This window comes from Lemur catta, chromosome 1, assembly GCF_020740605.2.
Source record: "Lemur catta isolate mLemCat1 chromosome 1, mLemCat1.pri, whole genome shotgun sequence".
Lineage (NCBI taxonomy): Eukaryota > Metazoa > Chordata > Mammalia > Primates > Lemuridae > Lemur > Lemur catta.
In genome coordinates, this window is record NC_059128.1 from 261,630,123 (window position 1) to 261,702,211 (window position 72,089).

At 39.4% G+C, this 72,089-nt stretch overlaps 1 long non-coding RNA gene across 1 annotated transcript; it reads right to left on the minus strand.

The window, feature by feature from the left end:
* Nucleotides 1-11,645: 11,645 nt before the first annotated feature.
* LOC123642591 lies at nucleotides 11,646-32,020 on the minus strand. Its single transcript, XR_006736491.1, has 3 exons — nucleotides 31,891-32,020; nucleotides 30,542-30,686; nucleotides 11,646-11,736 (listed from the first exon to the last, which is right to left on the minus strand). It is a non-coding gene; the product is annotated as an uncharacterized LOC123642591 (long non-coding RNA).
* Nucleotides 32,021-72,089: the final 40,069 nt, after the last annotated feature.

The following is a 72,089-nucleotide window of genomic DNA, read 5'->3' on the forward strand; positions in this document are numbered from 1 at the left end:
TCTCTCTTCTTGAATGTTGAAATTATATTTTCACAGTAGATAGGCTTCCTGAGGAATAAGAATCATTTGTGTTTTTTTCTATGTGAGGAAATTAAAATTTTCAGCTTCACCAGAGATTATTTCATCTTTGAAAAGTGACTAGTTAGCTTTCAATAATGAGATCTGATTCACACTCAACCTAAATAAAACATTTAAAATACTGTTTAATTAACAATAAAATGATTTTTCCAGTAACCAATTACCTAGCAAATGCATTATATAAATCTCTAGTTCTCCTTTTCTCCATCAGTACTTGGCAACTTACCCTCTATATTAGAAAGGTCAGAAGAAATAAGAGATACAATTTAAAATCAGTTGGTATTACTGTAATTTTCTTAATAGCTCTGGTAAAGAATGGTTATTAATTTATAATTATAATATGTGGCTTAAATGAAACTTCTCCTTATTTTCTAGCTTTTTCTCCAACTCCATGGTCTACTAAGTCTAATTCTCTGCACCCTTTTTTCTATTTTTCTTCCCCACGATCTTATATCCAGCCAGCTTCCAATACCATGTCTAGGCCGGTGACTCTCAAGTCTGTGTTGCCAGACTATCAAATGGCCATTCTCCGTTTCTAACAAAGCTGTATTTAAATATTCCTTATTGACTCAAAATCAAAACTTCAAAACTTTAGTCATCAATTTAGCATCATATTTACAGTACTTATAGTTGAAGAAGGAAACACAAAGAAGGTAGAACAGGAACTAGTCAGCAGAATGTCCCAGAAATTAAAGGAAGTAAAGAGTTTGATCCCTAGGTATCAGAAAGTGAATCAGTCAGCTCTGCTGAATTCTACACACAACCTCAAGGAGAAAAAGAACTGAGACATAGCCTTTGGCAAATTGGCAAATAACACTTCTAAAGCTTGTGACAATTTACCCTCTCAAAACAATATTTGAGGGAGCCTGTTTCATGGACTGTTTGGGGAAAGATGGAATAAATGGGATACGAGGAACAAAGAACACAGGCAGAGCAACCAATTAATGTTTTCAAGGCATAGATCTGATCATATTCCCAAACTCCATCTCTTGAGAAAGAGCTTAGTTCACAAGACAGTCTATTGCCACTGGATCCTCCACTTCCTGAGCAAACCCTCAATACCTTTAGCTTTACAAAAGTATGGAACAATATTTATGTTCTCGACAATGATTGAGGAGTTTTTTGGCTATCAGCAAGCTTCCCCAGCCTCCAGCAGTGGAGCTGACACTGGATGTGCCTGAGAGTCCAGCAGATCCAGTGTCAGCAGAGACTATCTGACTGGAGTGTAGTGTATACAGCTGCTCTGCCCGTGAGCTCCATGGGGAAGCAGATGCATACCACCTGGTGCTGGTATCAGATCCAGGTGGCAGAAAGGAGATATGCATAAGAAGTAAATCAGACAGATAGGATCAAGATGGAGGACGAGACACAGGCGGTATGTGCCTCCTCCGTGAAGAGGAACCAGAATAGTAAGCTGATTCTCATGTTTTGAACAGATCATCTAGGAGAGAATGCTAGGATTCACCAGAAAAGTGATGGGAAGCACCAAACGTGGGTAAGGAGAGGGTTCAGGGCAACTTGCCCAGCTGGGGACTGGCTAACAGCCAGGAGAAGTTCCTGGACACAGGGAAACAATAAGAGAGAAACCCCAGGGTTTTACTCACCAAGACAAGCTTTTACAATCTTGACTACAAGAGAACTCGCCAACCTACACAGGTTTCAAGGCTGCTTTGAAGATCACGCAGAAACACTGCTTGAGGAAGAGAACTCACATGGAACCCACAGGCATCCCAGCCTAGAGCAGCCTGAGCTGGGTGCCATTCTGAGAGTCTAGATACCGCGGAACTGTGGGCTCACCTGCAGCCACTGCGTGGCTCCAACCAGGGACAGAGGAGCCTAGGAGTTCCCACACACCCCTTGGAAGGTCCCCACTGCCTGGCTGTGGGCTGCTGTTGAGACTGAGATGTGAGCAGACAGCATTTTCCACAATTTCTCACCTACACTGCCTACCTGGGTGGGGATCCAGCCTTTCTGGTCACAGGTCCAAGTCCAACAATAGATGTCGGCCCGGATGTGGTGAAAAGGGAACACTTACATACTGTTGGTGGGAATGTAAATCAGCACAATCTCTATGAAAAACAGTATGAAGATTTTTCAAATAACTAAAAATAGAACCACTATTTGATCCAGCAATCCTACTGCTGGGGATCTATCCAAAGAAAAAGAAGTCATTTTATAAAAAAAAAAAAAGACACCTGCACTGGTGTGTTTATTGCAGCATAATTCACACCTGCAAAGATATGGAATCAACCAACGAATGAGTAGATTAAGAAAATGTGGTATATGTATGTACCACTGAGTACTACTCAGAGATAAGAAAGAATGAAATAATATCTTTTGCAGCAACTTGATTGGGAATGGAGGCCATTATCCTAAGTGAAGTAACTCAGGAACAGAAAAATAAATGCCACATGTTCTCACCTATAAGTGGGAGCTAAACTATGACTCCACAAGGGCACGCAGAGTGTTATAATGGACATTGGAGACTCAAAAGGGGAAAGGGGTGAGGGAGTGAGGGATGAAAAATTACCTATGGGGTACAATGTACACTATTCAGGTAATGGATCCACCAAAATCCCAGACTCCACCACTATGCAATATATACATGTTACAGAGTACAACTCATACCCACAAATGTATTAAAATATTAAAATAATAACAATTATAAGAAGCCATTGCAGTAAATTCTCTTGAACAAAAAAAACACACAAAAAACCAAAAAAGCAGTAAATCAGGCATCACACACAAAAATCTTGTATTTCAGAGAAACTGGAGACTCAGCAATTCTAGCAGTTTATTGCACGGTGCCTCCTTGATCACCTCGGAATTTTTCATTCCATTATATATACTTGTAATTTTTATCTATTGCCGCATAACAAATTATGCCAAGATTTAATGTATCAAACCAAGTATATTATCTCAGTTTCTGTGGTCAGAAATTTGGAAGCGGCTTAATTAGGTGATTCAGACAGAGTCTGTCATAAGATTGCAATCATGATGTCAGCCAGAACTGCGGTCATCAGAAGGATTGACTGAGGCTGGTGGATTCGCTTCCAAGTTCCCTTGTCACTCACATAGCTGTTAGCCAGAAGCCTCAGTTCTCTGCCATATGATCCTTTCTGTAGGCAGCTGGCTTCCGAAGAGTAAATGATAAGAGAGGGAAAGAGAGAGAGGGAGAGAAAACGTGCAAGTGCACATAAGCATGCAACGTCAAAAAAATAAAATTTTTAAAAATATATCATGGGGCTCTTACAACCTCTGGAAGGGCCAGAGGATCCATCTTAGAGATGCCACAGGCAAAATTAGCAGCAATTGGTGACAAGGACATAGTTGACAAGTTAAGACTTAATTCCTCCACCACATCCTTCAGGTTCGTTTGTTCAAAGCCAGCAGCACAGCTAGTTTGGGTTATTTTTCTGGTGAAATACCCCAACCTTTATTCCTAATGAAAGGATTGGAGTACTTGGTACCTAGGATTACTACAGTTTACCATTAATCTTTACCATCTGATGTGGTACTATTGATAAAAGCCGGGTGATTTCCTAGGTTCAAGACACTTTCCTCGCCCTGTCTCAGTAAAGCAGTAACCATGGCTCCTTTTAATAACAAGCTCATTCACTCCCAGACAACTCCACAACCCCGTGCATGTGCCTATTTATAAAGTGGCATGAAGAAACAGAAATGGGCAGGTGTCTCTCTTGACTTTTGCTCCCATGGTATTATTGTTATGTTGTTTGGTGATATAGTCCTATTCAGGAGGGGAAAAAAATCTCCATTTCAAATGCCACAGAAGCATATTTGTTATCCGGACACAGATACATATTTGGGTCTCTGTGTGTCTCAGGGGAGCTATTCTTTTTGGTTACCAAAATTTTCAAACAAGTTAAGCCAGAATTGTGAGAATGAGAGCAAACTATTGCTTTTAAAAAAGTAATGGCAAAAGATGCCGATCTTATTTGCACTCTTGATTCTCCAATCCTTGTATTCTAACTTTTGGACAAACATATTTTGACTACTGGTTCAGACAGTATGAATCAGACTGGTTCAGACAATACTCCAACCTTGAAAGTATTATCTCCTACCTGATACTCTAATTGAATTTCTAGTAGATTCAGTTCCATAAGAATATTGCTTTGTCCGGTGGTGGATGTAGTATATAATAATACCAATAAACCTTATAATTGAAAGCCCGTTGCCTTCTTTCATGATAAAATGGATACTTTATTAGTATACTTTATTAGTAAACACAACCAAGGACCAATAGAATATATGTATGTGTGCGTGTGTGTATGTATAAAGAGATTTATTATAAACAGTTGATTCACACTGGTATAGAGGCTCAGAAGTCCCAAAATCTGCAGTCAGCAAGCTGGAGACCCAGAGAGCCAGTGGTGTAAGTTTTAGACCCAGTCTGAAGGCCTGAGAACTGGAGAGCTGAGGGTGTAAGTTCCAGTGCAAAGGCCAGTCGCTCAAAATTGAAGAGGATCTGATACTTCACTTCTAGTTTGAAGGCAGAAAAAGCCAATGACCCAGCTCAATGGTAGTCAGGCAGGAGAAATTACCCCTTACTCAAGGGAGGGTCAGTCTTTTTATTCCATTCAAACCTACAAATGATTCAGTGAAGCCTGTCTATCTTGGGAGGACAAACTTCTCTACTCAGCCTACCAATTCAACTGCTAATGCAATCCAGAACCACTCTCACAGCCACACCCAGAATAGTGTTTGACCAAATGGTTGGGAACCCCATGTCCCAGTCAAGCTGACACATAAAATTAACCATCACAGGGACCCTATTAGAAAAAAATCACATGGCCTGACGATGAATGGGTGCTATAGGCAGAATTCTAAAGATGTGCCCCCAAGATTCCTGTCCCGTGGTTATTAAATGAAGCACTAATTTCTAAAATCTGTGAAATCTACAAATAAGCACTGCTGTGAAAGTTCTTTGCCTATGTAATTAAGGTTATTAATCAGCTGGCCTTAAAATAGGGAAATTTTCCTGGATTATTTGGGCCCAGTCTAATTGCATGAGCTCTTAAAAGCATAGGAGGAAGGCAGAAGAGTCAGCTGAAGAGATGGGACAGATGCCATGTGTTAGGGAGATGAGGCAGAGAGACTTGAAGTGTAAGAGGGACTTAAACTGCCATTGTTGACCTTGGAAGAGGACACAAACCAGAGAATATGGACAACTTCTAGAAGCTGAGAATGACCCCAGCTGACATCCAGCAAGGAAATGAGGACCTCAGTCCTACAACAGCCAGGAACTGAGTTCTGCCAATAACCTGAATGAGCATGGAAATAGATTCTCTCCTAGAGCCTCCAGAAACTGGCATATGCTTGCCGGCAACTTGATTGCAGCCTTGGAAGACTAAGCAGAGAACCAGCTGAGCCATGCTGTGCATGGACTTCGGACCCACAGAAACTCTAAGATAGTAAACAGGTGTTGTTATAAGCCACTAAAGTTATGGTAATTTTTTATAGCAGCAACAGAAATTACCACAATTGGACATTTAGTAAATCCCCAGGGAGTGTTGCTGCAGAAGCATAATCATCAGGGAAGGCAAGTGGAAATATAAAATGCATTATCTAGTCTACCAAGAGTAAAGTACTTTCTCTTATATGTTGCTCTGTGTCCAGTGTAATGAACAAAGTGGCTGGCTGCTCCTAGGGATATGATAGCATACTGCAATTCAGAGTTAGTTGATGTTGGTGGCAAATTGGGCACTCATCCATGACAGCTGCTGTGTCAGCTATGGTACAAGGAAGTCTATTTTATTGAAGCCATGCATAATCTATAAATCTTGGTTATAGTTACTATACTACCTTGTATATGAAGCCATTAAGCAAGCACTGTAGTAACTAGAACATAGAGAGAAAAAAGAACAAGTCCTCTTGTCTACTTGATCATTGATAGCCTCTTCTGCAGTGAGTCACCCCATCATAAGCACAAACATAGGATACAAATACTGTACTCTCACATCCCAGAAGATGTATCTACCTGCCACTTCCTCAAGTTTCCTTGTCACCAATCATTCACTTTTATTCCGTCCAATTCTCTGAAAATATGGTGGGTATAGAGAGATCCATTTCCTCAGGCCCTCTCTCCTTCCAGGCATATTGCACAATGGAATGTACTGGTCCATGTTTTTCCCACTGGGAGGATTTCTTTTCTCTACCATCCCTCAGGGCCACATCTGAGATCAATAATTGGGCCAGAGTGCAGTTCTGGCTGGTGCATAGCCATCATTGAACAGGCTTCTTCTTTTTTTCCCCCATAAACTCATCTGAGAAAACTCTGTGCAATTACAGGCAAGAGCTGAGGGGAGATGTGCTTGTGCAGCAAGATTTGGAATCTTGGGAGTGAGAACCATCCATTTATTCAACTTGATTTGGCCCTTTGGAACTAAAATACACCATTTCAACTTCATGTTAAAGAGCTGCTGAGCCACCCAAGTTTATGGCTTAGGCTCAGATATCACCTAGTCCTCAATGGGCAGTGCAGATCCTACAAACACCTAGGGTACCATGCCCAGGAATTTAATCTCTAGTGTAAAACAAAAAGAGAGAGAGAGAGAGAGAGAGAGAGAACCTCCTGGGGCAAGAAGGGAACATTGCAGATCCACTGGAGTAGCTAAAGAAGGTTCTCTTGTGCTGAAGTCTGCTCTGAGCTGGCTGATAGGATTTCAAGTCACTTGGTTAAAGGTTTGGAATAGACATATATACTCTTCTAAAATTCAAAGAAGATGACCAAGCATTGTGCTACTTTTTTTAGTGTAATAGTGGAGAAAGAAAATCTCACAGACATTGAAAACCAGACAGAATCAGATGTTTTCTTCTCATACCTATGCTCTGTCTGGGGTAGATTTTCATTTCACAGATTGAGAATAAAAATAAAATTTTTAAAAGTATAGTAATTTAATCTGGTGTTAATCTGTGGAAGGGAGAAGAAATAAGGGAAAAAAATGTTTTAATGTAAACAAATGAAGCCTAGAAATACCGACACCAGGAATTATTTTATATTATTTATTAATTATATAAACTATTTAATCTTTAATCTCATGTACTTTTGCAAAATACAGTTTAATAAGGCACCTGTGCAAAGATGACTCAAACTCATAAAAACATTTCATATTTTCCAGCACCTACTACAGTGTCTGCCTCTTTTTACAATCTCGAGACTTGTCTCTTTGACAGTCTAAAAGTGTCTCACATCATCATTAATGTGGTAGAGCAAAAATAATGTGAACTTTGGAGACAGAAAACATCTAGATCCAAATCTTATCTTGAATCCTTACCACCTCCATGACCCAAGGGAAATTTAGTTAGGCACTGTTATAGGCTGAATAACGGCCCCCCAAAAATGTCCACATCCTACCCCTGGATCCTGTGATACAGTTACCTTACATGGCAAAAGGGGTCTTGTAGACATGATGAATTTAAGGATCTTGAGATGGGGACACAGTAGTATCCTGGATTACCCAGGTGAGTCCAATGTAATTACAAGGGTCCTTATAAGAAGAAGGTAGGAAGGCCAGAGTCAAAGGCAGAGGCGTGATGATGGAAGCAGAGATTGAAGGAGCACAGCCCTGCTGAAACCTTGACTTTAGAACTTCTGACCTCCAGAACTGTAAGAGAATAAATTTGTGTTGTTTTAAACCACTAAAATTATGGCAATTTGTTACTGCAGTAATAGAAAACTAATCCAGGCACTCTGAAATTTAGTTTCCTTCTGGGAGGAATGTATTTGTACTGTGAGGATTAAAAATAATTTTAAAGCTCTCAGCACATAGGAAGTACTTAATAAATGGCATCATCTATTAGAACACTTATTGTATTGTTAGAGATGCAATCAGACCCACAGGTGTTCCTTTCCAGGCTTTACCATTTACTAATTCTGGATTTCCTCACTTGCAAAATGGAGTTAAGAATAGACTCATAAGATTGTTGCAAGGATTAACTGAAATATTTCACATAAAATACTTAGCCCCATGCCTGACGCAAGGTTAGCACATAATAAATGTTGGCTCCAACTACTACTGCAACTCCCACTACTGTTTGTTTTTGCAATTTGACCACTGAAGCACTCAAGAACTATCTCTGTAATTTAAAAAGTCCCTGTAATTTCCTGCCACCAGATGACTATATCTTGTTGTGGTCACTCACTCTGATCTTCAAAGGCTGAAGTTTGCCTGGGGCTTAAAATGGTAGCTCCATCCTGAGTTCACCCAGATTTAACCCTAACCATTAATTTCCCCCCATTCTATTCAAAAAAGAAAAAAAATCTCTTTATTAAAATAACTAAGCTAGGCTTTAGTAAACATTGACAAATACTAAAAGCAATAATGTTCTTAGATTTAATAAACCAAACCCTTAAGATACAATCACATTTATCTTCCTTTTCCTAAGGATTTCTTTACAAGCTTATTCTCAGTTGGTCCTTATTCACAAACATTTAAAATACATATTTTAGGGCTCACGCCTTTAAATCATGAAGGGTGTGTTAAATAAACCCCCTTTCAGTAATTCTCTTGTACCTTATAAACTTTTAATTATGAATTAAAGATAAAATATAATAGTAAATATAAATCAAAATGTTTAACATTCATAAACATGACATTAGTAGTTTTAAAGAACTTAGAAATGGAAAAATCAAGAAATTTAGGGAGTAAGGAGTTAATTTATGATTTTTATTGTTTTCTTCTGATAATATGCTCATGAACATCGTAATAATTGTCACCATGAAAAACCAGAAAAAACGAAAAGAACTTTCAGCTTATGTGGAAAGTTGGTTCATTTTCTATTTTGAGTGGAAGACTATGGTGTATGTACTCACAATATTTATTTGTATTTCCTATGGTCTGAGTATGTTTCCCCTAAAATTCATATGTTGAAACCTAGCTGGGTATGGTGGCTCATGCCTGTAGTCCCATCTACTCAGGAGGCTGAGGCAGGAGGATTGCTTGAGCCCAGGAGTTCAAGGCTACAGTGAGCTATGATAGAGCCACTGCGCTCCAGCCTGGGCAACAGAGCAGGAACCTGTCCCGGGAAAAAAAAAATGGGGAGGGAGAGTAAGTAGCTGGGCACAGTAGTTCATGCCTGGAAGGATTGTTGAGGACAGGAGTTCTAGCCAGACCAGGTGTGGCAACATAGCAAGACCCTGTCTCTGAAAAAATAATTTTAATTAAAAATTTTTTTAAATAAAACAGAAACCTAATCCCCAGTGCACAATGGTGTTGGGAGGTGGGGCCTTTGGAAGGTGATTAGATCATGGGAGCAAAGCACTCATGAGTGGGATTAGTGCCCTTATAAAAAAGACCCCAGAGAAACCCCTCACCTCATTCACCATGTGAGTACACAGTGAGAACTTACTGTCTGTGAACAGGAAACAGGCCCTCGCCAAAGAATCTGGTGGAGCCTTGGTCTTAGACATTCCCACCTCCAAAACTATGAACAATATATTTCTGTTGTTTATAAATTACCCAGTCTAAGGTATTTTGTTATAGCAGCCCAAACTCATTCCCATCCAATGAGTCAGTCCCAATAGTATAGGAAATTTACTTTCTGTGAACTAAATTTGAATCAGAGTGCATATATAACTTGTCAAGCAAACCAGGATACTTTTGAGAGTCAAAGGAAACACTGCAATAATTATGTCAGGAAATAGATATAAACTGGTTCTATCCTGGACAGCTGGACATGTGGCCATCACTATTTGAACGGGTGTGGGTTTCACCCTGGATGGGGGGAGTTGGAGTGGGGGAGAAAGTTCCAGCCCTTATATCATCTTAAGAAAAGCTAGGCCGGGCATGGTGGCTCACACCTGTAATCCTAGCACTCTGGGAGGCTGAGGCAGGAGGATAGCTTGAGGTCAGGAGTTCATGACCAGCCTGAGCAAGAGCCAAACCCCTTCTGTACTAAAAATAGAAAAATTAGCCAGGCGTCCTGGAGTGTGCCTATAGTCCCAGCTACTCGGGAGGCTGAAGTAGGAGGATCGCTTGAGCCCAGGAGTTTGAGGTTGCTGTGAGCTAGCCTGATGCCATGGCACTCTAGCCTGGGCAACAGAGTGAGACTGTGTCTCAAAAAAAAAAATTATCTAAAAAAAAACAAAGAAAAGATAACTCTACCTCTATATTTACTGTTCCCTTTAGCTGGTGTCAAAACATCCTTTAAAGGGTAGCTTGGCTCTCTGGGTTTCAGGCTACTTTAGGACACAGAAGAAAGAACCAGAATATTTTGGACACTCATTGTCATCCCCTTGATCATCATTTTTCATATTGTTTTCTGATGTATTTTCATGTATATTTTTAGTCAACAAATTTTACTTTAGCACCTATTATGTGCTAGGTACATTTAGAGATGGTAAGAATTCTTAGGGAAGAGCAAATCATATAGCAGAGACCGATTTAAACATGAGCATTCATAATACTCTCAAATCAGTGCTGTCTTTGTGACCCAAGTAGGGGTTGGAACGTGTGGTGTGTGCAAGGTGGAATGGAAGCAAGCATGAAGGAGTGCCTAAAAAAATTAATGGAGTAAGAGAATCCTTTATAGAACCAACCCCCTAGGCCTTCCAGGCAGAGGAAACAAAATAAAAGGGACCAGAAGACTAGAAAACTTGGTGCTGAGAACTATGAGCATTTTGACATAAAGTATACAATGCTACTGATGGGATTAGCGAGGGTGAAATGGGCACGTAGGTTTTGGCGGAATCGTGAAGGATTTTGCTCACCAAGCTAAGGAGCTGAGATTACAACCTATGTGGAAAGGGAACCACAGAGTTAATTAAGTAGAGCAGGACATGATTAGATTTATCTACCAGGAGGTAACTCTGAGTCAGTATTGGGATCCATTAGAGGAGGATGACCAGACACAGGGAGAACTGTAAGGGGGTGATGACCACATTGTCCAGAAAAGGCAGCTGTCCTCAACCCTGATGAGCATTAGAACAACAACCTGGGAAACTTTTAAAAATACTGATATTGGGGCCAGCTGCAGTGGTTAATGCTTGTAATCCCAGGACTTTGGGAGGCCAAGGCAGTAGGATCACTTGAAGCCAGGAGTTTGAGACCAAACTGGGTAATGTAGTGAGGCCTTGTCTCTACAAAAACTAAAAAAAAAAAAAAAAAAAAAAAAAAAGCCAGATGTGGAGGCACACACCTGTAGTCCCAGCTACTTAGGAGGCTGAGGCAGGAGGATCACTTGAGCCCAGGAGTTCGAGGCCATAGTGCACTATGATTGCACCTGTGAATAGCTGCCACTCTCCAGCCTGGGTGACAGAGTGAGACTCCGTCTCTAAAAATAAAAAAATTAAAAAATGCTGACATTACTGACCTAGGGTCTCATCTCCAGAGATTCTGGTTCACTTGGCCTGGGGTGTGCCCAGAAATATATAGAAAAAATGCCCTACTAGTGTTGAGAGCCAGAAGATAAGAAAGCGCTTAAACTAAAGTTAGGAGAAAGGGGTAGGTATGAGAGATTGGAGGCAAAAATCAACAGGATGTGACAACTGAATGGATGGAAAAGAGGTGAGGTACAAGGATGTATGTGGAATTTAGACATACCTTAGTTTTATTACTTGGACAACAGGATTGATTTTGGTGACATTAAGCTGTACCAGACCATGTTTCAGAAGACTTCACCCAAGGAACAAGATGTTTCCTAAAAAACAGGAAAAAAAAGTAGTTAAATAAGTATTTATTTTAACAGGAAAATCAATGAATCTGCTCTTTATTGGGTGGAAGAATAAGAATTTGGGAGATACTGACATTTTTCATTTTTGATGCTATAAACTGATAAGCATGTATTTGGTACTGCTTATAGCAGGATGTCTTTGTTTTTATTTAGTAATAAGTTCTAAGAGGAGAATGGAAGGTGCTGAATGGTATCTTTCCTATTGTTCAGATTTGACAACTAAAGAATCAAAGCTGAGGACAAAAGTTTTGATATTAAAAGGATATAGGCCAGGCACGCTGGCTCACATCTATAATCCTAGCATTTTGGGAGGCTGAGGTGGAGCATCACTTGAGCCCAGGAATTTGAGGACGCAGTGAGCTATGATGCTGCCACTGCACTCTATCCCAGGCAATAGAGTGAGACCCCATCTTAAAAAAATTAATTTAATTACTTAAATAAAAATGCACAATCCCTATCTTTTCCATTTACTTCCAAACATCCAATAATTTCTTTGGCAAGCAGAATAGTATTCTGTTTTCCCCTACTCATCATTCTTTGGTATGAAAAAAGGGCCAGTGGAGCTGAGGAGAAAAGGAGTAATAATTAGAAACACTTAGATAATGTTTACTATGTGCTATGCACTGTTCTAAACACATTTTATTTTATTCTAACAATGCTTTGAAGTAGGGACTATTATTACTCTCATTTGTCACAAGAAAATAGAGACAGAGAGAGGTTAAGTAACTTCCTCCAGGCGACAGAGCTAGTAAATAGCAGAGTTGGGCTCTGGGCTCCGCAGAGGCGACACCCTTAACCACTCCCCCGGGGTAGACACATCCCCTCCTTTGGGCCCAGACTGTGTTTCCACTGGACAGGTGGATACCATGGAAGCTGCCTGGGAGTTCAGCCATTTTACCCATGCCCAGCAAGAGGGCTGCTCTTAAAGCATATGTTCATATGTTTGGAGAAGGAACCAATGAAGAGAGAAAGGTTGAAGACCTGGGAGAGGGGAATAATTGACAGAAGAAGGTTCTGGAGAAAGTGGGACTAGATGAGGCTTCCAAAGCCCAGGTGAAAGACTTATCTTCTGTTCCAGGGAAAAGGACAAGAGGCAGGAATGCAGGTAACTTTTTAGACACGTGTTGGAAACTTAGATTTGTCACACCTGATGAGGTAGGAAGCAAAACCTGTGCTGAGAGTGAAAAGTCAGGGTGATGACTGTTTGGAGTTCCCACTTAGAGGTTGCCAGACAAGTTTAGCAGCATCAGAGACAGGACTGGTCACATGGCTTGTAGCCACATGGTTTGAGGCCCAGTGTAAAAGGAAAAACAGGATTTGTTGTTCGGAAATTATTAAGAATTTCAAAACAGCAAAAGCACAGCATTGAAACAATAATAAGAACAACAAAAGGCCCTTCTCGGTGTGGGGCCCTGTGACACTACACAGGTCACATGCCTGTGAAGCTGGCCCTGATCAGAGGTCACAGGTAAAATGATTCTACAAATCTATGCTGATGACAGGGATCAGAGTTCGTCATCCCCAAATATGCCATTTGGGCATAAGGATGATTTTGAGTTGAAGGCAATTGAGAAACAGTAGATGCAGGAAAAACTCTCTGCCCTCTCCCTTTCTATCTAAAAGCAAGTTGTAAAATTTCCCCCTGTAAAGGTAACATAAATATCCATTTATAAATGTGTACCCCTCTCCCACACCAGGAAGAGGTAGATGCTCTTAACCACCAGAGACAACTTTTATCAGTGGAGAAGGTACCAACTGGGGTCTGCATAACAACACTTTCTAAAATAACTCCGCTATGGTCTGAATGTTTGTGTACCCCAAAATTTATATGTTGAAATCCTAAGCCCCAAGGTGATGGCATTAGGAGGTGGGGTTTTGGGGAGGTGATTAGGTCATGAGGGCTTATAAAGGAGACCCCAGAGAATTCATTCACCCTTTCCTCCATGTGAGGTTACAGAGAACAAACAGAATCTATGAACCAGGAAGTGGACCCTCGCCAGACACCAAATCTGCCAGCACCTTGATCTTGGACTTCTCAGCACCTAGAACTGTGAGAAATAAATTTCTGCTGTTTATAAGCTACCCAGTTTATGATATTTTTGTTGTACCAGCCCAGCAGACTGAGGCAACCCTTATCTTCCATTAATTTTCCCCATATATTTTCTTTTCCAAAATTAACCTCCCCTAGAAAACCAAGTCCCTCCTTTCTTTGTCTAGTTACTTCTCCACAATTTATCGCTCTTTGTTAAAATGGCATATAAGCCCCCAGGTCTAACCACTTCTTTGTCTTTTCTTCTTTTCTGTGAAGGCCTGCATATGCATATGTAATAAGCCTTTTGTTCTGTTAATCTGTCTTTGGTCACTTTAATTTGCAGGGCCCCAATCAGTGAACCTAAGAAATAGAGAAAAAAAAAATTTCTTCTTCCCTACACTGGCATCACATACCAGATTTCTGATTCATTCTGCTACTTCTAACCAAAACCTTTCTCTACGAGAAAGAAGAAAAATAGATAATGACTAATTCCCTCAAATTACACGCAGTCTTCCATCTCTTGATTTTGTAGCTAAGTGAAACAATTACTCTCTTCTCTCTATAATGGAGACTGTTGATCTTATTTGTGAGAAAATCTTGCTTATTATCCCAAAGTCTTTTTCCAGATTGCTTCACAGTAATAACATCAGGTAAAAACATCAGCTTAAAAAGTGACTGTACTTCTTAAAACTGAGATCACATTTTTTAATGAAACAAAATTATTTCATTTTAAAAAATCAGAGAATATCATTATGGGGCAATAGGGAAAAAAAGGTATTTCTGTGAAGGAATTTTGAAACTAGCCAATTTCCTATATCCACACAGAGGTTGAATGAGTTACAAGTCACATTGTATAAACATTACAGAGCAGTTTTCAAATTATATCTTAATTTCAGAAAATTATTCATTTAATCAGGGCGTTTGCTTCCAATATGAATCTCTCTTTCTTCTCCCAAAATATTAGTGTTTTTCAAATAGAAATTTTTTTAATCATTAATCAGAAATATTTGTTTTAGAACTGAGATAATTACATATTTGCTTAAATACTTGAGCAACCTGACTTGTATATATAACTCATACTTATTTTTGTTGCCCATGAACTCTCAAGATACTGAATATACCTGCTCGTTATGTTTCCAAAAACATTTGTATTATTGGACTAGCTCAAACTATTTTAACTATGCTTGTAGAGATTTCATGGTAGCCAGAACGCACCTGAGGAAATATTTTTAAAATTATAATGAGAAAAAGAAGCAAGTGGTATCTTCTCGTCCTCCCTCCTGTCTTAAGAAAATTTACTAGGATAAATATGTCATTTTCAAAAATCCATGGGAATGTAAACTATGACTCTTTGGTGCTATACGTACCTCTTTTTTTTTTAACTGCCACTGCAGAATATTTCATGGAGTTGGGCTTGGATCAAACTTTGAGCCTAATAATCATTCTAACCATACTTTGAACAATCTGTCAAAATCTTGGCATCTCTGTTTCTTCATCAGTACAATGCAAGTTAGCATTCTTGAAATGATTATGGGAGCACCTTAAAAAGCATTATTTTTATTTTTTTAAAAAAGGAGCTGGTCACATCACCCTGTGTTTTAACTCTAGTTTCATTATAATCAAGGGAGTAGACTTGAATAACCTCCCTGAGCAATAATTGGTCTTTAGCAATAATTATTGCCTTTAGCAATAATTGGTATGTAATGACGATAACATCTATAGGGCTTAGATGAGAATAAAATGAGATTACGTCAATAAAAAAGTGTTTGGGCATGACATGGTGGCTCACATCTGTAATCCTAGCACTCTGGGAGGCCGAGGAGGGAGGATAGCTTGAGCTTAGGAGTTCGAGAATGGCCTGAGCAAGAGTGAGATCCCCATCTCTGCTAAAAATAGAAAAATTAACCGGGCATCATAGCACACACTTATACTCCCAGCTACTTGGGAGGCTGAGGAAGGAGGATCGCTTGAGCCCAGGAGTTTGAGGTTGCTATGAGCTAGGCTGGCACCATGGCACTCTAGCTTGGGTGACAGAGCAAGACTTTGTCTCAAAAGAAAATAGCATTGTTCCACTGTAAGTATAAAGCTAGGTAGATGAGTAGATAGCTGGATAGATACAGAAAGCGACAGACACACAGACAACAGGGAGGGATATGATGCTGCAGGAACACAGTTTGTACTCTCAGAAATTCCTAGAATGGTAGAAGACACAATATAGATACACAAATAACTGTAACACACAGAAAACTATAACTACCAAAAAAAGTAGTATATGGCAACGCTTAATGTTCCTGATTTCTTCGTAGCCATTCAAGCATCCTGATCTGACCAACTTGTCCTTCAGAAAAATAAATACTACCAGTCAACATTGTTAGATACAAGCAGGACTAGCTACTTAATCTGTGGGACTTGGCACAGAGTAAAACCGCAGGTGTCCTTGTTAAAATTACTAGGAATTTCAAAACAGTGACAGCTGAGCGCTCTGTCGAGTGCAGGGGCCCTTCTAGGCACAGAGCCCTGTGCAAATGCACAAATCGTATATACCCGTGAAGCCGGTCAGGGTACAAGCAAGAAACTGACTCTGGCTCATTCTAGTAGAAATTATTAAATTTCCAAGAAGGTTGACCTACAAAGGTCAAAGCTGCACAGAAAACAACAACACTCAAAATTACAGCATGTGCTACTCTATCGACGATATCATTGCCACTGCCATGAAGTATTTCATGCTATAGCTTGTTTTGCTGCCCCATAAACCTGAGAATTTAAATTTGTTGAAGATGTTTTATTTTGTTTACTTTTTTAAGAGAGACAGAGTCTCACTCTATCACCCAAGCTGGAATGCAGTAGCATCATCATAGGGCACTGCAAGCTCGAACTCCTTAGCTCAAATGATCCTCCCACCTCAGCCTCCTAAGTAGCTGGGATTATAGGCACACACCACCACATCTGACTAATTTTTTTTTTTTTAGAGACAGGGTCTCGCTATGTTGTCCAGTCTGGGTTGAACTCCTAGACTTAAGTGATCCTCCTGCCTCGGCCTCCCAAAGTACTGGGATTACAAGTGTGAGCCACCACACCTGGCCAAAAGAGTTTAATTTTATTGCAAACATTATCAGTGCTAAAGAGAAAATTCTCTGTAGTGCCTGCATTTATGTGAGTCACTAACTTCTGATTCAGTTTCTGGGTAGAAACATCTGATTGATACAGCGTAACCCATATGCCCATTCTTCTGTCAAGGAACACCAGGAAAGCGAGTAACTGTTATCTTCCTCACATAGTAGAAGGTGGGCTCTGCCTACCAGCAGATCACAGAAAACAAGGAATTCCCCAAAAAGAAGGAGAGGCCACAGGCTAGGCAGCCACTAACGATGGTGAAAGTTCATTAGAAAAACAAAACAGTTTTGTCAGGTAGATATCAAAGTTAAAGAAGTTTTGTATACTTCTTTGTTTTGCCCCAAAACTCATAAGCTTATCTTGTAAAATAGATGCTGATAATTAACAGACATGTATAATATATAAAATATATACAGGCACTCTCTTCTTCCCAGCTTTTTTCCATTAGAAACCATTTTGAAAGTCCCCAATTTGTTTTCAGTATTTTCTAAGAAATAAGGTTGATCTTACCAACTCCCTTTTTTTTTTTTTTTTTGACCAAAGTCATAATTTGCCAGTTACCAAGATAATGCATTGTTTTTCACCATCCGTCCATATACCTCTTCCAAATTATGGTCTCTCACTCCAATCATGTGATTCTGATGAGGCTGCTCCTATAATCATTTTAATGCCGATGAGATCCAGGCTCAGCCAATTACAAAAAAAAAAAAAAAAAACCCTTTTCATAGCCACAGTGGTCTGCTACAGATACTTTCAAACTGTAAAATGCACTCCAATCACTTAGGGAGTCTTTTAATATGTGGATTGTGATTCCGATGATTCAGTAGATGTGGGTACACCTGAGAATCTGCATTTTTAACAAGCTCACAGATGATGCCTATGAAGCTGCTCTTTGGAGAACACATGGAGTGGCAAAAACCTAGATATCCCTGGGGTTTAGGATTGTGCACTTTAACCAAACAAGGCCAAGTAGTCAACACATATGAAGCCAAGGGATGGGGAGACAGTATGATAATTCTGTTTCACCTTTGAGCTAGTTGTGGCTGGTGACAGTCTCTCCTGACTCCAGCTACTCAGGCCAATAAATCCACTTTTTGTTTTAAGAAGGCCAAGTTAGATTTCCTTACTTGCAACCAAAAGAAAACTAGAATATAAATTTTCTTTCAATATAATCTAAGTGTCTAAGCTGTCCTGAACATAGCTATTCCTCATTTGCCTCATTTGCACCATACCTTAAAGAATTATGAATTGTGGCTGGGTGAGGTGGCTCAAGCCTGTAACTCTAGCACTTTAGGAGGCCAAGGCAGGAGGATCGCTTGAGGATTGCTTGAGACCAGCCTAAGCAAGGAGGAGCAAGACCCCATCTCTACAAAAAATAGAAAAATTCACCAAGTCTGGTGGTACACACCTATAGTCCCAGCTACTGGAGAGGCTGAGGCAGGAGGATCACTTGAGCCCAGGAGTTTGAGGTTGTGGTGAGCTATGATGATGCTACTGCACTCTAGCCAAAGTGATAGAGCAAGACAGTGTCTCAAAAAAAAAAAAAAAAAAGGAAGAATTGTGACTCATTATAAGAAACAACTAGTAACAGATTATAATTTCCAAATTACTTCTTACACATTTGAAAGTCACTTTTTTTAATTAGATAAGTCATTAACTAAGTAAAACTAATACATTATCTTTTAAAGCTTCTCTCTGATCAATTGAGTGAAAAATAGTCTTCATCAGAAAATTTTATTCCCACTCTTCTAGCTTCCTATAAGTGTTTATCTATTGACTTCTCTATAAGTGAGTACATCTCTGGAACCAGGAAAGGTGGTACAACCCAACTTCCGTCTGTGGGGTACAGATGTTTGTGGAGCTAAACTAGTATTCAAAATAACACGCTGTTGGGTCTGTGATCCTAAAATTCCACCAAGTTTCTACATACTACACTTATCCATAAAAGTGTAAGCTAATTATTTTTAATTAAAGATAAGCTGAGATCACTTTGCATTTTTAAAATTAGCCTTTCCATTAACTCCATTGTCAATTAAATCAGTCCTCCTCTATTTATATGGCATGAATTATTAATCACCCTTGGAGAATATAGATGGGTGGCAATTTTGAAGACAAGGTAAAGTAAACTGTTGGAGAAAGAGGTCTCCCTAGTGAAAAATGACTCATTGTTCTGAGAGGTGATGATGTCACAGTCCTCAGACACAACTAGAATAATTAACAAATTCACAAAGTATGGTTGTTATCCTTCTGTTAGAGCAATTCGTTTTTAGTCCAAGCAACAGTTTATTAAAGCCTTCATTTTGTGAGGCTAGGATAAACCAAGACAGTGGAACTTTACCAGGTCAGCTCCACCTCAGGGTCTCCAGATGCTTCCTCCTGGAGGCCTTGCCCGGTCCCTTAGGCCCAGGTGAGGAACTTTGCAAGGGCTCCCACGGCATCCCCTACTCCCTTCATCATCCTCTGACCCACACCACATATATTCGATTTTCTGAATCCCTCCCTACTCCTCCCCACATCCCTCCACACAGTTAAGTGTTTTGCACAAAGTCTGTGTTTTAAATATTCACCTAACAGATAGACAAGAAAGTTGGAAGATGCTGCATTATAAGCCAATTTAATTTATAATGTGAGGGACACCTTACACTTTTAAGTTGCTTACATAGTGTGGTTGCAATGTGCTCTGAGAAAATTTTATACTTCATTGAGGTTTTTTTTTAATGTATTAACATGAAAAGGTTTTTTTTTGTCCTACATAAAATAAAGCTACACAATGCTGCTGAATTTTGCTTTAAAAGTCATTGGTGTTATGCCTGCATTAAAAAAAAAAACTTCAAGTTCAAAGCCATAACCAAGGATTTAATAGTATCAGTGAAAGAAAGGACAGGTTAAGTACCTTTTAAACACTTTAAAAGGAAGACACTTGCGTTGCAGTTTTTTCTGCCATTGAATTATTAAATATGTCAACAACTACCACTAGGGGGTGCTTTGCCTCTTCTTATTTCCAATAAACATACTGCCTTCATACATTGCTATATCCAAAGCTAATATTTCCATTCTTCGTTGTATGTGTTAGTTTATTCTCAAATGTTATATTACCCCTTATGTATTTGATATCTATAAGCCATTAATTTCATTTATGTTTATTGAATATTAGTCAATTTACACACAAATAGACAAATAATTTCCTTCGTGGAGGTAAATTCAAAATGTAATTTCTTTTTTCCATTTTCATGGCCCCCCTAACATAATAAGAAAAAAATTGTAGGAAGATTTTTTATTCCAAAACCAGGTAATAATTATTGTATATGCCTAAAAAAAGAAAGAAAAAAAAAGATTTAGCAACTATCTTTTACTTAATTAATGATGCGGTCCCCAAACTTTGTCAGTGCATGGAACACTTTGTGTCCCAGTAACTTTTTCACCATGTCCCAAGCCAAAAAAAAAAAACAAACACCCAAAGTTCTGTTTATTAAGTAGTTATGTTTAAACGACGTAAGTAGTATTCAGGTTCTAATGACTTACTAGCTGTTTGAAAAATTACACATAAATGGAAAGAAAAAATAATATTTCTATTTCATGATATCACATTGACTCTATTAGGTATCTATTGCTGTGTAGCAAATTGCCCCCAAAATTTAGTAGCTTAAACAACAAGTATTTATTATCTCACAGTTTCTCTGGGTCAGGAATGTGAGAGAGGCTTGGCCAGGTGGCTGTGGCTTGGGCTCTCTCATGAGGTTGCTGTTAAGACGTTGGCTGGGGATGCATACACTGCAAGGCTTGACTGAGGCTGGAGGATCTACTTCTACTACGGTTCTGTGACTAAAATAAAATCTTAAGCCCCGCAGCTGACTGAATGGACCCCCTATCAGCCAAGGGGACTCTAGAAATACCCTAAAGCTGAGTTGCTGGCCACGAAAAGGGAGGCCAGACCTGCCTTGCCACGACCCCTCCCTTCTTGGAGATATCCTTTGTAGCTCATTAACAGGCCTAAGGCTATGCAAGACAAAGCTTAAACCTCACCTGTAGGCCATCAATTCCCAAGGCTTGTCTCTGATTAACAGACTTCCTATCTTAACTTAAAACATTCTAAGCCTTTAGACAAAGCTGCATTTCTTTATCCAATTACAAATCAAAGAATCTTTAAAGCCACCCATAACCTGTACTTCTCCACTTTGAGATGCCCTGCCTTTTTGGGCCAAACCAATGTATGCCTTCCATGTATTGATTTATCACTTTATGTGTAATTTCTGTCTCCCTGGAATGTATAGAACCAAACTGTAACCCAACCATGGTGAGACCACTTGCTCAAAGCTTCTTGGGCATGGCATATTTGGCTCAGAATAAATCTTCTTTAAATTATCTTAGAGAGTTTGAGTTCTTTTCCACTGACAGTTTATTGATGTGGCTATTGGCCAAAGGCCTCAGTTCCCTGCTGGCTTTCGGGAAAGGGGCTTAATTCCCCTCCACGTGACACCTCCACAGGGCTGTTTGATCTTCATGACAACATGGCAGCTGGCTTCCCCAACATTGAGTGATCAAAGGGAGAAAGCAAAAAGGAGGTTGCAACACATTTTATGACCTAGATTTGGGAGTCACACACTGTCACTTCTACCACATTCTATTGTTTAGAAATTAGTTACTAAGTCCAGCCCATACTCAAAGGTGGAGGAATTGGGATCCATCTCTTAAAGGAAAAATTGTCAAAGAAATCTGGACACATATTTAAACCACTACACTTATCAGTGAGATATATGCACCTGTTGGCATTAGGTACACAAACTTTGGAATCCAAGTAGTCACCACCACCCTCATTTCCTGTTCCACATTTATTTTCATATGGTATCTGCTTTTTATCACAGCAACCACTGAAAACTCAGCTTCACAAAGATATGTCTTCTATAAAAGCAATGTAGCACCATCTAAGGTTGAAACTACTTTGAGCTACTTCAAGCTAGAAGCTCACGCAGTGGCCAATAGATGTTGCTTGTTTCCCTTGAAAAATTTAAACATGTCACATGACCCCAATGCATTGGGCTGCCTCTATGCACAATTTGGGAAGCACAGACTTAATGAACTTCTTCTCACAGATAAAAATTAAGGTTCAAAGTAAGAAGCCTTTCTAGATGCATTAACAATTTCTTTATTATTCATATCCTGGGGAAATTATAAAATAAAAATGAGGAGGTTATACCTATCCATGATATGGAAATAAAAGTTTTATTTCTGCATAAATGCTTATTTGATATAAAAATATAAGGGTTGGACATTTTTCCTTTACCCATTTTAACCAAACAACAGCTGCATATGAAGAAAAAATAATCCAAGAATGAAAAAATACAATTTAAAAGTTCAGTTGGAAAAAAAATTAGTATCCAAAAAAATAACTCTTTCCTTTTTATATTAAAAGAAATCTTCTTACCACCTGGAAGATCAGTCAGCAACAACAACAAAAATCTTCTTTTTATTCTTCTTTTCCAATATAGTGGTATTTTAGTGTTGGCCTGGAGTCTGTGCCAAATGATTACACAGTACAATTACTTCCTCATTCACAGGAAGTTAATCTTCAATAAAAAGTTTCTCCTTTGCTGAAGGCTCAGGGTAAAAATCTTTAATTTAAGAAATAAAAAATAAAAACAATAAAAAGCTCAGGTAATAAAAGGTCTTCCTGTTAATGACAACTGATAGAAAAACAGAAAATACACTTCTCTTTGCTCCTTGATGAAACCCCACTAAAATAACAAAGTGATTTTTAAAGGGCATAATCCCACAAAAACAAAGAGAACAAAAGAGGTGATTATAGAAGATGATTATCGTCCACAAAATATTGGAAGATGGAAAGCTTATAACTGAGTGGTAAGTGACTTAGGGGTCAGCTTTCTTTGCTCCGCTAAGCACCTGAAGAAGAAAAAAGCCCATCAGAAGCAAGTTGATTCATACCACAGAAACTCAGAAAATTTCTATCAATAGAGAACTAGGGGCCTCTGAAGCCACTGGATTTGCAAGTAGGACTGAAAACAGGAGAATATGTTAAAAGTCTGAAAAAGGAGTTGATAGACTCTTTGGTCCCCTCCCGCTATCCATGCACTCTCCACTGCCCCTCCCACTGCATGTCACAGAAGATAGTAAGTTCCCTGTTGGTGACACAGATGTTCAATGAGTCTATTTTTGGCAGAGTGAAATTTCCAGTCTTCTTCCCATCCTGGGCCCTGAAAACACTGACTGTTGGGCTTATGCTCCACCACGTGAGACAGAGGAAGAGTCCTCTAGGGAAACTGTCCACCCCTATGAATATCGACAGCCAGAAATCCCACAAGACAGCCAGCTCTTACCTGAGCAACCTACAATAAAAGCTGACACTTGATAAGCTTAACACGCACGTAGTTTCCAATAAGCAGTTTAGTGCCCCACGCTTCTAAAAAATATTAATGATTTATTTTGGAATAACTTATATAAAACTTCCAGATCAGAACGAAGAATTCCTGTATGCCTTTCACTCAAATTCCCCAAATGTTAACATTTTTCTGAATATGCATGATCTCTCTCTCTCTCTTTCTCCATGTATGTGTAAGGGGAAGTAATACACCCACTATCATTCATTGTACTCTGAACCTTTTAAAAGAAAGCATCAGACATGATATTTCATCACCCTTAAATAATCCAGTGTGTCTTTTCCCAAAACAAGGACGCTCTCTCATTCCAATTTTGCCAACTGTCCAAAACTATCTCTTTTCCCTTTCTGGTACAGGCTTGTTTTAAGGACAATATATTGCATTTAGTTCTTATATCTTTTCAGACTCATTCAACCTAAAACACCATTTCTGTCTTTGATGTCCTTAACAATTTTTAATGAATACAGATGTCACATTCTATATGATGACCCTGACAATGTTTCTCAGGACCAGACACAGGGCATGCTCGCAGGAATCTCGTGGAAATTGTGCTGTGCTTTTCTCAGTGTTTCTCAACAGGATGTACAAACTTAGCAAAGAGGAAAGCAAAAATAGAAAATAAGTATCAAGCCTGAGGAATTTTAAGAAGTATAAGAAAAGTAGAAGAAAGGAAATGAAGCCAGAATTGACTACATTAAAGAACTGGAAAGTGTCTGAGATCTTATTCTATATGCAAGCCAATAAGTTAGCCTGCAGTCATTTCATGGATGCTGGGAAAAGACATGAGACTCCTGGGTCAGAAGCAGAGGATTTTATGACTCACAGACCAGCAAGCATCATGAGCTTCATGGTCGCTCTGGTTGCCTTTGTCCCCCACGTCTCATGGAGGAGACAAAGAATAGCCTAGGTGGACGCTGCATATGCAATGGGTTTGTATCACAGCTAAGGAACCCTGAGCTTGGAGAATCCCAATCTTTTATAATGGGCTGAAAGCAAACCTACATGACTTTTGCCCCAAAGGAAGACATATATCTTTATCATACTGGACAGTAAACACAGCTGTCTTCTTCTCTGGAGAGAGGCATTATCACTATAGTCCAAGGCTGTTCACTGTACTTACGTCCTTGAAATGGCAATAGGGAACAAAAGCTGTCAGTGCCTCTGCGCAGAAAATGTGCAAAAATGCAAATGACCCATGGAGAATTGCCGCCCAACCACTATGTAACTCACCTCTGAAAATAATTACACAGTCACAACAGGGTAAATTCTGGATGTTGACTTAACCGAATATTGTGACTAAATATATTGAGAATGTGGAGAAACAGGAAGACTGTGTTGGGGAAGGTGGACAGGCATAAAAGACAGCAAATCCTGTATTCTGTAGTAGGAAATAAATAGATAGCATTGAAAACAGAAAATCAAGAAAGAGAAGTAAAGGTGTGTTACTTTTAAAATATGGGAAGATAACTAAAAGTGTTGAATGTGGTATTGTCTCTTAGGTGTAGTTTTCATGAGGTGGGAAAGTGGAAACAAGTAACTCGTTTTTTTCATCATAAGCTATTTGACGTTTTAAATGATTATCTTCTAAAAAACAGAGAGAGAAATAGAAAGATCCTGGGGTGCAATAGCTTTATTATAATCATTAGATATGGCTTGAGGAAATCTGCCTCAAATATCTCTGAAGACCTAATGGGACTATAGCCACCTCAGTTTTTGAAATGGTGGCTTTTAAAGGCATAAAGTCAGCCCCCTTATCTTAAGGAACAGATACTCACTGGCAGTCTATAGGACAACGCCCTCAGCCTGGGTAAGTGTGATTGGATTTCCACTCTACTATTCACTGGGCTCAATGACTACATGCCCTTCCCAAAGGACGTTCGAAGAGAGAAAATAAGCTCATTGCGAGTGTGGTGTCTGTAATAATCACTCCCAGCTGCTCTGGGCTGTATTCGCAACAAAGGAAGCTTGACCATGTGCAGCCTGCCAGGCTGTTAACTCTCAGAAGCCCATCCATCTACACCACACAGTATGAATAGGAACAGGCTTGGGGCGAGGGTGGAGAAAAGACAGTGAAAAAGGAAAAACTCTAGTATATTTCAATTTTTTATAAAGAGTCAAGTGTTATGTTATTTCATTTAATCTTTTCTTCCAAGAATATTTTATTTAAAAAAATAAAGATAAAAACATCATGGGCTGAGCATGGTGGTTCATGCCTGTGATCCCAGGACTTTGGAAGACTGAGGCAATCAATACAATGGCTTAAGGCCAAGAGTTTGAGACCAGGCCGGGAGCGGTGGCTCACGCTTGTAAACCTAGCACTCTGGGAGGCCGAGGCGGGTGGATTGCTCGAGGTCAGGAGTTCGAGACCAGCCTGAGCAAGAGCGAGACCCTGTCTCTACTAAAAATAGAAACAAATTAGCTGGCCAACTAAATATATAGAAAAAATTAGCCGGGCATGGTGGCGCATGCCTGTAGTCCCAGCTACTCGGGAGGCTGAGGCAGTAGGATCACTTAAGCCCAGGAGTTTGAGGTTGCTGTGAGCTAGGCTGACGCCACGGCACTCACTCTAGCCAGGGCAACAAAGTGACACTCTGTCTCAAAAAAAAAAAAAAAAAAAGAGTTTGAGACCAGCCTGGGCAACATAGTGAGACCCCATCTCTACCAAAAAAAAAAAAAAGATATTATAGAAATGTATAAAGTAGAAAGTGAAAGTTTCCAGTCTTACTTAACCATTCCCAAATTCCACCCCCCAAAAGTAACCATTTTTAACAGTTCAAAATATTTCCCTCCTGATAATTTCTTTAGAAATAGTAATACAAATATGTATTTTTATATGTATACCCATACTGCTTATTACTTTACATAAATGATATCATACTATACATCCAAACTTACCTCTGTTTGTTTTACTTAAATAATTGCAATATTGTTCTACCAATGCATAAGATTTGCCTTCCTCATTCTAATGGTTGCATAGTTACCATAATTTACTTAACAATTTCCTATTGATGAATATTTTATTTATTTCCAGTTTGACCCTATTATAAGCAATGCCCATCCTTTTCATATTATTTCTGTGCTGTTATAAGAGTATTTGTGGAACATAACTTTTTCCAAGTAGAATCTGCATCAATGGACATGTAGAGTTTTAATATGGTTGCACTATATAGTCTTTGTGACTATACTATAAGGCTAATATTATTGCCCTCATTTTAATGACAAGAAGACTGAGAATCAGAATGTCTAGTGTTTTCTCCCAAAATCTGGTAGAAATTAAGTGCGAACATTAAAACTCCATTTCTTTGGATTACAAAGGAATTTAGAGGCTAAGACAGAGTAAAATGTGAATTCTAAGAACTTTCACTGTACATCAAATATTAACGAGAAACTGATCACACATTGGTTAGTGTAGTATAAGATTAACATATAAATCTCTACGAGCCAGCACCGTGGCACATGCCTATAGTCACGGGCACCCGGGAGGCTAAGGTGAGAGGATCGCATGAGGCCAAGAGTTCAAGGCTGTAGTGTACTATCACTGTATCTGCGAATAGTCACCGTAATCTATCCTGGCCCACATAGTGAGACCCTGTCTCTAAAAAAAAATTTTTTTAATTTAAATAATAAGAATCTTAAAGCCAGATAATTTTAAAAAAAAAAAAATTAAGAGGAAAGAAAAGCCTCTACATACCACGGTGAAAAGATAAGTGCATGGAAAGGGTACACAGGGGTGCTGAGGAAAGGGAACAAAATCCTCATCTACAATGAGAAACTGATAGATCATGAATACAACTCAGAAATCATGAAGTAGCCATATAACCATGTTATTGAGAAACAAAAAGGTAAATCCAAAATTTAGCAGCTAAAATGCATGAACGTAGTTTCCTCTGGGGAGAAGATGGGCAGAGAAAAACAGGGAACTGCTGTTGTTCATAATTATTTCATCCTTTGAGCTTTATACATTTATATCTTTAATACAAATAAAAAGTAAAAATAAAAAGAAAGGAGAGATGAAAGAGGTAACAAAGTATCTGCTTGTCACCTGGTATAACTGGAAATGTTAATAGAAATATCAAGTCAGAGCTATATTTGACTGGATTTTCCAAGGTATTATTTCTTTATTTTGCTTTGATGGGTTGCAGGAAAAGGACAGGCAGAGCCTACATAAAATAAATACTACTCCTAATGTTTATAGGAATAGAGAAATGAAGGCAAACTGAGATGAGGCTGTTCCATGTCTTAGAAATGTATATTCAGAAATGAGCTATTCAGAAGTGTTTGTTTTCAAAGCCACGAACAGTGAGTCTTTGATTTTCTTAGCTGGGTTTTCAGTGACCAACAGATGTTATTGAGCAATCTGTAAAAGGAAATTGTGAAAATAAAGAAGAAAAACATCCACCCACACTTTTTCTTTCTTTGCTATGTTACTACTACTTCACCGAAACAGATGCTACCTTTTAGGAAGGCACCAACTTCCTGATTATAATTTGATTTTAAGAAATCTTAACCAACATGTTCGGATTAGACCTAAAGAAAATGTGGTGTACCTGACAACCTTCTCCTCATTGACTTACCTCCCTCAAGGAGTTGGGAAAAGGCCATTTTTTTTTAAATTTCCATCAATGATAAAGTCATGCAAAGCCCTGTATGGAGGCTATAATCAAAGGTTGCTTCCTCGTAGATGTGTATCCCTGGGACCCCCAAGGCCCCATTCTAGGTACATATTTTCTCACCTTCTCTGAGTGCCAGATACTTATTAAGCCATGAAAAACTGATAGGTACAAAGAACCTCAGTTGGCACAAGTTCCTAACAAGGGCATCCAAAGCACTCTTTTTTAATAGGACTCCTATATAAATTATGAAACATTTACTAATTCAATTCAAATCTTTGAACTTAAAAACAGAGAAACAACCTAACTTGGTGACAAAAATTACTGTTAGCAGTGGACTGCCCCCTGCTTTTATAGCACAGTGGAGCCTGCGTGGTAGGGCAGACAGTGGAGACACGTCTAGGACTCATTTCTCCATTGAGTGTTTAGGTGTGCAATTTTTGAGATATTGAACCATTCTGTACCTCAGTTTCATTATCTATAAAATAAAGAAGGTAAGGCCTTCTTTACATACACTTTACCATAGCAAGCACCTTAGTAAGGAAGGCGCTCAGCAGAGGTTAGCACTCCCTTTCCTCTTACTTCTTGGAGCATGGGGAAAGAGCGCCCTGGCTTGCCGACTTTTCTTTTCACGTAACCCAGGTCCCACACCGTCTCTCCTTATTTGAAATAGGAGGAGAAAGTAAAGAAATTAGCCTATGAAAGAACACCTCATGAGCTTGCCTTCCATTCCCATTAAAGGATCTGGAAAATCAGATCAACCCCCTGGGTTCTGCTCTTTCACTCCAGAGTTTGGACTTTGTTAAATCACAGGCAGAGATTTTTTTTTCTGGTGACACTGTCAAATCAAAGGCCAGGGAGGGCCAGCAGGATTTCTCTCTTTGGAAAGGGTCTCTTAACAGAGATTACATGATAATGGAAACTCATTTATGTCCCTGTTCAGGAAAGTTAGAAGGAAAAGCAGTGAAGAAAAATCATAAACCATATAAGAGACATACAAATGCAGATTATAATCAGGAATTCCTTGTCTTTTCTCCTTGGGTATCATCTGTAATACGATCTTGTTTTTGTGTAGCATAGAATATACAAAAAGCTTTTGACCTGGAATGATAGTAGAGATCTTTAAAATCAATAACCGCAGTTTACAGATGTAGAAACTGTTTACAGAGGTTACGAGCCCTTTCCAACACAGCTACACAGCTAATTAGGAGTGGATCCCACTTCTGCCCACACACTTTACTTTTTAGTTTATGTATGCAAATGTGTATGAAAACTGTATTTTTGTATGCTATAGATTCATATCACTGTATTGTTCTGCTATTTGGGAATTAGCTAATATGCTTTACTTTTTAGTTTTAAGGAACTTTCAACAAGTCATGCTTTTTATTTAGGCAAGGAATTTTAAGAGGAAAGTGTAAAAGGCGAGGTTGAGTGTTTTGGGAATCCAAATAGAAAAGAAAGAAAATTGTCTGACACCTTGTTGGTAAATCTGGAAATAAAAATGAGATCGTTGCTTCTGTCTTTTGTATTGTCTTAGGTTCTATTCCGAATGCAGAAATGTCAAAGATACTTTGCTAAAACCCAAAAAGTTGCTATGCAACTTACATTTGAAATTATTTCTCCCCCCCTTAAGTCCTGGGGCTCTATAACTCTGCCATCTAAGAAACAAACATGCCATGTCAAAAGAAAGGAGACTGTTACAGTAGATGTCTGAATCGTCAATCTAGTTTTCCAGCTTGTCATGGCTCCTTAGACACTGAGGAAATCTCACAAATGGAACTGATTTACCATAAGATGTGCCTATTTTCCATTAAATATTGCTTGCTGCTTTCCTGAGGCCCTGAAGTTACCAGTGTTTCACTGGTTGACCCTGTGGGGCTATCTCTAGATCTTGTTAGTCCAGAAAATGAACTATGTATAAGAGAGGCCTTGGAGGAAAGGGTTTTATCCACATCAGTTGTTTTGAACATTGCTTAAACTGGAGATGTTAGCAGTTCCTTGAAGAGAGCAGCATTAGTCAGACCCTTAGGGGCAATAGTGAAAAATAGAACTTACCCTGTCTCATGCTTGATGGAAATCTCAAGACAGGCGTAGGGCAGGATATCAGAAATCTGTTTTTAAAGATTTAGTGAGATGGATGAAGGCTTTAGAGCCCTTCATAGCTCAGTTAAAATCCCAGAGCTGCGACTTACCCACTGTCTGACCTTAATGATGTTAACCTTCCAAACTCACCTACTAGGCTGGGTGTGGTGGCTCACGCCTGTAATCCTAGCATTTTGGGAAGAGAGTCGGGAGGATTGCTTGAGGCCAGGAGTTGGAGACCAGCCTGAACAAGAGGGAAACCCTGTCTCCATAAAAAATAGAAAAATTAGCTGGGCTTGGTGGTGCGTGCCTATAGTACCAGCTATTATACTTGGGAGGCTGAGACAGGAGGATCACTCAAACCCAGGAGTCTGAGGTTGCAGTGAGCTATAATGACACCTTGTACTCTACCCAGGAGACAGAGCAAGACCCTGTCTCAAAAAAAAAAACCACACACCTCATACTTCATTTTGTTTATTTACAATGGGCATGATATGACTAACTCAAGGAGTTACTATGAGGATTAAATTTTAAAAACTTACGTAAGGTGCTCACCCCAGATGTGGTCATCAGTGTGTACACAATAAATGACAGCAACATTTATGATTATGGTCATGACGATGATTATCCTAATTGAAGTGCTGCCATTTACCCGGCTCTATGACTTTGGAAGTACATTTTCTTCAACTGGAAAATAAGGATAATAATATTTACGTTGCAGGGTTGTTTTGAGGACTAGAAAGGGTATGTGGAAAGTAGCCACAGGACCTAGCCCAGCACAAGCAGACTCCTGATAATTTGCCATTCTTGTTATTTTTGCTACCACCTGTTATATAACAATCTTTTGCCATTCTTGTTATTTTTGCTACCACCTGTTATATAACAATCTGCTTAAACTTGAGAGAATCCATGTTTCATATAAAGGTTGGCTCCTGATATGATAAATTTATACACTGTTCCCTTTCATAAATGTTCGCTCAAGAGACAGATTAGATTTCTCTTTGTCTTATAAGTTTCTATTCAAGCTCCCTGAGCGATAACTCCCAAAAAATTATGGTTACCAATCAAACCAGTGTCCTCTGCTATGAGCAGAGCTTATCAGAACCACTGTGAAAAGGATACAGAAAAATCCCCCAGCTAATGGAGATATGTGCTGTCAGCAGTTTGGTCAAGGCAGAAAAAACAGCTAGGGTTAGAGTGCCTACAGAACATTTTATTCTCTTTAGCCTTGACCTCCTGAGTGTCTTATTGTCACATACTAGTTTATCCGTTGCAGAAGCATGAGCTTTATTCAAGGAACGTTTTGCAGGAGCTGTTAGCCATCTGGTCTGCCCACACTGGACACCAGATTCCTAATTTAATTACCATCAATCCACATGGTTCCAACACATCCCTTAAAACAATGCCAAAATGCATTCCTTTCAATCGAGAAAAAGAGAAGAGATTGTTGAGAATGCAGAGCTCACAATATAGGAGAAAAACATGTAGTTGCTTTTGAAGCCCAAAGTTCTGCCTCATTTTTGCTCTACATTCCCAGCCTACCTTTCCCTATCAATTCAACCCTCCTTGGCATTTGTGGCTTAAAAATTCCTTCACTAGAATTAAGTTGTCCTTGTGGAGATCCCTCCTTGAACTTGGCCAATTTCTTCTTAACCAGATGCATGTTTCTAAACAAGATTTTCTAATTCATTAAGTTGACTCTCCGCTTCAGGAAAGTTAGGCCTCTTCACCAACTGTTCTATGACATACCAGTTTAGTTTCCCTGTCCTAGTCTGGGTTTCCTGAAGCAAGGTGAAAGTGATTCTAGGGGCAGTAATCCTAAGGAACAGGAGGAGTAAGGGACCTGGTAGAGTGAAACTGAGAAGAGAAAGCCAAAGCAAGAGTGTGTTACCAAACTGCTCATCACTGTGGCCAACTGGTCCTTGATCTGACAGCCTCCTGGAGACTCTCTGAGATGCTGTGCAGAATTGAATCAGAGGGCTAAAAGGGGAGAGTATACGTCTAGTTCCATCTTCCACTGATGAGGTGTTGCTCCATGGAGTGTTAATATTTTCTCTCTTTCAGGTTTGTGCCTGCAACAGAAGGTCTGAATAGGTTTCCACAGGAATCCCTCCAGCGCTGTGACAAAGTAGCCCAGGGCAGAAAGCCAGAGATTCACAGTGCAGCCAACACCAGGGCAGTCTGGTTTCCCCTGCCATGACTGGCAGCCACAGCAATGACTGCAGTGAAAAGATTTACTCTAAGGTGATAGAAAGCAGGTCCCAGAGGTGACCTTGATGCTCATATGACCTCAACAACAAGATTCACATTAATAAGACACTTTCCATATTTTATCAGTTCTCACAAACTGTAAACATAACTTCACCACTTCTGTTTCAAAGTCTGAGCTTGTTTTGGTGAGAGATATAGTTCTTTTGAGAGTTGCTATATATTTTTAAAATGGCCCATGGAGCCTGCTGCCTCACAAATTGTTTCAGAATTATACATTTCAGAAGTGAGTTTTAAAAGCATTCATTGATGTTTATTATTCTTGATATTTTTAAAGACAGGCAGAATACAAAAAGAACAAAGTGAGGTCCTTTCTCCTAAGGAGTTTATAAACTACTCAGGGAAGACAGGATAAGACAGATAATTTAAGAGACCGAATGAAGCTGACAGAGGGAGTGGAAGCAATATTGAATGTACTCTAGATATGCAGCCATTACAGAGCAGATAGTAACCAATGCTTGAGAATCCTACCCAAATGTACAGAAATGTGACAGACTGATCTGATATGTATAGGAAAAAACATGGATGCAAAAACACAGATATCACATTTTATATAACTTGTTTTACACAGCTTTGCTTCAAAGAAGAAAAGAGCTGTTTCTAGAAGCCAAAAATAAAAACTGCCTTCTAGGGCTAAGGTTTTAACACCCATTATGGAATAGAGGGTATTGTTTCAGGGGGCTAAAAGAGGATAAGCTGGAATTGAGCCCCCAAATAAAACTCAGAATCACAAAGAGCTTCCCAATTTATAAAAAGTGAATCCAGAAAAACTATCCAACTAACTAAAGTACAGGAAAAAAAATCTTGCTATCTATTTACAAATTTAAACCATTCCCATAGTGCAAAATTCACAAGCCAAGAAATGAATGACCTGTCTAGACTGTTGAAATCACTAGGATTCAAGTAGAAGAAAACTAAACAGATTTTTTACATTCATAACCTAGGAATCACAGAGCCTCTCAATAAAATTCTTCACTGCAAGTAGGTCTCCATAAAAAATGACAACCTTCATGAAGAAATGAAACACAATAATGGAGAAGTAATAGTTGTAACAAACAGAAAAAGCGGTCACTTTGAGAATTGTGAGTGACAGAATAATTTGAAAGAGACTCTGAGTATATGTGTATCAGTTAGCTATTGCTGCATAACAAACTTCCCCAAACTTAATGGCTTAAAATAACCACCACTTCAATTTTGCAGTCAGAAATTAGATTGGTTCTTGTAGGCTTGACTGGGTTGGGCTGATGTCAAGTGGACTCATTCATGTGTCTGTGGTCATCCTATGGATTAGCCAGGTCTGACTGCTTTAGGTTGGTATTGTTTGGAATAGATGGGCCCCTGGAGCCCCTTTCCATGTGGTTTCCATCTATAGAAAACTAGTGAGGGTTTGTTCCCTGGGTAATCTCAGGGATCTGAGAAAGTGGGCAGAATCATGGAAAACCTCTTGAGCCCTAGGCTCAGAATTCACACCATGTCCTTTCTGCCACAGTGTGTTGGCCCAAACAAGTCACAAGACCCACCCACATTCAAGGATTGGAGAGAGAGGCTCCATTTCTCGGTGGAAAGGGAAGAACCTGTGGTCATTTATACAACTTGCCGTAATGTAACAACTTAAAAGATAAAAGAAGGAATCAAAGAAGAGGCCAGTATGTAGAAAAAACAGGAAAATTTGAAAAAAAGAATTTTTCTCAAGTGTCAAAGTAGAAAAGAAGGGATCTAAATACTTCATGCATCATTAAAGTTCTTCCCTAAATTCAAGGCTCTCTGGGTCCCAATTTCCAGAATTATCCTCTTTCTACTCCTCCATGCTTCAGGCAAAGCCTCTCACTCTCCACGGATGTTTTTACTTATGAGTTTCTTTCTGCCCAGAATTTATCTGCCTCCCTTTCTACCAAACTGCTTACTATTTCCCGGCAGAATTCTATTTATTCCAAATACCTCCGCTTCCATGGAAAGTAAAAATAATATTAATAATATCTACGATTCTTTATTATCTGCCAGCCACTGTTCTAAGAACTTTGCATGAATTATCTCATTTATTCCTGCAATACCTTCTCAAGGTAAATACTATTAAAGACCCATTTATAGAAGGGGAAAAAAAACAGGTCTCCCTGACTCAAAATTTTCACAATCTGTAAGTTACCGGCCACTCAAAAGTGTCATTTTTCAATTCTCCTAAAGATGTAATTTCTCTAACTTTTAGCTTTTCATTTTTCTTTAAGCAGACTGACAACAGCAAGTACTGGTGAGGGTGCTGAGCACCGGAATAGTCGCACACTGCTGGCAGAAGTGTAAACTGATACAGCCACTTTGGAAACCAGTTCACTATCTTCTCTGACATGAAGGTACGCATATCCTATGATCAGACATTCAAGCACTGTGCTAGGATACACCAAAATATGCACATACAAATTAGCTAGCCTTGAGCGAAAGTCACCCTGCAGAAGACACCTGCTTCTTCTTCTTCTTTTTTTTTTTTTTAGAAAAAATAAAAGTGAAACTCTGTCACCCTGGGTGGTAGAGTGCAGTGGCATCATTGTAGCTCACTGCAACCTCAAATTCAAACTCATGGGCTCAAGCGATCCTCTTGCCTCAGTCTCCTGAGTAGCTGGGACTAAAGGCACGTTCCACAATGCCCGGATAATTTTTCTATTTTGGTAGAGACAGTGTCTCACTCTTGCTCAGGCTGAGTGTTCCTACCATCCTCAGTGACTGTCTGAGAACAGCTTGTGGGAAGTGTGGCCTTTGAGGAAATGCAATGGTAGGTTCAGAGCCCAGCCACTTTCCACCAATTACACTCCCCACAACGGGAGATCTAAGCAGTACATTTCCATGGCTGCTGAATCCAGTAATGGTGATGTAAATTGTGTAAACTCAAACATAGCAGTGAAAATAAATAAGAGACAGAAAACAATATGAATTGCATAATTACTAACTTATGGTGTCAATATAAATAATTGATACATTAATAAAGTTGTATGATCATTCCGGTCAGTAAATCCTTGAATGTTTATAAAATATTCTATTACTATTACTATACTATGCTATTATCCTGCATTGAACACTAGGGAAACTAGATTTCATATCCACTGAGGTCTACCTGAGAATGACAGGTAATATATTACTGATTTAGTTTCCTGAATCTCCAAGAAACCTGTTGAATACTTCTGTTAAAAGCATTTGGCTTTGGCTGGGCATAGTAGCTCACTCCTGTAATCCTAGCTCTTAGGGAGGCTGAGGCAGGAAGATTGCTTGAGGTCAGGAGTTCGAGACCAGCCTCAGCAAGAGCGAGACCCAGTCTCTACTAAAAATAGAAAGAAATTAGCTGGACAACTAAAATAGAAAAAAAAAAAATTAGCCGGGCATGGTGGCACATGCCTATAGCCCAGCTACTTGGGAGGCTGAGGCAGGAGGATCACTTGAGCCCAGGAGTTCGAGGTTGCTGTGAGCTAGGCTGACGCCACGGCACTCTGGCCTGGGCGACAGAGCGAGACTCTGTCTCAAAAAAGAAAAAAAAAAAAAAGCAAGCATTTGGCTTTATCTTCCAACCCTGATAACCAAGATAATAAAGAAAATTCCAGCAAGAGGGGATGTTTAAATCTTTGTTGGTGTCCTGGTCTAGAGTCTGAACAGTCTAGAGAAATGTGACTTTTAATTAAAGGCATTTAACCTGAGGTTGCCAGACTGTAACAGAAAGTAAACAAGCTACCAACCCAATCCATGTGATTTCATGGTAATGATAGAGTGTGAAGAAAATAACTGGTTCTAACAATGTTTCCAGGGGCCCCCAACCCATTGGCCTGAAGCAGAGAGAGAAAAGGGCAGCATTCATGTTCACCATTCAGAGAGTTTCTCTGGAATATTTTGTGTCCTATCATTGTATTTATCATACCATGATTGTGCTATTTAGGATTCACTTTCAATAGTAGACTAGGAGGTGTCAGCACATAAAGGGAGTCAGTAGTGGGGGAGATCGAGAACACTGGTGTGTGTTTGTTGGTAGCCTGATGCTTCATCATTTATATTCACAGAAACTTACTTACCCTTGGGTTATCCCACAGTTTAATAGAGAAAATGTTCATACTTCAACACTGAAGTCCCAATCGTGTCTTGTTCTATAGGCAAAAGACCTGGTGAAATAAAAAGAGGAAAATTAGTTGTGTAAACTAAAATAAAATCTTAAGGCTCACTCCCACTACCGGCTTACTGAATGGACCCCATCTTGGCCAAGGGGATATCCTAAAACTAAATTGCGTGTCATGAGGAGAGAGGTCAAACATGCCTCATCATGCCCCCTTCCCTTCTTGAGGACATCCTTTGTAACCCATTAACAGTCCTAAGGGTATGCAAGACAAACCTACAAGTCCTCAATTTGCACAACAAATATATGTCCAGTGGCTTGTCTCTGATAAACAGCTCCTTATATTAAAACATTCCAAGCCTTTAGACAAAGCTTCCTGTCTTTAACCAATTACAAGTCAAAGAACCTTCAAACCCACCTATAACCTATAAGCTGCCGCCTCAAGATGGCCCATCTTTTCAGGCCAAACCAATGTATGCCTCCCATGTATTGATTTATGACTTTACCTGTAACCACTGTCTCCCTGAAATGTATAAAACCAAACTGTAACCCAACCACAGCAAATTCACTTGTTCAAGGCCTTTTGGGCCTGGCTCCGGGTCATGGTCCTCAAATTTGGCTCAGAATAAATCTCTTTAAAATTATTTTACAGAGTTTGCAGAGACCAGAAATTGACCTAGAACAACCCACATGGGTAGCAAGACAGGTCATGCAACTCCCAACTGTCTAATCAAAGTGGTTCCATGGTGATCTCTGAACCACAAGGGAGGTCAGGATCAGGGCACCATAAAACAAGATGTAGACCATAACCAACTCTCTTTTTGCTCTCTTCCTTTTGCTCTCCCTTTGCTGTGACAGTGGGTCCAGTCGTCATCTGTGGCATATGAATCATGTTCTGTAAACCTCAATCGTGCTCTATAATCCTATCTTTCTCTCCTCAATAAACTTCATAAAAAAATTATTTTACAGAGTTTGACTTCTTTTTCATTAACAGTTGGAAATTAGGTCAGAGGTATTCTACCATATTTTGAAGTAAATATGCTGCTTTTATTTACTCTAATAGTTCTAAATTTCCTTGAGTTTATTTTCAGAGGCAACGGAGGCCACCATTTTAAAATGTAGTTACCTGTGTCAGAAGTAAAATTGCAACACTTTAGTTTTCAAGTAAATGAAGTGAAAAATCAAACTACTGAGTTTGTATACACCTGAAGCAAGCCAGGAACTCTTGCTTCACTGGGGAGAGGATGAGTTTGTTTTCTCACTTTAAGTGAGAACGTCTTTTTCCTAACTGTAAGTGTGGGAAGAAGGATGTACATGGATGTTGGAAAGCCAAAAGGGCAGGTCCTAGAGTAGTCCTGATTGGATAAACATCCTGTCTCCCACTGGGGAACATGAAGGAAACCGATCTTTCCCTCCCTGCCATCATCTTCGCTCTTACCCTGGCAGTCATGACACAGCAAGTGACTCAGGCTCACCACGCTGATGCTGTGGTTCAGGACTTGGAATTTTGAATAAGTAACACAAAGAAAACAGATAGAATCCATTATTAGCCACTATAATGGATTATAGTTAGAAAACAGTTAGAATCCATGATTAGCCACTATAATGGTAACAGTGGCTGTAGAAAAGTCACAGTGGACTAGCCAGACATCTGTTGTGCTACTTACCTCCTAACCCTCTGAAGCTGCATCGATTGTTGTCCTTTTGTCAAAAATTTCCTGCAATCTCTCATTGATTTGTGGAGCTCTCCTTTATTTTTTTTCTTTTTTCTTTTAAGAGGTTCTTACTCTGTTGTCTGTCCAGGCTAGAGTGCAGTGACATCATCATAGCTCATTGCAACTTCAAACTTCTGAGCTCAAGTGATCCTCCTGCCTCAGCCTCCCAAGTAGCTGGTACTACAGGTGAATGCCACTCTGCTCAGCTAAGTTTTATATGTTTCGTAGAGAAGGAGTCTTGCTATGTTGCTGGTCTCCAACTCCTGGCCTCAAGCAATCCTGCCACCTCGGCCTCCCAAAGTTCTAGGATTACTGGCGTGATACCCTGCTCTGGCCTCTCCATATCTTTCTAATAAGATTTCTTCTTGCTTAAGTAACTGCAAAAGGAGTTTTGCAATAAAAGGTAACCTAACTGATAACACCAGCCTAGCAGGCAAAGGTATGCAGAAATTCTAATCCCAGTGGGGGATCAGGTCACTAACCAGCAGCTTGAGGCAAAAGCTCAGTCACAGAGAGTTAAGAAAAAAGTAAATGCCAGTGGGAAGACACGTGGCTTGGGGCTCTCCCCAGGCATCTGAATACTAACCCTTTACCATCAGCTGGTGAGGATGAGGGTCCTCTGTACCCTCTGTTCTGGTCAGATGTGACTCAGAAAGTGGCCACTAGTGAGTCTGCCAGGACTCAGCCACCATGCACCAGTCTCCATGAGAACAGAATCAGAGAGACGAAGTAGAGACTGAGAAGCTGTGAACTTTGCTGGTTAAAACCCTAGAGCCGGGGATGGTGGGGGCAAGGGCAATACACATAACCTAAACATTTGTACCCCCATAATATGCTGAAATAAAAAAAAAAAAAAAAACCAAGAGCCGGCAAACATTAATGAGGTCAATAATATCCATGGAAGGAAGGATCTTTCTCCACTAAATGGGAAGGTGCTTCTTCTTTTAAGACAGAAGCAAAAGGTGGAAAGCTGGGGAAAGAGGCAGCAAGGTTGGCGGTAAGAATATGGGAGGTAAGTTCTATCAGTGGCTTCTATCTCCTACGTGGAGCGGGAAGCCAGGCCCTCTGCTAAGAAGGAGGGAGCGAGAGAATGGATAGAGGTTTGAAGAGTAGGTAACAGTTTAGAGTGGTCAATACCACGGGAAAGTATGAATGAAAATAATAATTAAAAAAAAACACTAGATGGTACTTAAGTCCAGATGAATTGAAAATAACAAATTTAAATGGATTCCATCTAATTATGCACCTTTTCTCCAGGAACATCCCACTCAGACCATTATAAAAATAATGGTCAGATCACTCAAAAGCTAAGGACTACCAAAAATTAGCAGAAGGCCAAAGGGTAGAGAGAAATGAAAGTGCTGATGAGGGGCAATTGGAATGTGGAAACATAGGTTTTGGCCTCGTTCAGGAAAGGAAGTGAAATAGGAAGAAACTGCACAAATGGGAAGCCAGGAAGGAAGCCAGAGCTGGGAGGGAGTGATGACAGGTTCTGTCGGGAGGAAGGAAGTGGAACAGGTGGGACAGGTGGGAGAAGCGGCAGGGATAGGGCCTTGTGGTCAGAAACTGAAATCACAGATTTTTAGAGAATATGACTTTGAAATGAACACTGAGGAGGAACACAGGTAAATGTCATTAGGGCAGTTCTCTGTACCTTACATAAGAATGCCAAACATGACATCCCAGGAATATCGATGCCACCCAGGATGATGGCAGGACTTGAGTAGAGAAGACACATATCTGGTAGGTGCCAGTTTCCTAAGTGAGTATGAAACAATGAGCAAAGAGTCAAGGGGATGATGGTGGGAAGAAAGCACAGCTGAGTGGCATGGTTTTAAAGCACAATGAAGTAGAAGCAGAGTGCAAAAGACATTAATATTTAAATCATTTTACATTAAAGAAATGTTTTAAGTATCACAACTGGAAGGCCAGAGGTGTGATGGGTTTCAAAGGTGATTGATTTAAAGATTCAACCATGACATCAAAACTCGGATCTTTCTGTTTTTATGCCCAGCACAGAGCTTCAACCAAACCTGACCTTAAAAGTCTTAAGGCGGCTTCCAGTAGCAATCAGGGCTATGCACTACCTGTTCACATTCAACAGGAGAGAGAGAAACTGGTTTTTCCTCCAGCACTTTCAAAAGCATGAGAGAACATTCTGAAACATCAACAGGAAACCTGTCCTTGCACCTCATTGACTGGAACTGGGTCACATACCATTGTCTGCACCAGTCACTGGCAAGAAAACAGCACTTCCTTTAGATAAGACATGCCCAACTCTCCAGCCGTGGTCAACGCCTCATATTACACCAATACTTGTGGGGGAGGAGGGGGAGATGCTGGGGAGTCTCCCATAACCTCTGTCACTTATGTGCATCTGTGACTACCAGGTCTCTTCAGCTTCTTCTTTCAATATGGTAGGTCTAGAATGGGTAAAAAGTAGTGACCTCAACTCTCTGAATAAACAAAATTTTGGCTTTCTATTAAAGCATTAAGTTTAAATTGGTGCCTCTTGACACACTCCTCAATTCATAACATTGCATAGGAACAGAATCCTTACAATTGCAAATGCAGCTAAGAGCTACAAGCACATTTCATTCCATCTTATAAAATTGCAGCAACCTCATGGACCCCTTGCTGAGATTCCAGGACAGTCCTCATGCCTTTTCCACTGAGATTACAGAGATTTTCCTCCAGCTACACATCCTAAATACCATGTTGCTCCACAGTTAGGCCCCTACACCCTACATGATAAAGCTGGAGACCATGAATGGCATGCAGGCCTAGAAGTCTAGAAGTCCTTACAGACTCTTGCAGAAGACCTGGAAACAAAGGGCAGGTGGGCAAACCAACCAATGCCATTACAAATACGAGACTTTCACTATGCTGCTTAAAAACATCTGATGGCTCCCACACAAAAGATAATGTCCCAATTTCTTAGAACTACAAAAAAGGACTAGTCACAGAAGGCACAACCAGCCATACCAGTTTCACTGCCCACCTTGCATTCCAAATACACCCTTGACATCCCTGAACATGCCTTTACATCTCTATGCTTTTGAAGATTCTTTTTCCTCTACCAAGAATTTCTTCCCCTACTTTTCCACCATGTGATTCCCTTCTCTTCTTTTAGGAAGTCAAATATTCCCTCCTCTAAAGTTCTCCCAGATATCCCAGGTAGCAGCTCTTTTGTTCCTCTGTGTTCCTGTAGCAATTTCCACCTGCCTCTGTGGAGGTACTTTTCATGTTGTTTTGTGATCGTATGTTTCTGTACTTGTCTTTCCTTATTAGAGTGCTAGCAACTTCAAGCAACTTTATTCACCATTTAATTCTTAGTTCTTGAAAATAAAAGGTACCTAAGTTTGTTGGATGTATAGATCATTTATCTCAGAAAAAATGCCCTTTTTTTCTCTCTTTTTTACTTTTCTTTTCTTTTTTGAGACAAGGTCTCACCCTGTTGTCTGAGCTACAGTGCAGTGGCGTCATCATAACTCACTGCAACCACAAATTCCTGGCCTCAAGCAATTCTCCTGCCTCAGCCTCATGAGTAGCTGGGACTCAGGCACACGTTCACCACGTCTGACTAATTTTTCTATTTTTAGTAGAGATGGGGTCTCACTCTTGCTCAGGCTGGTCTCCAACTCCTGGCCTCAAGCAATCCTCCTGCCTCAGCCTCCCAGAGTGCTAGGATTACAGGCAGGAGCCACTGTGCCCAGCCAAAACATGCTTTTAAAGTTATAATTGCTAAGTGAAACCACTTCTTTCTACTTTGATAGTTAATTGTCTATCATTCCTTATCAATATAACTCATTATATTGATATGTTTAGCCAAACTCCACAGCAACAACAACCAGATAGTTGATGCTTTAAAAGAAAAGCTTAGCATTTCCTGACTTTCTTGGCTTGGTATTTTAAAAACTGTAAGTAGTTAAGAACAACTTTGTGAATAAATCATTGGATTGCCCATTTGCAGCAAGAGATCTGGAGTCATTTGGCAACAACTTGAGACATATATAGCTGATGGACATAAAGACATGGTGCTAAATGAGGTGAAGTGAAGCAAACCAGTTAGGGCAGGATGCAAGTGTCAGAACTGATTGGCCAGTGTAAATTTTATAAATGTGTGAGCAGTTTTCCTGGAGGCCAAACCCACTGAGTGGCTTGTTTTGAAAATAACAGCATAAATGTCTTAAGCAATTGTTTTATTGTATGTAACTCATATATAAAATTACTGCATTAGGAAAATTAGTCACTGTGTTTACTTTGTTCCTCTGCTAATAAAACAGAGATTATTATTTTGTTCTTTATAAGATAAGGAAATCTTAAATGCTATTCTCAGACTAGGAGAACACTGGGCCAGTTACTCCCACAACATATTTCTGAGAGCACAGAACTCCCATGCGATTTAGGGCTGCTCTTATCTGGCCTTGTTATTCCAAATTATGTCATCCCTTTCTCTATTAAGGAATGATATGAGCTTGGGCTTAAGCTTTTGAAGTAAGGTTCATTTCTGTATTTAAGTATCTATGAGGAATAAATGTAAAATGTAAAGCTTTCTCGGCATTTTGTTCCAAATCCCAGCAGTAAATAACTGACAGGCGGGGAAGGAAAAGAAGGAAAGGAATGCACAGTTTCTGAGTCCAAGTTACGTGCCAGGCAAGGCTTCTGGATTGTAACTTCCCCCAGGATAGAGATAATTTATCTCTACATCCCAACACCTGGCGCAGGTCCTAGCACCTAGGCAAATGCTTGATAAACATTTATTTACTGAACCAATCTAACTCCATTCTAGATATAATCTCGCTTAATGCTCACAACCACCATCTGAATTTAGAAGTATTTTCTTCCTTGAACAGAGAAATTAAGTAACTTGCCCAAGATCACACTAAAAGGCCTGGGTTACAAATTCAGGGTCAAACCAACAGACATCTCAAAAGTCATCTAGAAAAATGCAACTTTTTATAGACGAAATAAAACATTCAGCGAATAAGTGATTGTCTCATACAACACATTGCCATAAAAGTGAAAATCAAGACAAACATACACGTTCTAGTGTAAGACATTCTAGACAATGAGTTTGACCATACGTACACTAACATATAGGATTCAATTCAACTTTTATTGGGAACATTTTAGTATCCCTGCAATGTGGCAGGAACAAAAATGACCAAGCAATAGAACTGGTCACTATGAATCTCAGTATGCGGTGAAGTTAAAAGATGGAAACAGAAATTGTACAATAAAGCAGACCCTATGCTTTCACGGAGTTATGAACCAAGCACTGTGGGAGCACAAGTGACAGAACAAATAACTCTGCACTAAAGAGGAAGAAAAAGAAGGATATTGTTAAAGACACAAGAGCAGGAGCAAAGGACAAAGTCATAAAAGGTCCTGATGTAGAGAGGTAATTATGAAGAACTCTGTAGGGTGGTTGCTTAGAATATGTGGGAGGAAAATGGTAGGTTATAATATTGGAAATACAGGTTGTCAGATGTGAAGGACTCTGTTCACATCCATTTGCTAAAGGGATGAGAATGATTCTCTTAAACTTTTGTGCCAAGTACCCAGAGGAAGACTCAAATGTGCTGGTTGACCCATGGTCTCAGTAGACATCTTCTATAAGATAGCTTCCTTTAACCACCAAGGGCTCCTTCCCAACATTCTGGTTTCCTTCTCTCATTGACAATTGTAGAAGCAAAAAATGAGTCCATGGCCGGGCGCGGTGGCTCACGCCTGTAATCCTAGCACTCTGGGAGGCCGAGGCGGGTGGATCGCTCGAGGTCAGGAGTTCGAGACCAGCCTGAGTGAGACCCCGTCTCTACTAAAAATAGAAAGAAATTATCTGGCCAACTAAAAATATATATAGCAAAAAAAATTAGCCGGGCATGGTGGCACATGCCTGTAGTCCCAGCTACTCGGGAGGCTGAGGCAGTAGGATCGCTTAAGCCCAGGAGTGTGAGGTTGCTGTGAGCTAGGCTGACGCCACGGCACTCACTCTAGCCTGGGCAACAGAGTGAGACTCTGTCTCAAAAAAAAAAAAAAAAATGAGTCCATACCTGCCTTGTAGACCCCAGAGGGAAAAAAAAAAATAAGTAAGAAAAAAAAAAGAGGCTGGGCATGGTGGCTCACGCCTATAATCCTAGCACTCTGGGAGGCCGAGGTGGGAGGATCGCTCAAGGTCAGGAGTTCGAGACCAGCCTGAGCAAGAGCGAGACCCCATCTCCACTAAAAATAGAAAGAAATGATCTAGACAGCTAAAAATATATATAGAAAAAAATTAGCTGGGCATGGTGGCACATGCCTGTAGTCCCAGCTACTTGGGAGACTGAGGCAGAAGGAGTGCTTGAACCCAGGAGTTTGAGGTTGCTGTGAACTAGGCTGACGCCACGGCATGGCACTCTAGCCCGGACAACAGAGCAAGACTCTGTCTCAAAAAAAAAAAAAAAAAAAAAAGGATAAAGAAAAAAAAAGAAAAAAGAAAAAAAAAAAGGCCAATAACTGAATCTTTCCCCAAATTCAAAACCAGTAATTTCAATAGTACAAAAGCTTTTCATTCCCCTAGTGTTACAACAAGGTAAGCATTTCCTTATCTGAATGAATTGTTTCTTCTCATGATAGAAAGAGTTGATGTATGAGGACTTGATTTAAAAAAAAAAAACATACAAGGAACAGTTTATACAGAACATATAGGTCAACAAGATGGGTAGATAGGTTAGAACCCTCAAGCATAATTACAACAATTTAGGCAATTGTTTTTAAACTGAGTTTTGAGAACTGATAATGAGATTTCACATTAAGGATATTCATGTGCCTTTCAGAGCACTGCTGAAATCAGTAATTATTTTTGAATAGGCAATATGAATTATAATGTTGCCTAATATGTGAGAGGTTTTTGAGCCAAATACTCCCACCACATATCTTTCCTAAGAGCATGGAAGTCCCACGAGCCTATGTGTGCCTGATAATGCCATGCATACGTGACATCATGATTTCAATTATCAGGGGATGAAATGAGTCACACCTGAAATTGCTGCATGTCATGGAGGCCAAACAATCTGTGAATTTCAAAAATACGGATGCAGTTTATCTGACCAAGAGTGCATAGGCTAAAAATGTGTGCCCTGTTCAATTCTACCAAAGCGAGAGAAGACTAGCATCTTCTGCTGGATGCACCCCCAAACCTACCTCTTCATCTTGAGGGACTCATGTAACTCTAAAACAGCAGAACAATTCTTTCTGCCAAAACTTTTTCTTCAGTCACGGGTATGCTCCAAGGATTCCATTTCCTGGTGTTGTTCCTCTCCTCTTGAAAAGGTAGATGCACCTGAGTTTCAAATATTTCATGTGCTTCTTAAGTTAGTGCAGGTAGATTCTTTCTTCCTTTCCCCTTGCTTTCGGAGCCAGATGCTTAGTGTACCAACATACCCTTCTAGATTTGGCCTTATGGAGTGTCTGCTAGTGAGAAATATAAATGTAATGATTTCTGGGCCTGCCAAAAGCATCTGTATTTCAAACAACCCTTGTCCATCCTTATTTTCCCTATTCGGATTATTCCACCTAAATTTCATCCTCTCATCAGCCTAAGTTTATCTCCAACCTGATTTCTATTTATTGTTGTCTTCACTAGTTCCCCTTTAGTGTGTATCATCCCGCCTTTCTTGGGGGTCTGCACATTTTTGGGGCACTATTCCTAATGACATATACTTTACAAACTTTCCTACTTACCGCAAATGTATCATTTTGAGACTCAGGTAATAAAGCCTGACGTGCTAAATTTCTAAGTCTCTTCTCTCAAATTTGTCCACATTATCTAAACCCTCCTCCTATATAGCTTTATCAGCTTTTGAAGGCTGGTTCTCCACTGATGATTATTTGGAGCTTCCAGAAGTCACATCTCAATACTTTCTCAGATCTTTGTTTTATCTGATGAAGTCAGTACAATATGCTCTCTATAATCTTGCCCATCTTCTGGTATTGGAAATCTCTGGGCAATATTCGTTTTTATTTGTGCTATCTTTAAGAATAGTTGAGTTAAGTTAAACAGAAAAAGGAACTTATTAGAGGGGCACCTGATTGTCCACATCCTCAGGAAGACTAGAGAGAATGACATTCAGGAAGGGTATTATAAAGGGGAGGCTACACCATCAAAACCACAGCCAAAATCAAGCCATAGAACCACTCCAGTGAGGACAGCGTTGCATCACAGTACCACCTGCCAAGACCACCCACGCTGCCAGCAATGACATTGGTCCTAGCACTGCCTTGGTTGCCAGCATGCACGCTAACACTCCACAGCCAGAGCGGGTTCCCCAAGGTGGCTGCCCCCTGGTTTCTAACCTCCTCTGACTGCGACCCTGAGACTCACAGGTCTGACTGTCATGCCTAATTCATGGGTCCAGGCCCTAGCTTCTAGGAAGGTTGGGAAACAGTTTTCAAGTCTATTCAGATTCTGTAGTGGAAGGAAAGCTCTGCCTCCTGGCAAGACTTGTATAGTGCAGATTTCCCAAATGTAAAAGGAGATTCAGATAATAAACAGATAAAAGGGGGGAAAGTCCAGTATGTCCTGACTGCAGTCCTCTGCCTTATAGAATACCCAGTTGTGTCTACAGCCATACCACCCTGAGCATGCCCGATCTCTTCTGATCTCGAAAGCTAAGCAGGGTCAGCTCTGGTTAGTTCTTGGATGGGAGGATACCCAGTTGATCACTCATTCATATGCTGCAACTATAGTTTGGCTCCTTACATAGAATATATCTTTTCCTCTTCCTTCATCTAGGACTCTACTTTCCAAACTGTGCCCTGTGGTACACCAGGGGCCACAGAGAACTCAGAAGACCCAGCAGCATATTTTGTTTTCCAGGACAGCACAGTGGCATCTTTTGGACACCACTTGATCTACTACATCGAGGTGGTTCCCAGTTTCATTAGATCCTGCTACATCCCTTCAACAACAGTGCTTTCTTTGCAAGGCTGGGTTGTCAATAGTTGCTTCAATAAAAAAGCAAGTATCGCAGGAAAACAATCAATGTGGAACAGAAAATGAGAGTGTTGTGTCCAGTCAGATTCCCGGGTTAGCAAACGTGGGCAATGCCTAACAGGCACATCCCATTAGTAACTGTGTTTATTCAAAAATGCAACTAAGTATTACTTTTTCTTTATTTATATATATTTGCTTTACAAATAGCTACTTGGTTGTTAGAACATAAATACTTACAGTACTTGAACCTAACAATAAATGAAACTGTTAGGTTTTGGGGGTTCTTTTGTTTGTTTATTTGTTTGACCCTAGGATGTTGTGAAAAAAATTATAAAGACACTAATGGCACCATGAAACAAAAGAATCTGAGTGTCTAATTTTTTTTTTTTTTTTTTTGAGACAGAGTCTCGCTCTGTCGCCCAGGCAGGAGTGCCATGGTGTCATCATGGCTCATCACAACCTCAAACTCCTGGCTCAAGCGATCCTCCTGCCTCACCCTCCCAAGTACCTGGGACTACAGGCATGCGCCACTGTGCCCAGCTATTTTTTCTACTTTTAGTAGAGATGGGGGGTCTCGCTCTTGCTCAGGCTGGTCTCAAACTCCTGAGCTCAAGTGATCCTCCCGCCTCGGCCTCCCAGAGTGTTAGGATTACAGGCGTGAGCCACTGCGCCCAGCCCACAATGTCTATTGATTTTTGAAAAATAAATGTTTTATTCTTCTATTCTTCACAGTCCTGCATTATTCAGGAAAAGCTTCCACTATCCTCTTTCTCAAAGAAGAGTAACTTATGCATGAAGTCGAGGAGCAACAGGGAAGCTATAGACTCTCACTCCCACGCGGTAGGTGGCAAGTGGATGACTAGGATTTTCACAAGCAAACAGCACAGCTGGGAGAGACCAAGAGATGAAGGCACAGAGGAGGACACGGCAAATGCTGAAAGCTCCTCAAAGGACAAGGACAGAGTCAGAGAACCTCCCAACCTTCTAGAAAGGATGATACAGTATCCCTGCTGGGAAGCACAAGGATCCCTATATATGCCGTAAGGAGAGTTTGAAAAATTATTCTGTGGAGAAAATATAAGCATGAGGCAGAAAATTTCCAAGTTTGGAGAGAAGAAACTTGCTTACCGACATGACCAAAAATAGTGCCATGTTTAAGGATGAGCCTCAAAAGAAACTGCAGATGATGACAGAAGAACTCTAAGATCATAGATCATTAAACCCAGTTTAGTTTTCTTTCCCATAGAAAGAGAGTATTTACCTAGGAACTAGGCTTCTAAAACTCTTACTTTGTGTTGATCTCAGTTTTTTGGTGTCCTCAAGAGTGAATTTTGTACATAGAAAAAATTATGTCAGTGGTTACTTATTAAAATTAGTTCAATTTAGTAAAGCTATAAATGCAAAAAACTTCTTTACTCAGCTTTTAAGTTCAGCTTGCAAATACTATTTTCCTTTTTATGTCTAGTAAGTTTTAATAGGGGCTTCTGAGAGTTCTTTGAATTGTGTTTAATCCCATATACACACTTAAATAAGTAACTAGCTTCAAACATTTTAAACTGCATTAATAAATTTACTATATTCTCTAAACTTTTAAAATATTTTAATAGTCTAACTTAAGAAACAAACCTTACTATTAATTGGTATTCTTATTCATCTAATAAGTTTGTTAATAATGTGATTCCCAAGCTCTCTTAGATGTTGTAAATACATAAAAATAACAAAGACAGATTTCTTTTTAACACAAAATGTTGATATGATACTATAGCTCTGATGCTCTTAAATGTTCCTATAATTCAATTTTAGGTTTCCTAAGGCTAAAGCTTCCCAGATAACTAAAATTTCCTGCATACCCGGAAAGAATTTACTACCCTAGTTCTGAAGTTACTAATGATTACAAGGTTACAGAAATCTCAGAGGATTAGTAGACCCAGAGCTGCAGATAGAGCAATTCTTCTCACCACATCAATGGCATAACAAATCCCATTTTATGTATCACTATGTCTTGGGCTTCAGAACTTGAAGGCATTGAGCTTGCATAATAGGTGCACATAAATATATTTCGTATCTTCCACATAGTCATCTTGAAGGTATAACAGTTAATAATTTTACCAAAAGCCCTTAGGTATAAGATAGTAGCATAACTATTTTTTTTCCTAATCAAATAAAATCTAATCTCTTGTCTTAGGTACAAAAGTTTCTACTATCCTTTGGGTTATTTGGGATCTGTGGAGTCCAGAATATTCACGGAAGGTTTTTCTCATCTTTAAATTATTGTAGTCAGTGTTGATATGGCCAGTGTCCAAGTTCACCTGGTCCCTTGGAAGTGGGCAGCTCTGTGACGAGCCTGAGAGCCTCACTTGGGGTCAGTTTCCAGCAGTCCCAGCCCACAATTTCTACTAGAGGTCTTGCCGCCACCTAGAAGCACTGAATGGGAAGAGGTTACTAACAGAATCAGCCAGTCTTCCAAATATCTCCCCAGATCAGCCCATTTCCACCTCCCCTAACCCTAGAAATAGCTCCACTTCCAGCATAATCCAGCTTCAAACCTAACCTTCAACAAAACAAACCTCAAAGGTTCAGATAACTAGATAACAAGACAACCATTGTTCTCTGGATAACAGACTTTTGGCTTCCAACCCAGCAACACAAACATCAGGTGGACGACTGTCTTAGGCAGGTGGCCGGCAAAATACCTGCAGCAATAAGAAAAAATCACAAATTAATATCTCAGTAGATTGTCCTGCAACAGAAATATAGTGGTCCCAATAATAATGACCTTACTCAAAACATTTTCTAGACTTGCTGTTATATATGATTTAGCAGCTGCCCAAGGAAAAAAATGTTTATTTCTACAAATTACACCCAATGATGGTAACTACATGACTACAGAGTTGGCGGTGACCCTTTTATAATAACACCTGTCAAATTAGGACAGTTTGTGATTTATAAATCATATAAGTATAGATGTATGATGTAGTTAATGCTGGTTTTGTTTTTTTTTTTTCACTCAGGGTCTCACTATATCGTCCAGGCTAGAGTGAAGTGATATCATCATAGCTCACTGCAACCTCAAGCTCCTGGGCTCAAACAGGCCTCCTTCTTCAGGCCTCCTTCTTCAGACTTATAGTTGGCACTATAAGCATGCACACCCACAGCTGGCTAATTTTTCTATTTTTTGTAGAGATGGAGTCTCACTATGTTGCTTAGGTTGGTCTTGAACTTCTGGCCTCAAGCAATCCTCCCACCTTAGCCTCCCAAAGTGCTAGGATTACAGGCATGAGCCACCATGCAGGCCAGTAAATGCTATTTTGAAAACAGTAGTTCATAATTACTATTCCCTAAGATAATTTCAGCAAATATTTAAATACAGCAAAAAGATTGGACAGGCAGGGTAGCTGAGGTGGGGTAGTGGTGGTGGCTCACACCTGTAATCCTAGCACTCTGGGAGGCGAGGTGGGAGGATTATTTGAACTCAGGAGTTCGAGATCAGCCTGAGTAAGAGTGAGACACTCTCTATATAAAAAATACAAAAATTAGCCAGGCGTGGTGGTGTATACCTATAGTCCCAGCTAGTTGAGAGGCTAAGACAGGAGGATTGCTTGAGCCCAGGAGTTTGAGGTTGCAGTGAGCTATGATGACGCCACTGCATTCTAGCTCAGACAACAGAGTGAGACCTTGTCTCAAAAAAAAAAAAAAAAAAAACAGAGGCTGGGCGCAGTGGCTCATGCCTAAGCACTCTGGGAGGCCGAGGCAGGAGGATCATTTGAGCTCAGAAGTTCAAGAGCAGCCTGAGCAAGAGCGAGACCCCATCTCTACTAAAAAAAATAGAAAGAAATTAGCTGGACAACTAAAAATATATAGAAAAAATTAGCCAGACATGGTAGCCCATGCCTGTAGTCCCAGCTACTTGGGAGGCTGAGGCAGGAGGATCACTTGAGCCCAGGAGTTTGAGGTTGCTGTGTGAGCTAGGCTGATGCCAGGGCACTCTAGCTTGGGCAACAGAGTGAGACTCTGTCTCAAAAAAAAAAAAAAAAAAAAAAAAAGGATATATTACAAAACTAAATAAATTCAATGAAGATGTCAAAATTATAGAATAAGATAGTTTAATAAACAAAATCGTAAATCCACATATATTTATTCATAATAAATAAATAAATGGAAGTGAAAGGAAAGCCCTTTCTTAACCTTAGTGATAATTAATAAATAATGAAGGAATAATAGAGATAGAAATCACTATTTTGCAATGGTCATAATAATAACTGAGTCATGCAAGAATCATCAGTGGAGGCTAAGGGATCTTAGATGGATAAAAATTTGAGGATAATTGGAAGAGAGATTATCTATACCACTTCAAATTTTCTCTATATAGTTTGTATTTCTGGCCCGAGGATCCAGTAGATGAAGCCCAGGATAACTAAGGGCTCACAGAGAGTGAGAGAGACTCCAAAGGGGAGAGAGCCAGGGGAGAGGCAGTCCAATTCTGATATGATCCCTATCCAAATTTGTGGCTGACCTCAAAACCACACATACATGGTTCAGACTCCAAAAAGTTTGTATTTAAGCCAAAAAAATTTGAAGATTCTAATTGTCTATTTCCACAGGTGAGACAGAGTTTGCAGTTTGAGTCTAATCAAATTAATTTCCTACTAAAACAAAAACATCCTAACTCTTCGAATGAATATAACTAAATCCAAAATCTTCACAACATAACATTCACAATGTCCAGATACAGTTTCAAACTAATTAACATGTGGAAAAATCAGGAAAATGTGACTCACTCTCAAGGAAAAAAAAAGCCTCAACTCTAAAGTCACCTAGATGTTGAAATTATCAGACAAAGGCGTTACACAGCTATTATAGCTATTCTCAATGAAATAAAGGAAAATAGCCTCTAAAAGAAAAGAAAAGAAAAGAAAGAAAATATCAGCAGAGAAATAGAAAAGATTTTTTAAAAATTAAATGGAGATTTTAAAACTGAAAAACACAATTATCTGAAATCATAAAAAGAAAAATGGTAAATTTGATGTGGATAAATTTGGTGCTCAGCACTAAATCAAGAGATCAGATTTTACATGACAAATAATGAGACAAACTGGTATCATGTGATTTCTGATAAGATGCACAAAGAACACAATATCCATTTCATAACTTTCTTGCCAAAAAATGCATAACTTGAGTTTAATTATAAGGAAACATAAGATGAACCCATCTGAGGATTATTCTACAAAATAACTGACCTGTACCCTTCCGTGTAATGAAAGAGAAAACAAGCATTGTTCCAAATTAAAGAAGGGCTTGGTAGACTACCACTACAATGCCCCCAAGTAATCCTCGCCTCTTGGCATTCATATCCTCTTACAATCTCATCCCCTGGAATATGCACTGGGCCTCATGACTCAATTCTAATGCATAGAATACAGCAAAAGTAGTGGATGCCACTTCTAATATTAGCATACAAAAGGACTCTCCTTCTGTCTTGCTCAGTCTCTAATGCTCTCACTTGTTTTGATGGAGCCAGCTGCTCACAGCATGAGCTGGTCCATATTGAGAGGTCCATGTGGCAAGGAACTGAGGGAGGCCTTCAGCCAACAGCCAGTAAAAAACTGAGGCCCTCAGTCCAGCAACACATGAGCAACTGAATGCTGCCAAAAATCACATGAGTGATCTTGGAAGTGGATCCTTTCCCAGTCAAGCTTTCTGAGGAGACTGACTCCTGCCTTATCCCTTGTTTGCAGGATCCTGAAGTACGGGCACCCAGGTAAGCTGCACCTGGATTTCTGTCCAACAGAAGTTGTGAGACAATAAGTGTTATTTTAAGCCTAAGTTTTGAAGTAAGTCTTATGTAGTAATAAATAACTAGCACAGAAACTAAAAAGACATGCCAACTAAATGCAACATGTGACCCTACATTAGATATTGTGGAGAGAAATAGATGCTATAAAAGACATTACTGGACAATTGCCTAACCTGAATATTGACAATATATTAGATAATGGTATTACATTTCCTGAATGTGATTTTTGGTAAAGAAATGTCCTTTTTATTAGAAAGTCCACATTGAAGTATTTAGAAATAAAAGGAGATATATAATATAAAAAATTATCTGCAAGTAATTCTTACATGGTTAAAGGAAAAATTAATAATAATATATATTATAAATATAGACAGTGGTAAGGCAAATATACAAAATTGTTAATTTATAAATCTGAATAAAGGATACATATATAAAAATTATTTTTAAATTTCTTACAGCTCATCTGTGACTTTGAAAGTATTTTTTTTTCTTCCTTATTAGAGACAGGGTCTCACTCTATCACCCACACTGCAGTGCAGTGGTATGATCATGGCTCACTGCAATCTTGAACTCCTGGGCTCAGACAATCCTCCTGCCTCACCCTCCCAAGCAGCTAGGACTACAGGCATGAGCCACCACGTCTGGCTAACTTTTTTAATTTTTTAAAGAGATGAGGGCTTGCTCTGTTGCTCAGGCTGGTTTCAAATTCCTACCCTCAAGTGATCCTCCCACCTTGACCTACCAGAGTGCTGGGATTACAGGGATGAACCACCATGCCCAGCCTGAAAGTATTTTTTAAAGGTTTTTCTTTTTTCAAAGTCCTTAAAAGAAGCAATTGGTCATATATAGCTTACCTTAAAATGTGTTGTTTCAGAATTTTAAAATTAATTAAGACTTTCATTTCTTTAGTAAGAAAAAAGAGATTTAATTTTTTCTTTTAATAATGATAGCCTTTCCCTCTTGGTGCTTTTAAAACCAAATACCAGGCCGGGCGCAGTGGCTGACGCCTGTAATCCTACCACTCTGGGAGGCCAAGGCGGGCAGATTGTTTGAGCTCAGAAGTTCAAGACCAGCCTGAGCAAGAGCGAGACCCCGTCTTTACTAAAAATAGAAAGAAATTATATGGACAGCTAAAAGTATATATATAGAAAAACTTAGCCGGACATGGTGGCACATTCCTGTAGTCCCAGCTACTTGGGAGGCTGAGGCAGGAGGATCGCTTAAGCGCAGGAGTTTGAGGTTGCTGTGAGCTAGGCTGACGCCATGGCACTCTAGCCCAGGCAACAGAGTGAGACTCTGTCCCAAAAAAAAAAAAAACAAATACCAGCATAAATATATTGTACATATTGTATTTTCAGGAAAAAAAATACTAAATTTGGTTAATTTAGATTAAAATACATATTTTCTGTATTTAAATCAACGTTTATTCATAAGCAAAGTGTTTTGATCAAATGAGACTCCCGAGAACAAAATGAAAAGTTAACAACCAAACTCTAAGGCCTGTCTTGTGCAAAAGGTCACAATCTGACTCCTGTATCTTCCTGACATTCTCTCTTGGCAGCACTTCATGGTGACCTGAGTTGCCACCACACTTACCTTCTTTCCTGTGTTAATCTAAGATATTTTCTGATTAAGAGGTTTTATATTACTTGAATTTTGTACATTTTAATTTTTCACAGTATAAAACAAGTGCTGTGGAAGCAAACGTAACCCATTATCCCTCACACTCACCTGCATTCCTTTTCCACTTCCTCATCATTCTACTTCCTTCCTTTTGCCTTCTTGGACCCCTTGCTCCCCTCCCCTTTCTCTACCTTGCCTTCTCTATGTCTTCTTGATACCTTTCTTCCTGTGTTAGTCCACACTAAACCCACCTGGGGCCAGCTTTCATCATCTCCTGCTTAGATCACTGCACTCTCCTCAGAACTGGTCCTCTGGCTCTCGGCAATCCCAGTCACCCACACGGTACAGAAGCGCTCATTTTTATTCAGAACCTAGACCCTGGTCTATTGTATCTGGTGTAAACTTGCCAGGACTCTATACCGTTATTTCCTTACCACTAAGAGACCAAACCATTTTTTTTCACCTTTGACTTATCTGAGCCAGTGTTTCTCTCCCCATTTAGGGCCGCCCATCCCTAACATTCAGGAAAAGTTATCACAGGTTTGTTGTGAAGATCCCACTGTTCCGAGCTCTGTCTCCACATTCCGCCATGGCCTGTTGTCACTTAGTACTGAACCATATGTCCTCCAGGCACGGCCATCTCCTCTCCCACACATCATCAGACATAGATGATAGGAGAAATAACAACAGAAAGCATAAAACATGAAAAGATAAACTTGAAACTAGCCTCTGTATATGACTTTTTCTAGAGTCTAAGTAAACAATTTCTAAGGTGTTAAACTTTTTGTAGGGGTTTCCTCGTGAGCCTGCTTGTACACAAAATACTATACAACGGCCTTATTTAGGAAAAGAGCACTCATAATGGCCATAACCTTAATCAGATCTAGCTAAAGTTTTGCATGAGGACCTCAGCATCTGACTTGTAGAGGAAAGGGCTTGAGAATTTTCTTTCAATGATGTATCTTTTCTTGTGCCACTTGCTACTATCCTTTTTTCCAATCCAAATTGGTAGATATATATATCCAAATTTATTCATATAAATTCATTGATTATACGTGCACATATGTGTATATGTGTGCCCCCACATATATACATATATGAATATATATGTTAATATACATGTATATACAGTCATCCCTCAGTATCCAAGAGGATTGTTTCCAAGACCCCCACAGATACCCAAATCCATGGATGCTTATATAAAAAGGTGTAGTACAGTTGGCCCTGTATATGGGAGGGTGGGGTTCCATAGTCACAAATCCACAATTGGTTGAATCTGTGAATGTGGAACCCACAGATTCATAGAGCCAACTGTACATGCATATATTGAATTGGTTTATTATATTTGTAGGCTTATAAAACTTTTCTGTTCAAAAATTATTTTTCAAGAGAAAAATTCTTTTTCTACAAAGGACATATATCTATAAAATAAATATTTTTCAGACCTAGTTTTTGGATTGTCTGAAACATAAACCATAACGAACCCAGAAAACTATTCTTGGTCTATATTCATATATTTTAATAGTATCTTATTCATACATCTGTAAAATTGCATCACTAGTACTTTTTTACAGGTTGCATAATTTTCAATAAGTTCTTTTTAAGTTTCTTCATAAAATGACCCACAACTATCTTCAAAGTTTAATAAAAATTTACTTATGTTTAAAATGTTCACAACTGTTATTTCTTTTTAGAAAATTGCTTTTTCATCAACTTTTTGTTTTGAAAAATTGTAAATTGGCTGGGTGTGATGGCTCATGCCTATAACCCTAGCACTCTGGGAGGCCGAGGCAGGAGGATTGCTTGAGGTCAGGAGTTCCAGACCAGCTTGAGCAAAAGCGAGATCCTGGTCTCTACTAAAAATAGAAAAAATTAGCTGGGTGTGGTGGCACACACCTGTAGTCCCAGCTACTCAGGAGGCTGAGGCAAGAGGATTGCTTGAACTCAGGAGTTTGAGGTTGCTGTGAGCTAGGCTGACACAATGGCACTCTAGCCCGGGCAACAGAGTGAGACTCTGGTCTCAAAAAAAAAAGAAAGAAAGAAAGAAAAGAAAAGAAAAATTATAAGCCTACAAAAACTTTCAAGAATGAATTTGCAATACCTATATCAAATTTTCCAGTTGCTAATTTTTCCAAAGTTCTCAATCTCTTCCTTCCTCTCTTTTACTGGTCTCTTTTGAACGATTTGAAAATAAATTACAATATCCCTAAACACTCCATCATGAACTTAAAAACAAAGACATGCTCTTAAATATTCTTCCGTAACCACAATACAAGTCTCAAAAATCAGGAAGTTTAACATTGATACAACACTATTTTCCCACCATTATTTTCTCAATAATGTTCTTTCTAGCCAAGTTTTTCCCATCCAGGATCACATATTACGTTTGGTTGGTCTTTAGTCTTTTTCTTTTTCTTTTCTTTTTTTTTTTTTTTTAATTTTAAAGAGATTTATTCTGAGCCAAATTTGAGGACCATGAATGACCCGGAGCCATGCCCAAGAAGCCTTGAGCAAGTGGACTCCTTTAGCCTCTTTCTATCTGGAACAGTTCCCCATTCTTTCTTTGTGTTTCATGGTATTGTCATATTTGCAGAGTATCGGTCAGTTGTTTTATAGAATGGCTCTCACCTGGGGTTTGTCTGATTATTTCCTCATGCTAAAATATGGGTTATGCATTTTGGCAGGATTAGTACAAAAATAATATTGTGCCCTTCGCGGAGCATCGCATCCGGAGGCTCATGAGGTCAGTTTGTCCCGTTATTAGTGATGTTAAGCTTAATCATCACTTCTTCACTGCAAAGGTATCTCTTTCTACTTTTGTGATTAATTAATAATCTCGTTTGTAGCAGTTCTGTTCATAACTGCCGGAAACTGGAATCAGTTCAAATGTCCATCAGTGGATGAATGGATAAACAAAGCGGCACATTCATACACTGGAATATACTGAGCAATAAAAAAGAACAAAGTATCAGTACACCTAACAACTTAAATGAGGCATTATGCTGAGTGAAAAACAGCCAGTCTCCAAAGGTTATATACTATATGATTCCGTTTATATGACATTTTTTTTTTTTTTTTTTGAGACAGAGTCTTGCTCTGTTGCCCAGGCTAGAGTGCCATGGCATCAGCCTAGCTCACAGCGACCTCAATCTCCTGGGCTCAGGTGATCCTTCTGCCTCAGCCTCCTGAGTAGCTGCGACTACAGGCATGCACCACCATGCCTGGCTAAATTTTTTCTATGTATTTTTAGTTGTCCAGCTAATTTCTTTCTATTTTTAGTAGAGATGGGGGGTCTCGCTCTTGCTCAGGCTGGTCTTGAACTCCTGACCTCGAGCGATCCTCCCGCCTCGGCCTCCCAGAGTGCTAGGATTACAGATGTGAGCCACCGCGCCCGGCCTCGTTTATATGACATTCTTATAAGACAAAGCTACAGAACAAATCATTGGTTGGGCGAGGTACAAATATAAAGAGATAGCATAAAAGACTGTTGAGGTAATATAATAGAACCATCCTATTTCCTCGAATGTTATGATGGTTACATAAATTTACACTTGTGTTAACATTCATAAAACTATATACCAAAAATGATGTCAATGTTATAATAGTATGATTTTTTAAATAAAATTTAAAATAATCTGTAAAGAGATACTTGGAGACTGTGTGAACATCTTATTTCCCTAATAAACACAATGGTTTATATATAATCTATTAATAATTCTTTCTTTCATTCCCCACCTGAGCCCAACTCTCCATTTCAACACAAAACTTTCAGTGGCATAAAAACTTTCTATTTAAAAAATAAATAAACAATAATTAATAATAAAATAATTTATAGCTCTTGCGGTCATCCTCCTGTGGTGAATAAGCTCCCCCACCGCCATGACATAGACTATAAAACTATAAAATTCACATTGTGATTAATTTTAATCACAGCCTTAGTACAGTGTTTTCACACATAGCCACACTTTGGAAATTCATGAATGGGCACTATTTGTTCACCTCTGAAGCCAGTGCCCACGCACCTACAGAGACTTCGTGAAGTCCTGGCACTTTTTTTGTCTTTTTTTTAGTCTCATGCTCCCACCATCTCTCACCTGGACCATTGCCAGGGCTTGCAAATTCTTCTCTCTGTTTCCTCACTAGTCTCTCCTCTCCAAACCGTCCCCACCCTGCTGCCAGAATAGCCATTTTTAAACCTGTATCTGATAAAACGAACCTCACTTAACACCCTTCAGCAGCTCTCCGGTGTCTCAGAACAAATTTCAAATTCCTTTGTGAAGCCTTCAAGATACAACAGGACCTAGTGACCTCCCTATCTTTTGAGCCTCATCTCCTGAGCTCCCCAGCTCTCCATTCTAAGCCCAATTTGCCTGGAGTTATCCTGTTCTTTTCTGGCAGACATGACTTCCTCCCAGATGCTGTCCTTATCCTGCTGCTCACTCCAGGCCGGGGCACATGTGTCGGGCTGGCGGTCTGTTCTCGGTTCTTGGTGTGCTGTTGGCCGAGGAATGACCAGACACACCGATAGCAAGGCTAGCATTAAAAGAAGTTAACTGAGGAAGAGCAAGGTAGGTTTATAGAGTAAGAGCAAGGTACATTCACCACAGATGACAAACGGGCCCTCCACACTTTTTAATTGTTAAATTTTTACAATACAAAATTTAGTTGCAGGTCAGGCACAGTGGCTCATGCCTATAATCCCAGCCCTTTGGGAGGCTAAGGCAGAACAATTGCTTGAGGCCAGGAGTTTGAGACCAGCCTGGGCAACATAGAAAGACTCTGTCTCCACAGAAAAATTTTAAAAGTTTGCTGGATGTGGTGGTATGCAGCTACTCAGGAGGCTGAGGTGGAAGGATCACTTGAGGCCAGGAGTTCAAGGTTGCAGTGGGCTATGATTGGGCCTGGATGACAGAGCAAGACCCTGCTCTGTGGTTTCTAACTGAGTAGCACACCCTCAACTGGCTTTCTCTCTTCCTTGTGTCTCTCTTCTCCTTTCCTCACTTCTGCTTCTGGGGTTCAACATCATCAGTTGTTAAGTAAATACAGATAAACCACTTGTATCCCAGTCCTTGCCTTAGGCTCTGCTTCGCAGAAACCCAAACTAAGATATAAAACAACATCCATTATTCTTCTTTTTGTTTAATAATGAAACCTCCATATTTCAGGTACAAACATGGCCATATAGTGATAGATTACATTTTCCTACCATCTTTGCAACCAGGTATGACTATGTAACTTTCTGCCAGTGGGATGAAAGTGCCCTACCCCAGTAGGTGCTATGGTGTCCTTTGGGGACATCTGAGCAAGGGCACAGCCTGGAAGTGCAGTGGGGTTAGTAAGTAATGAAGGATGGAAGTCAGTGGATTAATGCTCCAGGCTCTTGCCTTTTATGTGCCACATCTTGCCTTTAAAAGAAATAGGGTTCATTGGACTGAATTTAAGAAATGGTTTTAAAAAAATAAATAGAGATGTATTTTTCTTGTTCCTCTTTCAGTTCTTGCTGTCTGAGATACAGATGTGATGGCAAGAGCTAGAGCAGCCATCGGGGACCCAGTGACAGATGCCATTCTTGAGGATGGATGGAGCTGTCCATCCTACCCTGTGCTGCTTCACTGAGGACTGTTAACGGGAGAGAAAAACAAACTTGTCTCTTCTTAAGCCACAATATGGTTGAGATCTCACTGCTAAAGTAGCCTAGACTGTATCCTTACAGAGGACAAGACATCGGACAAAGTCACATAACTTTTGAGTAAGGTGTAGAAAGAAGGTTTGCATCCAAGTCTGTGGGATCCCACAGCTCAAGCTTAGTGAGCCTTTCATGTATTGTGGGTATAATATCCCTTCTATGTGTTGGGGTAGTAGAAAGGCTTAGCAATATTGCATTATCTACAACACCTCCAGGAAAAGAAGATTCATCTTCCTTTTGCCCAAGGGGGAGGGAAAGGTTAGTTCTGAGTTCCATCAAAATACAAAATCAAAATCAAGGAAGGATGTAGTATGTTTCCATCAGATGAATAACTAAGTAAATGAATAAAGGAATGATGATGGCGCTATACTGCTGGGGAAACAATATTTCATTCTATAGCAAGCCATTCATTAAAGTACATTTTATAATAACTCGGCCTGACTGAGGGAGAAGAAGAGTGACATGACCTAGCTTACATAAGTGTAGTAATTGGAAAGAACACAAGAGTCTCCATGAGATATTTCAGCTTTGCTAAACACAGAATGACAATGGCCTGGATGCATCTGTAGCCAAGTCAAAATATCTGAAATGATGAAACAGCAGAATTTTGAATCACACGCTGAGTGGTTGCATGAATTTCTGAAAGTGAAGAGGTTCTTAAAGGAATCATTAAAATTTTATCAAAAAGAGGCCACAGCTGGAGGTCAGAGGAAAAGATTACATGAGGTTACACAATCCTGAAAGAATCATATTTCATGTTTGGTCTTTAATGAACCAATTATTCCCATAGTTATAGGAAACTTCCTATATTCCTAAATAACACACCTTAAACACAAATTTGAGCTCATTTTTTTTTCCTGGAAATTACTCTCTTGTATATTCAGTTTTATTTGTTGGTAACATCGTCCTCCTACTCACCCGAATTGGAATTTCATTTTTGTATGAACAAAGGAAAAAACTTGCTCTGCCATCTCTTTTTATGGATCAGTATCCCGAGGTTCCCAGGTAATTAACTTTAAAACTGTTACTGTTTGCAACTACATATCTGTGTAAATTAAATTATCTTGCCACTATACAACAAATAAAATTCAGACATAAAAGAACTGCAATGCAGAGGCTAATACAAGACACAATTGTCATCCATAATCTCTATATCAACTTTGTATTCAAACAAATGTCATGATGTTCATTGTTTTAATTTATAAAATAAGTTTATGCTAATTAAATTTCCTTTCAATCTAATTTCTATGTTGGTGTGCCATATAAAATTTAATTTGGGCCCTGGCTGTAATCCCAGCACTTTGGGATGCCAAGAAGAGAGGATTGGTTGAGTTCAAGATCAGTGAGATTCCGTAAAATAAAAAAATTAGCTTGATGCAGGGTGGTGCACACCTGTAGTCCCAGCTACTCAGGAGGCTGAGGCAGGAGGATCTGTTGAGCCCAGGAATTTGAGGCTGCAGTGACCTATGATTATGCCACTGCACTCTACTCCAGCCTGGGCGACAGAGCCAGACTCTGTTTCTGGAAAAAAGAAAAAAAAAAAGCAAGATGAACAGACAATAGAATGACTCCCCTTTCCTCTTCATTCTGTGCTACTCAGTCACAATAGATCCCTAAAAAATCATCTTTTTTCTCATTCATTCCTCCTTGTGCTATCTCTATCTGCAATGTCTTTGCTCCTTTACTTCATGACCACACATCCTTTAAGAGTCACGCAGACCTCTCCAGAATGTCTTTTCTGGCCTACCAAAGCCCAGCTGGAATTACCTCTTTCAAACATCACCTAAAGTTAAACAAAATTATAGGAGGCCATTGTTTTGGACTGAGCTCCTGCACTAGGCCCCAACAGACCAGATCAAGCAAACTGGAGCCACTCAGGCTAAATGCCATGTAATCAAACTGAAACTTTAAGGAAGCAGATAGGTCTTAGAACAGACCAATTTTTCCTGAAAACAGGAGTTTCCAGTCTACCTGAGTCAGCTATAATAAGGAAGTCCCCTCTGCTTTAATCCATACAAAAAAGTAACCTGATGCTAACCAATGAGATTTTTGTGGGTTTTTTCCAATTTTTCTGTGTGGTGTTGTTGTTTTATGTCCACCTTACAAAGCCCACTGTTCTATTTCTGTACACTGGAAGGTTTCATTCTATTTTGTAGAATGGAGGCTGCCCCATTTCATGAATTCCAAATAAAAGCCAATTATATCTATAACTAAATTGGTTATAATTCTATCTTTTTGTTTTTTGAGACAGGGTCTTGCTCTGTCTCCTGGGCTACAGTGCAGTGGCACCATCATAGCTCCCTGCAACCTCAAACTCCTGGGCTCAAGCAGTCCTCCTGCCTCAGCCTCCTGAGTAGCTGGGGCTACAGGCACATGTACCATGCCCAGACAATTTTTCTATTTTTTGTAGAGAGAGGGTCTCACTCTTGCCCAGGCTGGTCTTGAACTCCTGGGCTCAAGCAATCCTCCCACTTGGCCTCCCAGAGTACTAGGATTACAGGTGTGAGCCACTGAGCTCAGCCTAATTTTATCTTTTGACACTTATAATAGCATATGTTTTCAATTTTTATATTTATCTGCATTGTATACTAAACTGAGCTTCTGGAGGAGAGATTGTGCTAGAGACAGCCTATCAAATGGTAGACATTCAGAAATATTTGATAAAGAAGAAAGGAAGGAAGAGATGGAAGGAAGGAGGAAGGGAGGGAGGGAGGAGGGAAAGAAGGAAGGAAGGAAGGTGAGAAAAGACAAAGGGAGGAAAGGGGATGAAAGGTGGTCTTACTGATAACCTATTTAAAAGAAGATAATAAACTATCAAACAGAAAGTAAAAGAAATAAATTCACAGCACATAATTTCCCCTTTCGGAAAAAAAACTCACAACTACCCCCTTTGGTTTGTTTAATTAAAACACCTGTGGTCTAACTCACTATCTCTGAGACTTCATTTTCTCAGCCTTGAATAGCTCTAAGCAGACAGTAGTGGTGCAAACCTCCTGGCTCCAACTCTCTGCCTCAGTTCCTGCAAGAAACACATTTCAAGGGCTCAGATAAGCTGGCTTCATAGAGAAAAGGAAAAAAAAATAGAAAAAGCAAATACCTCTGCAGCTGCTCCTGTTATCAGTCTGCTAAAGCAGAGAGGGGGAAAAAAGCTATCTTTACCCTTTAAAACACCAGCTACTTTTCCTCAAATGCCCTGCATTTTTACTCCTTTCCCTGTGTACCATGCCACTCCTTCCTTCTCTCTCTCTCTCTCTTCTTTCTTTCTTTCTTTTTTGGGAAAATAAATAAACTCTGTACTTCTTTCTGTCCTAAACTCTGTGTGAGAATTCTTTCTCCATCCCACTGTGAGCACCTAGTTAAGTTTCTGCTCTAACAGGAGGGAGGGAAGGAGAAAGAGAAGTTCATGTTATGGGGCTTGTAAATGAGGTAGGTGTTGCTATTATGATATGATTTGAAGGAAATAGCTTTTTCTCAAAATTATCTTTAATATCCAGGTTTCAGCTAATTGAAACTCCCAGCATAAGAGATTCTTGATGGGTGGGAGGGGGGTTATTAAGAATGAGTACTCTGAGAGCAACCATTTAAGCTCAAAATACTCCTCTGCATCTAAAATGTGACAGCATGTCCCCAAGTCTTCAGACCGGGTTAATCAGAGGAGAGAAGGGCCTGGGAAAAAAAGGAAGAAAAGCAGAGAATAAAACCAATTTCATGCCAGTTTCCCAGGGATGGAGGGAGAGAAAGGACGGAACAGTACAAACTCATCAGGAACAATTCAGTGCCCAGTTATGCCATGTTTAAACACTGCCTTTTTGTCTTTTTCCAGCAACTCTGTAAGATGGGAGGATGGCAGACATTTCTTCATTTGGAGAAACTGAGCTCCTAAAAGATTAGATAGAGACACAACTGGCAACAGCAGCCAAAACTTTTCAATAGCCTTCTCTCTCCCATGGCAGTGCCCTGTGCAAGGGAGAGAAACTGTGTTGCCTCCCTAATGATAATGTGTTGATTCTGTTTGTTTAACTAAAGCTACACCAGATTAGCAGACCATAATTACAGCGAAAATGCTTGTGTCTGATCCTGTTGACAGAATGTCTGTCCAACCGGGCTGAACTCTGAGGAAAGGTTTTGCTCAAGGTTAAGCCAGGCTGCCTGAAAGCAGTAGTGCTGTTTTTCAGTGTCACAGTGGTTATGCTATCTGAGCAGCGGGATTTCCTACAGCTTGGGTTTCAGATGGTTTACTTTGATTTCTTGGGGTGATAAAGAAGTTTGCTCCTCTTTAAATGGTATTGTAGTGGCCACATCATTGTAAAAGCTTAAGTACTTTCTTTTGTATCTGAGTGGGAAGAGATCTGTCTTTTTATTATTATACAACTTAGCTAGGACTTCTTTTAGGGAACAACCCTCCCCCTTTTGCCTTTCAGGCTTTATAGAAAATAATGACATCTGTCATTAAAGATCTTTCCTTTATCTACTGAACTTTGAATTTTAGGCTGAATTCCTTGAGACTTAGAATGGAAATCAATCTATTTGTTCTATCACTGGTGGTTATCTATAGTGGATTGAGGGAATGTTCTCACCTTTTGCCAGAATCTTTCATATAGTTCTTGCTTTCTTCTCTGGTCCCTCCTCTATTCACTCTCATCTGCTTTGTAAATCATAAAGCACATTAGAAACCAAATTTGACTAAAATTTCAAGAAATAAATCAAGGCAAGAAAAGTAAGCTGAAAGCAAAGTTGGGAGTAAGAGAAGTATCTGAATGGTTCTGTTTCACTCCTCTCCCCTCCCCAAACCATCCCAGACTTTCCTTAAATAGAGCCCACAGTTTGTGGGCTCTCTAATGAATAGTGGCCAAGTGGCTGCCTCAAAGGTAAAAGGCATGCTATTACTTTTTTTTTTTTTTCATTCCCTCTCCTTAATTAGGGGCTTTAAATAGAGGTTGCCCTCGGGTTTTGACAAACAGTATTAGCTTCCTCAGAATGCAATTCCTGGTCCTGGAGCTTTTTCCTGAAGAATTGACTGTTCTATTGAGGGGCTACATTGCATCTGGGACAGTTTCTGTATTTGTAGAATCCCAGAGGAATATCTGTACTGAGAATTAGCTGTGGAGGTTACAACATCCCTGTTTCTGAAGGCAACGTCATGTAGGACTGATTTCAGAATCTCTCAATAATAAGGCAGGGAGATAGACCAGATCAGTTTTCACTGAATTTCCTAGTTTGACTGAGACTCACAAAAAGATGTATTTTACCTGCACCAAATACACAACACACACACACACACACACACACACACACCCCAATACACAAAAGAACAATTTCATAAAACAATATTTATCCCTACTCCATGCAATTTCTTCTACTTTCCCCTTTATTTTATGTCAGTTTTTAAATGCAAATCTCCATCCACTCAATTAATTTCCTCACACTAAGGAGCAGCAACCCACAGTTTGAAAACCACTCAATGGGATGCCCTTTTATTTTTCTAACCCTGTAATTCAATATAGAGTGATGCTGAATTTGAGAACAAGCCTGATGAGTCTGAGGTATGGAATAAAGGAATCTGATCGGCTCTGGGTTTGTTGTGTTTTTAGATCTTCCTCTGTGTGTTCATTCTCTTCACCGCAGAGAGGACTCTATTATCTTTGCTCAAAGAGCAGACAGTACTCTGGCTGCTTCGCTTTGATCTCTGCAGCCCGAGCTCAGCCCTTCCCCCAAGCCCTCCCTTGCAGACGGGTTGAGGCTGTGAGGACTCCAGGGATTTGCTGGGCCGGGAGCCTGCTGAGTGTTCACTGTTTCCACCTCTGACCTGCTCCATCCCCCACTGAGTTTCATTCCAGATCTGCCAGGTTAATGGGATTATTGTTCTTCTCTGTTATTCTCTTATTTCATACGGGGTGTATTGGTTTGTTCCCGGGACAATTTTTAGTTTGTTGTTGAGATGACAAAAGTAGGTGGGGATTTTATTTTAGGAATGTTTCTTCACCAGCCAGGACTTAATCTGGGAAGAATTTATCCACTCTAATTAGTTACTTTTGGAGGTGACTTAAAAATAAGATTTTTAACCGATAAAAGACAATGCAATGTACCTTAAGCCACAAACCACATTTATTAAATGCATATTTAAAAATATTTAATATGCATGCATATTTAAATGCATAAATCATCAAATCAACCATATGTCATTTTAGTTTAAAATTTTAATTTTTGTTAGCAAGATAAATTTATAGACTGATTGCATAATTTGTTTTACCCATTATATTCAACAACATTTACTGAGTATCTATTAGCATATTTCTCTACCTCAAGGCATCTCCTTCAGAAGGGAGATAAGAAATGCCCACAAATAATCATCAAATAAAAATAGGATTTTAATAAATGATGTATACACAGTACAGTAGAAAGCCTATCTCTCCCTTTTCAGAACTCATAATAAGAGTGAAAAGAGAAACCACTCATTCCTAGTGTATCTGTTTTTTCAAGATATGAGATTGCCAAATTTCTCTGTTCTCCATTTTGATTAAATGCATCGCTGTCCCAACATAGCACAGTTACAGGTCATTAAATATGAAATGTCCGATTTCAAATCAAAAGTTTAGTTTATTTTATTTCAAACAAGAAGTAGTACAATTAAAGTGTGCACCTAAACTATAGACACAGTTTTGCCATCTTAATTATAGCTTGTTTATGCCAGCAGCAAAGAAGCCTGGAGAGAGAGTAGTGATGAAATTGCAAAAGGTGTCTTCCACAGCTTGTTGAGAATTAAATATTTTTCCTTGCAAGAAGTGGTCCAAAGCCTAGAAGAAGTGGTAGTCAGTTTGTGCAAGGTCTGGTGAATATAGTGTATGACAGAAAGTTTCCAAGTCCAGCCTCTATAGTTTGAGCAAAGTTTTCTGTGCAACACATGGTCAAGCGTTATCTTGCAAGAGGATTGGCCTGTCTCTATTGACCAATCTCAGCTGCTTCATTGCAAGCATCCTCATCATTGCATCCAACTGGTTGCAGCACACATCTACTGTAATTGACTGACCAGGTTTCATGAAGCTGCAGTGGATCATACCAGCACTGGATCACCAAACACACACCATTATCTTTTTTTGATGAATATTCAGTTTTGGACTGTGTTTCAGCACTTCATCTTTATCCAACCATTATGCCAAATGCTTGTGATTGTCTAAAGGAGTCCATTTTTCATCACATGTAACAATACAGTGTCGAAATGCTTCACCTTCATGTCGTGACAGCAAAGAAAGGCAAGCTTCAAGATGATTTCTCTTCTGCTGCTTGTTTAATTCATATGGAAGCCATCTATCCAGCTTCTTTACCTTGCTGATTTGTTTCAAATGGTCCAATATTGTTGGAATAGTAACGTCAAACCTTGCTGCTAATTCACATATAGGCTGAGATGGATTCGCTTCCACCACAGCTTTCAGCTCATCATTATCCACCTTGGTCTCAAGTTGCCCACAAGACTCATATTCAAGATTAAACTCACCAGAATGGAACTTCTCAAACCATGGACATACTGTGCATTTATTAGCCACATCCTTCTCAAACACTTCGTTGATATTTCAAGCTGTCTGCACTGCATTGGTTCTACGATGGAACTCATACTTGAAAATAACATGAATTTTTGACTTATTCAAAAATTGCTGTAAAAAAAAAATTGAAAGGTAATCACAAGCCAAACCATGCGTTTGAAAGAATGATGATGTACCTTCACAATAAAAATAAAACAAGTGTCAAAATGAAATGTCAGAGATACCAACTGTCAAACTTAGTACTTAAGGAAGTTGGACATTTCATACTTAATAACCTAGTCTCCAAGTGTTTTGAAATTTAATCCAGTGTGTGTCCCACTAAATCAGAGCCGCCTGGCAAAAGAAAGTTAAGAAAATATTTACAGAAGTATGGATTTTTTTTGCTCTTTGGCAACACCCCAACACCTCCCCTTCCCCCAAAATAACTGGTAATCGGTTTACAAAAGTATTATAAAAATAAACTGTTGGCCAATTGAGCTTTTAACTGGGTTTTTGTGTGTTTTTTAAGTTGGACATTGTTGTCTAGTGTAGCAATTTAGAACATCTCATTACTGAGAGCAAGTTAATACATTACAAAGGCAGAGTTTCTGCATTGGCTCATAAATGTGCTGCAATCATTTTTGCCTGGGAAAACAAACAAAAGTAGATGGGCAGCATGGTTGTTATATGAGATGCTGGCCCAGTCCCAGGCCCTAGGACACTGGCTTACCTACCAACAATACCTCCCTTTCAGGCAATGCCAGCTGTTTTACGAGAAGATCCCAGTTCTCTGGAAATGAGCTTTTGTGTTTTGCTCTAGTCAGCAGGATCTAACTTTACTATTGCCATGGAGGGAATTACAGTAATTCTATCAACTTTTCATGCATCCTTCTGACACTGTGTGAAAAAGACCAGGATAGATTCTAAGGACAGAGAGCTCAATTCTCAAGAATAGGAATTCTGCCTTTTGCAAGGTCCCTAGAATGAAAGATACTCAATATGTTTATCACTCTCAATTTTAGAAACATAATGGGCTCTAGAACCACATTCTCATAAATCTGTTTCAACTGCTCTTTCTGTTCCACCCAGCTGGGTTCCTATTTTTATCTCTTTCAATTCTACTATGGAGCCATGTTGCTTGCTGGTCAGGCCACCAGTGGAAACAAATATTTTTTTATCCTTTCTTTCATTTTATACCTATTTTCTTAATTCTTGGCTATTACTTTTCTTGGTTAACTTTTGGCAGCTCATAATGAAATTAAGTTTATCTGGTTGTAGAGAGAAAGAGTTACTATGGAAATAGAGATGATAGGGGAGCAAATTAAACATTATTCAGATAGTCCTCAGAATGTGGACAAAATAATAAAATCCAGCTGGGAGTCAGTGTATCCAGTTTATCTCATTCACAGTAAATCCTCTGGCATCTCCTCAAAGCTGCCACGATGATGCTAATAATGGTGACTCTTCGGTTGAAGTGCTGAGTAGTGAATCCTTTGCCCCAGATAGGTGCCACATACTGTGATTTCCTTAACAGTAGACAAATACTGGAAACACAAAAGGAAGACACTATGGCCCACTAAATCACCCCCTTTGTCTCATTTATCACTCAGTTCTATTCCTTCCTTCCTCTATAGGAAATGGGGAGTGCATACATAATAATACCAAACTTGCAGAAAAATATTAAGATTTCCATATACTTTTGTAGTAACCAGCATTTTTCTTGGTAGAGAACAAAAGCATAAATAAAAGAATTTATCCTCTTTCATTCCTCTGCCCCAATAACTCCTGCTCTAGAAATCCTACTCTCAAAACCTAGTAATCAGACATTAGGGCAAACTACTTATTCTACTGAGCTGATCTGAATAGCTTATTAGCTACCTTTAGATTTTTTTTTTAAAGTGATTTTTAGCCCAATTACTTACTAACAAATCAGGAAAGAAGGCAAGGTCTCTTAGCAATGTAGAGTTAATGTTACTAAAATAGTCTGATCCAAACGAGCACGTGTTGGAATCGACATACCTGTATTCCATCTTCATCTGCACGAGTTTGCACACCCACATGACAGAAGAGACATCCATGACAGGTTATGTTCTTTTATAGTGTAAATTCTACTATACAAGTATAAGGGCCAATGAAAAACTAGAGTGGGGTGTGGAGGTCAGAGAGAGCTTTTGGCATGTCAAAGTGCCATGTTTTGGGGTATCGGTTTCTGAACCCCAACACATTCAAAGTACCTCAAAGGACCCAGATGCTGCTAAGATATTTCACTGGTAAAATTCTTTTCTCCTCTTTGTATCCTACGATTAAAATTCAAATGGTTTCTCTTTCTAGGCTACCCTGTAACATCTTTGTTGGTTAAAAGACATACTCCCCATGTGCATAGATGGAAGTAATCTCAAAGAAAATCAAGCATGGGGAAAGAGGGCCGAGGGGATGAACAAAAACCTACCTAATGGGTACAATGAACACTATCTGGGTGATGGGCACACTTTTAACTCTGACTCGAGCATTACAGAAGCAACTCATGTAACCAAAAACATTTGCACCCCCATAATACTTTGAAAAAAAAAAGACATGCTCTCATTTAAAACATCAAATTACATGTTTGGAAAACTGGTCTGATTCATGCAGTCTGCCTTTCTCAGTCCCTGTACTCCCAATGGCATGTATTCTATCTTTTCAACAGACATATAAAAAGGTATCTTACAGGATATCTTACTTGGACTGAAACACAAGAGTATCTGCAAACATTGATTCAACTTATAAACCACATAGAAGAGTAGCAAGAAAAAATGATTTGATGTGACATATAGTCCGTATCCTGGTTTAGTTTCAGGACTTCTGTCTGAAAGTATGTTTATACTCACTCATTCCCAAGAGCTCACTTTCAGCTTTCTTTTATTGTTTTATTAGATCATTTCTGAGAATGTTACACACACACACATTAAGAAAGTGCTTGGTTTACTAGAATTGCCCAAGGTGATTATGTTGGAACAGATGCCAAAACAGCAATGTTCTTACCTGAAATACCACTGATCCACCCATCCTACAGCTCTTTCATGCCAAAAAGTACCAGGAAAGATGTAGCTCCCTGAGGGAGAAAGAGAGAAGCACTTGCTTCATTTTAAATAAGTAGGATTTAAAATTAGGAACTAGAGGAAAGTGAGAACATAAAACAGCTACTCAGGAGGCTGCGGTCGAAGGATCGCTTGAGCCCAAGAGTTCAAGGTCAGCCTGGGCAACATAGTGAGACCTCATCTCAAGACCAAAAAACCCCAAAAACTAAAAAGACCAAAAACTCATAAAGCAAATGTTTTTCAGAGAATAGTAAAATGTTAGAACCCTAAAAGATGTAAATGGGACATAAATTTTGCTTTCTTCATCACCATCATTGCACAAGTTATTCATGTTTATTTCATTTAAAAAGAATAGAAAACATAACATGCATAGAAACCATTACAATCCCCCAAAATTGCACCTCCTAAACATGTATACATTTATAGACTATGTGTGTGTGTGTGTTAGTATACACATACATACATATGGAATCTGATGTACAGAGAAATCTTTCCTACCAAAATGATATCATAAATTATATCTTGTTGTATAAATTGCCTTTTTAACTTAAAAACAGATCATAAAAACCTCTCCAAGTCAGTAAATAAATATCTACCACATCATCATTAATAGATGTATAGTATTCTATTAAGTGGTCATCAGTTATTTAACCAACACCCTATAATTGATTGTTTCCTTTCTAACTTTTACAACTATAGTCAATTATACAATATAAATTCTTGCAAATACATTTTTGTGGATGATTCTGATTATTTTTTAGGATAAATTCTCAAAATTATGATTGATAGTTGAAATGTAAAGCATTATTTATTTATTCATTTAGGTTTTCAAATAAATAAAATTCTAAATTTCCCTATAGAATAGTGCCCATTTGTATTCCACTATCCATGTATAAGATGTCTTTTCTTCACAGTTTTGCCCTCATTTAGAGATCATATTCTGATTAGTGAAAAATAGACAGGTGATCGCAATCTGATTGGTGATAAATTTTAGCTCTCTTACTCTCATGGTATGCTTTACTTTGATTGTTAAAGTTGTATGTTTTCTTTATGTTTATTGAGCATTTGTATTTTTTATTTTTTGAATTGCCTTTGCCCTTTTAATTTTTGATGTGTCTCATTCTAACTGAACTGAAAGACGACTCTATTACAAAGGTTACTAGAACTTTGTCAAAAATACTGCAAACATTTTTCCAAAGTAGCCCAGATTTCAGATGTGCCCTAATCTGTGGGAGTAGGGGGAACAAGTGTTCATATGGCTGCCTTTATATTCATCCCTCACCTTACAACAACCAGTATACGTGAACTCAGCATGTCTTTAACACTCTAAAGAATCCTATCATGCAAATACC